Source organism: Paralichthys olivaceus, chromosome 1 (genome assembly GCF_024713975.1).
Source record: "Paralichthys olivaceus isolate ysfri-2021 chromosome 1, ASM2471397v2, whole genome shotgun sequence".
Taxonomy (NCBI): Eukaryota; Metazoa; Chordata; class Actinopteri; order Pleuronectiformes; family Paralichthyidae; genus Paralichthys; species Paralichthys olivaceus.
In genome coordinates this window covers 1446214-1518302 of record NC_091093.1, presented here as the reverse complement: position 1 = coordinate 1518302, position 72089 = coordinate 1446214, and the positions used below count along the sequence as shown (strand labels likewise).

The 72089-nt window shown below is 41.1% G+C and overlaps 2 protein-coding genes and 1 long non-coding RNA gene across 3 annotated transcripts in view; 1 reads left to right on the top strand and 2 right to left on the bottom strand.

Moving 5' to 3' along the window:
- lto1 (LTO1 maturation factor of ABCE1) overlaps positions 1-19894 on the top strand; it is a 20312-nt gene extending 418 nt beyond the window's left edge. Inside the window, exons 2-5 of the mRNA XM_069538451.1 lie at positions 4157-4262; positions 4358-4428; positions 15284-15401; positions 19438-19894. Of these exons, the coding sequence (XP_069394552.1) occupies positions 4157-4262; positions 4358-4428; positions 15284-15401; positions 19438-19509 (367 nt within the window). The 3' untranslated portion in view covers positions 19510-19894. The remainder of the gene's footprint in view (positions 1-4156; positions 4263-4357; positions 4429-15283; positions 15402-19437) is intronic.
- A 5152-nt stretch (positions 19895-25046) lies between these two features.
- LOC138413668 (uncharacterized) lies at positions 25047-27296 on the bottom strand. Its single transcript, XR_011246129.1, has 2 exons — positions 25858-27296; positions 25047-25618 (listed from the first exon to the last, which is right to left on the bottom strand). It is a non-coding gene; the product is annotated as an uncharacterized lncRNA (long non-coding RNA).
- A 23120-nt stretch (positions 27297-50416) lies between these two features.
- On the bottom strand, positions 50417-56903 carry ccnd1 (cyclin D1). The gene is made up of 5 exons (XM_020080206.2): positions 56526-56903; positions 54957-55172; positions 54039-54198; positions 53385-53533; positions 50417-53302 (listed from the first exon to the last, which is right to left on the bottom strand). The coding sequence occupies exons 1-5, from the start codon at positions 56721-56723 to the stop codon at positions 53147-53149; spliced, it is 879 nt and encodes a 292-aa protein (XP_019935765.1). The 5' UTR covers positions 56724-56903; the 3' UTR covers positions 50417-53146.
- Positions 56904-72089: the final 15186 nt, after the last annotated feature.

The window sequence follows — 72089 nt, the reverse complement described above, 5'->3', positions numbered from 1 at the left end:
ATTTCAAAATAAAAGACATCAAGATAGAATGATAACCGTAGCAGATAGATTAAAAAATCCTTCCAATTTATATATTAATCCATGCATAGTTAACATGGTTGGTTCTTGAACTACACAGTCTTTAATTAGCGCATATTGAAGTTTGTTGCTGTAATGAGTACATGTTGTGGCCAGGCTCGTGTTGCCGTAAAGGCACTGTATGAAGTATGATCATACATGAATGTTGGCTCTGAACTTAAGTACAACTTGAATTACTTATACTTAACATGAGTATTTCAAATGGGGCTGCAACTAACCACTTTTTTGATTATCAATTAATCTGTGGATTATTTTTCGATTAATTGATTATTAAACAGATAAAAAGGCAAATGATGTATTTTGTTATTTACAGCAGTTTATTAGAAAAGCTACTTTGTTGTCTTCGCAGATAATTCACTGACAATATGCATTATAGAAATCTTAAACTTAATTGTGACATTAATTACAGTTTCAGATATTTACAATTTAATTCTTACTAGTCACAATTCAAGTTTAAAGTTACTGTGTGTAGAATTTTGTGATATCTAGCATTGAAATTGCATGTTGTAGCTCCCCTTCCAAACATAAAAAAGAGCCTGTGGTAACATAGAAACTCAAAAGTTGTTTAGTTTGTCCACTCTGGACTAATGCAAAAAAAACATGGTGGCTTCTGTGGAGAGGACCCCCTTGATCTAAATATAAAATATTTAAATATAAAGGGCCTTTTCTGGGCTAAAATTTCTGTCAGTAGTTCCCTTTCATCTAAATCTTACACACTGGACCTTTAAGATATGTTTTCGCCTCAATTCAAGATACTATAAATAAAATTTGAACCAGTCACTAGTTCAACAGACAAGTGAATTCATGTTTGTATTGACAAAAAGTCTGGCAACCTCCTCCAGCAAGTTGTTTTTGTGCTTTAGAACATAAGCGGTTCGGAAAAATCTTTGTTTCACTGTTTTGTGTTCACTATAGGCACACACTCTCGTGTTTAGCCTATAGGTCTCTCAAACATTGAGCTGGGAAAGCAACAGTTTATTGAATGGACTGAGTGAAAAAGTCAGCGGAGTGACTCTTTTCACACTTTGAGGGTGCCTACTGACCCCTTTCAAGTAATTAGGGTTAGTAAAACCCCAGAAAACCTTTTTTTACACAATATGGGCCCTTTAATTTAAGAATTGCACTGCTGACTTGATTGGTCTCTTCTTGTCCAACACCTTTCATTGTACTGTTGACCCTGTGTTAACTTGAATAAGACAAATAAAATCTGAAATCTTAAACTTGAAATGTTGCAAAAGTTCATCCCTGAACACATAAATAGGAACTCAGCAGGTAATTATAAAGATAAGTTCTATGTGTGAGTAATTAGAAAAGCGCAGAGAGAGAGAATTGCTTGTTGAACTGTGCTGAGTAATGCACCTCAATGTAGTGGCGCTGCCAAGAGGGGGCCAGCAGGGCCGCCCGGATAGAGGTTATAATCAGAGGTTTTCATCACACAAGCCGTAGTCCATTGATGTGGAGAGCGTCAAAAAATGTAAATTATTACTGTATCTTGGCGATTTGGTCGATACTATCCAGCATCAACCAAAGTCAGCATGCCTCCAACATGCAGACACAGCAAGAACAGCATTTTTTGTGTGTTATAAAAACATGGCTGAAGGAGACAGGTATGGACTGTAACAGCGCAAAACTGTTTAATAATCTCTGCCCATAGCTTACAAGTACTAACATCCAATGTTGCCAAATTGCGTGTGTTAAACAAATGCTGACATTTTGTCCCGACCTTTGGGGTCAACTGCACTTAAAGTAACAAGTTGAAGAACTTCGATAAATAATGAAAGTACTATAATCGTTTTTGTTAATTGTAAATATAATGTCAATAAAAAAACTTACTATAGTTTTTTTCCCTGTATTTTTTCAACATTTACTGGACATTTTATCAATACCGCGATAATACTGATAAACGTCATAATTTTGGTTACCATAATAATAAGCTTCTGGGGAATTATGTTATACCCACAGATTGAGGCTAAATTGATTTTCAACATAGTTAACCTTTAGGACACCTTGGGGACATGTTTGGCTATTTTCAGTTTTTATTTTTCAATAATTTGGTGGTGGTATTGCATATGACACGAAATTCCCAAAGGTGTGTACATTTTGTGGAATTGTAATAAATTCAACCTCCTTTCCCATGCTAAGTCTTTTTTTCACTCTGTAATGAAAATACTTCCTTTTGGCACCTTCGAACCAAAAATGTCCCCATTGAATCCCACCGAAACTGCTTTTTCTATCCCATTGCCATTTCCAAAAAATAAAATCTGCAAATCAAACTTTTTACCAGAGTAAGCTTATAATGTCATCAAACTCTCCAGAAAGTTTGTTCTTTGGGTTTTAAGATATCATTATTTATCTGAAGTGGCATCACACCACTTTTTCTCTCCAATCTTGTTGAACAACAGTTAGTTAGTAGTGAATGGTCAGGTACACACAAAATACTTCACTTCTTTGTTTATGTGCTCCCAGGCCACTAGTTTAGAGAAATACAACATGTGGCATCATCATTTTGAAACAAAATAATTCAGGTTAGTGCAATCATTCACATGGTAATGTACCTCTAATAAACAGTGACCTATCATAATTTCTTCTCCCTCTGTGTGATGCAGCGAGCATGTATGTTTGTCCACATATAGATAAAAAAGATCAATACACTTCAGACTTTTATAGACTATAGAGTTGAAGTATTATTTACAGCCAAAATAAAAAAAAAACATTAAGAGGATTCAGTCAGAAGTTATTAAAATATTTACTCTAGCATATGGATCAGATTTGGGAGGGAAGTTAAATTAAAAATCATACATAGACTTTGCCAAAGTTTGAGGTTATTTACTTATGTATTTTTATTTACAATTGTAATTGGAAACACATCTTTTGTTTTCACAGTACTGATTTTTAACATTATATTATTCATGTATCATTGTTTATGAATTTCAGTTTTTAAAAAAGGGAGAAGAACAGTAAAAATTTACAATAACATGAAACACATAAATGGCTATGAACTAGAGATGAAATGGTGTGGATATTTTGTATCACAACTATAGTGACCAAAATTATCACGGTTATCAGTATCATTGCGGTATTGATAAAATGTGCTGTAATACTAATAAACAACCATAATTAGTTTTATATTATTAATTAAATAAGTTTTATATTGACATAATATATATTATTATTAAGAATTATTATAGTATTTTCCCTTAATTTCACCCTCTGCTTGTCAGAATCCAGCATGTTCTGCCAGAATAACAATGTGACTCACCTAAACAAAGAGAGAACACAAAAGCACACCAGAAGACAAAAACATGCAAGAGTGAAAATGTATGACACAGCTTTAGAGGGAAAGGATAGTAAATGTTCCTGTCCTGTTGTGAGGTGAGGGTTGATGGGGCCAGTTATTCAACTCCACTAGATACTAATATAATATTATGAGTTGTATTTAAAAAATATATATGCATGTACAGTTTTCTGAATTTTGTATTTGTATCATGCTATAAGCAATTCTGTATATGGTTTGCTATGATAATGACCATACTAAAAATAAATCAAGTAAGATTTAGTTATTGTATAATTGAAAGCAGCACTGAAAGTAACTTAAAACAGAATCAGACCAGTAAATAGATGCTGTACTCACAGCAGCTGTTGTCAGGCCCACAGTAAAGACTGGGACATCAGCAGTCACACCAGGGGCTGAGTCTGGCGTGTGATATTTGCTTCCAGGTCCAACCTCTCGTCCCTTACTGTAATTGTGGAACTCATATGGTGGAATAGTTTAATATGAAGAAAGGCAAAGTTTGTCTTGCCAATTATTGGGGACTCTTGACAAAAACATAAAACTGACTTTTTGTTTGGTTTAAAATGAAAAACAAACTGTCACATAGGCACTGTCTCACCCTGAACTTTAACACAGCAAGAGACACAGGGTTGGTGTGTCTCGCAAGAGATATTAACGTTAACAAGGGTGAAATAGTTCTGAATCAATTACAAGATGGATCCAAGAAGGATCCAAATTAAGATAAGGATAAGTAAAGATTGTCTTAAGCTACTGCCACTGAGTGAGGGCAGTGTGACTGTTTTTCAGGTTCCGAGGGGAGGGATACCAAGAGGGATTTGAAAGAGGAAAATGCAGAGGATTGAAGGAGGGCCACCGACATGGGGCCTCTCATGGGGCCAAGTTGTCAACTGAGGTGAGTGATTTAGCTGTGAATATGACTGTGGGGCTATTTCAGCAGATGTAGGTGTTCAAGCTGCTTACTACCTCTGGCCCTCTAACCCCCTACAGATGTCCTTCTATTATGGGTTTGCCATCACATGGAAGTGTCTCCTCCAAAATAAAACAGATGTCAAATCAAGGTACAGTCTCTACAAACATGGCAACCACCTTCCATCACTTTCTACTTCAACACTCTGGAGCAGTATAATAATGATAGGTCTGATATCTGAAATACTTAAATAAGTGAAAACTTAAAACAGTAGGTATTAGAAGTGACAAGGGGCGGCAACTAACGATTTTTTTAATAACCAATGAATCTGCTGATTATTTTTCTGATTGATCAATTAATAATCGTAAAATAAGACAAAAGCTACATTTTACACCAGGGCTCTGCACATATACATTTTGTTTTTTCCCAACCCACTTGAAGGTATATTCCCTAAAATCAGCCCCTGTGGTTAAAGTAATATATTCAACTCCAAAATCTCTCCCATTTCACTCATTACCTTCTTCCAAAATATTCGTAGTTTTGGGCAATCCCATAAGATGTGTGAGAAATCTCCTATTAATCCACAACCCTCTCCAGCAGAGGAGGCTAGATGTCTTGTCATAGTTAGCTATTACCAGTGGTGCTTTGAAATATCTAATTTTCAAATTCCAAGCAAATTTCCTGCAGACACCCAGTACCTGTCCCACTCATCGTCCGTAACCAGGGCATTGGCCTCCAATTCCCATTTATCTCTCACAAGTCTAAGCAAATTCTTCTGTGTAAACAGGATATTGTTTCCCTTGTTTGGATTTGAATCGGTAATATTTTAATTCCGTCCCATTCTTTATGTGTCAGATGCCAACCCACTAAAACCACTGTCCAGTTTTGCTGGCAAAAAGTCACAAATAGAAGCTATTTTAGTTCCCCTAGATAATGACAATGGCAAATTCAACATTTTTCTCATCTTTGCCCAAACATTAAGGGTATAGTTTACCTACTAATTTTGAATCTTAAATTTTCACCATACTTTTGCCTCCATAATAGTGGGGGCCTGAAAGAGCGTTGTTCTATATGTACCATTTTGTTTACATATTTAGTCTAATTGATGAAACCAATATTCAAAGTTGTGATACCCAATAGTAGCTTCTAAAATGAGGCAATGCTGAGCCACCCTTCTCTTTGTCTGAGTAGAGGACTTTCAGTCTTAAGCCTAGTTTATGCTTCTGCGTCGCGTCAACGCCGTACCTACGCCGTAGCCTGACGCGTACCTCCAAAAAATCCTAACTACACGTCGCGTTGACCGCAAGCGCTGTGATTGGTCCGCTCAGAAGGTAAGTTCCGGCAGTTGCTTTTTCCGGTCTTCTTCCTCGTCGTACAGACCACCTCTGCAAACATCTTCTCTGTCGCCTACGCTTCAACATTTGTTAAGCATTTGTTCTTCAATATTGATGAGCTCCAACTCCAAATACAACTGCTCCACCTCGGTCGCCATTGTTTACTGTTGTTTACTTTACGGAAGAAAAAGCCAGGATTCGGCTATAACCACACAAACACATAGCTACACCCCCCTAGAGGCATGGCGGTGAATTGCAGAGCAACGCGTTCCCTCGACGCAGAACTTCGAATGCTCAATGACTGCGTCACGTCGACGGCGTAGGTCTGGCGTCGACGTGACGCAGAAGCATAAACTAGGCTTTTATTCTGCTGTATGAATTTGGAAATAAGTCTGTCCAGGATTTTAAATCTATGTTTAAATGTTTAAATGCCACTGGGACAGTAATAGGAAGAGAGCAAAAGAGAAACTGCATTTCTGGCAATACATTCATCCTGATGGTCTCCATCCCCCATCTTTCTGTCATTTTTTATCTGAGAAATTAGTTTATCATTATGCAATTGTTTGGGCAAGTCTCAGAGTTCCTCGGACATTGCATGTGAACAGGAATTTATGATACTGGGTTTCTAATACACAAAAGTTTCTTGTTCTTCAGGAATTTAATGGTTTTTCTTATTTCACTTTCTAAAATTGGGGCTGTTAAATGTTTGGCCTTAGGGCTGGGCAAAACAATTATTTTGTAATCGATTAATCTAGCAAATATTTTTTCGATGCATCGATTAATCTAACGATTAATTTTTTAATTCGATTCAATTTCGATTCGATTAGCGATTATTTTCCCATAATTTGACCTATATAGCAATTTACATATGCTAATTTATGTATCTCAATGAAAAAACACAAATTTCTTCATTCCAATACATTTTTATTGCTCTTAATTACAAATTCCAAAATAAAATTCAAGTAATGAATACAGTAGTGCAATCTGATGCCAGAGGTAGCATTTAACAAAAAATAAAATACTGTCTTTCAATAAATAAAACTGTTGTGCAAACAAACACAATCTGAATAAAAATGTTATCAACAATAAATAAATAAAATATAAACAGCAGCAGCAGTGGTGTCCGAAATATAACATTTACTTTGCTTTCTGCAAAAGTGCTCTTAACATACACTCTGCCACTTTTCCCTTAAGAATACTCAGTGTGTGTGTGTGTTTAATTCAAGACATGATGTAGTCATGCATTGGAGTGGAGGAATGTTAGCATTTCAACATGCTCAGCAGTCAGGCTCGCCCTTTTTTTGGTGACAATGTTTCCAGCAACTGAAAAAAGCCTTTCAGATGGCGTTGATGTGGCAGGTACAGCCAAATACGATTTGGCTAAAGCAGCCAGTGTGGGGAATCTTGTTGCGTTATCCTTCCACCATTTAAGGGGGTCATTGTCCCTTACGATAGGTGTTTCCCCAAAATACAACAGTACTTCTTTCCTCACGGTCTCATTGTCCCCATCCTCATCCTGGTCCATGACTTCGTTGCCGTCTTCCTCCTCAGAATCTGTGCCCAACAAAGTGTCCAACACAGACCTCTTCTTTGGTGGGGGACTTGCTGAGGCTTCCTGCCCCACAGCTGCCTGCTGAAGTTGTGCTCTCTGCTCCCTTTTGAGATCAAGTGCAACACTCTGTACTCTTACTTGCAGTTTCAGAGCATCCTCTGGAGAAAGGAATTTCAGTTTTCGGAAACGTGGATCAAGGGCAGCAGCAATGAGTGACACATTTTCCCCATCCTCTTGAAATGCAGATACCACCGGCTGCCACCTTGACAAGATTTCCCCTTCTGCATGGCTCTGGAACAGGTTCACGGCAGCAGAATCAAAGGATCTGTTTTGGGTGGATTTCAGGAGACCTTTCAGCAGGGGGGGGAGAACAGAAGCTGTGACATAAGATTGTCCACTAAGAAAAACAGTAGCTTGCTCATAAGGCTTGAGCACCTCCTTCAGTTCATCCAGAAGAATCCACTGATCATTTTTCAGATCAAGGTAATGTTTCCCACGGTGTGTGACTTCTGGATCTGACAGCGTCGCAACCACTGGCCATCGCTGTTCTAACAGACGTTCAACCATATAGTATGAACTATTCCATCTGACAGCTACATCTTGGATTAGTTTGTGCTCAGCTGTGCCCATTTGGTTTTGTTTCTGCTTAAGTTTGGTGCTAGCTGGCTCACTTTTCTTGATGTGCTTCACGAGGCCCCGTGCAGCTTATAGTGCCTTATCAATCATGGGGTCCTTCATTGCATGGTTTACAACCAGCTGCAGTGTATGCCCAGCACACCGATAAGATACCACTCCAAACCTCTCTTCGAGGATGCGGAGAGCTGCCACTATGTTACTTGCATTATCATGCACAATGGCGAGGACGTTATGCAAGGAAATGTTGAATTTTTCTGCCACCTTCTCCACCCAGGAGGCAATGTTTTCTGCAGTGTGTCGTTCTTCAATTGGCAGTGTTGTTAAATTGAAGGAGACAAGATCCCAATTGTCATCAATGAAATGACAAGTTACTCCTAAGTAGGCCTCTGTGACCAGACTAGTCCAAGCATCAGCGGTAAGGGAGATTTTGGATGTGGCCTTTTTTAGTTCGTTCCTTAGTTTCTCCACTGAAGTTTCATACTTTCTCTCCATCATACTTGTAAAATGGCGCCTAGACGGCAGAGTGTAACCTGATTGAAAAGTGGTCAGCATTTCTTTGAATCCCTCGCCCTCAACCATAGCAAGTGGCCTCATGTCTTTCACAATCATAGATAGGACGCTCTCAGTCAGTACAGCAGCCTCCTGGGGGGTGCAGGGGGTTGTTTTTTTCTCCTGAAAGTAGTCCTCCACACTTTTCTGCTTATTCCTGAAAACATAAATCACACACACAGCGCACAGATTAATAAAAATTATTTTAAAAAATATTAATTATATATAAATAATACAAATAATAATAATAATAGTAGGATTTTAATATATCCTAATCATACTGTCTATTACCATCGTTTAAATCAGCAAGTAATCAAATCCTATGTGTGTAGTTGAGCTGTCACGGCATGACAGTGATCAATTACAAAATGAAGATTACAAAAAAGAAATTACAAAACAACAATCTATGTAGTACAGGACTAATAAAGTGCAAAACAAAGCAGGCAGACAAAAAAACAAACAAAAACAAAACAAACAAAATTCAGAAATAAAAACCAACAAAACAAAGAGCAGCTTATATCAGTTTTGAGTTTGAGGAGGGTGTGTATGTGAGTGAGTGGGTGTGCGTGCATGTGTACGTGGGGGTGTTTGGATGAATGACAGGGTACGTTATGATGTTTAATGTTATAATACGGTATTAAAAAATGACGACTCATTGCGTAATATAATATGTACAACAAAACAAACAAGAAAAGAAAAAAAAGTTACTTAAAACTTACTGTGTTTTTTCATCTGCACAAGCTGCTCCTGGATGCCGCCTTTTGAGGTGCTGGTGCATAGCCGTCGTGCTTTTATGATAGGCCATTTCCATTTTACAAAGACGACAAACAACAGAGTCGCTCCCTTTCACTGTAAAATAGTCCCATACCTTCGAAATACGTGTTCTTTTTTTGCTGAGTTCAGCTTCAGCTGACTCACTGGCGTTGCTGCTGCCGCTACTCGCTGCCGCCATTTTTTGTTTTGGTCGGACGACGCATCGACGTACAGTTTTTGGGTCAACGTATTTTTTGCGTCGACGCAATCGATGACGTCGACGCGTCGCCCCAGCCCTATTTGGCCTCTGACTCCGTTAGCTTTGACAACTTTGGGAAGATTCCCCACAATTTTGCCACAATTTGTGCCTCATCCGGTGCATCATAAAGGTTTTGATAGAAGTTTTTAAATGCATCTGCCACTTCTACCAAATTAGAAACCTCAGCCAATGATTTGGGGTCTCTTATTTTAAGTACTATACGATTTGACTGCTCTTCTCTCAACTGAAAGGCAAGCAGATGGCTTGCTCAATTTCCCATCTCGTAATACTTTTGACTTGTGTATCTGAGCGCTCCCTTAGCTTTATGAGTAAGTTAATCATCCAAAGTATCTCTGCAGCACTGAAGTTGTCTCAATGTGTAAGCATCACCTTTAGTTTCATGCTCATGTCTTAGTCTTTTTATATCACTTTCAAATTGTTTCTCCTTCTCAAGTCTATTTAACTTGACAGCAATTTCAATACATTTACCACATCCCAAAGTGGGGAGGGGGATACTGATCCATTATCATCTAGTTTCTTTTAGTTAATAATTGGGTCTGTTAGCATGGAAACATTTAATCGCCGGTATTTAAAATGCCTATCAAATCCCAAATTTAAAGTCAGCCTTACTGGGCCATGATTAAACAGTGTAATATGTTCTATAACATATTCTTCAACCTTATGAAGGCTGTGTTTTGAAATACAAATCATATCGATCCTGGATCACATGACTCATCCTGGATAATAAAGTGAAGTCCTTTGTTTTTGGATTTTTAGCCCTCCAACTATCAACCAACCCCAACTCTTCCAACATGTATTTTGCAACTTTATATTTTTTACTGGGGGGCCCATGTACCAAGGACAGTTTGTCTCAGTTCAGATTTAGTTTAAGTCCCCCCCCTCCCAAAAAAGATTATACCTTTAGCGTCCCTAGCCAATATGGATCATATGTCTTTGAAAACTTAAGGATCATGTTACGTTTTGTGGGGAGAGGGTAAGGGAGCAGATGGACCCAAAAGGCAGAACAAAAAAGTGTAATTTAATGAATAAGGTAGGCAAACCAAGCAAACATACAAAATCCAAAATAACAGCAACTCAAAATGCTCTTCAGCAAAAACAGGGGAAACACTTTGAAACACTAGAGACTTATTGGAAACGACGAGTGGTGGCACAACACATGGGAAGACATGGTATGGCATCACAACAACGAACTGACAAAGACCCAGGGAAGCACAAAGAATTAAATACACTGAACTAATGAGAAATTAGAGACAGGTGGCACAGGACAAATATGTGAACCTGACGTGGGAAAGAAGTCCAGGGGGAAAACACATAAGGAGCAGAGACTACAAATTAAAACAGGAAACAGAGATGTACACAGAGGAACACTGAAAGGGACACAGGGTGAAGCACTTGGTGAAACACAGAGGGGAACACAGGAGAGGGAATCAGAAATGAACAAAGTGGGACACAGAAGAGGGACACAGAGTGAGACACAGAAAGGAGCGGAGTGGGACACAGGAGAGGGACACAGGGAGCAAAACCTATAACATGAATCCAAACGTAAGAAAAATACAATCCATACTTGAAATGAAAACTCTCTTACATGAAACCAGAAACACCGGAGACATGACAGATAATCTTCGTTTGGGGTGTGGATATTCATGATGGTCAAATCGGCCCCACCTATTGTCCCAGTGACTACTATATCTGCCCTGCTTGTCCTTTACTTCCCTTTGTACAACAAAACTTACTGTACGACTAATCAAAATAGCTACCCCTCTTTTTCTGCTATTCTTAAAGGTTCAGTGTGTAAGATTTAGGTAAAAGGAAAATTTGAAGAAATTGAATATAAAATAATACTAGTGATGTTTTCACTGGTGTGTTTCATCTAAATTGTATGAATTGTTGTTTTCTTTACCATAGAATGGGCCCTTTTATATTTAAAAACTTTATATTTGCATGGAGGGGGGTCCTCTCTGTGGAGGCCACCATGTTATTTACTGTCGTCCAAACTGGACAAGAGTTTTCATGACAACTGAAGTTCACCACAGGTTCTCTCTCATGTTGGGAAAGGGAGGGGGAGATGAGCAGTATTCAGCTGCAACATGACACTTCACCTCTAGATGTCACTAAATTCTACATTGAACCTTTAAATTATTGTGTAGCCTCAGTATTGAAATTTTTTCAGATTACCCTTTTTCCTTTTTACGGGGTGATTAATCCCCTTCACATTATAACTAACGATCCCTAGATAGATAGATAAAGTAATATTAATCCAGTGTATTATTTCTATCTAGCCTCCTTAGAATCTCTTCCTCAGGCAAAGACATCTCTCTGAAACCTCTCTTTCATATTAAAATCACAATTGTGTGCAGATTTAACAAACGTGTCAAGGATATAAGAACTATTAACAAACAGAATTAGAACATCAAAAGCCCACCTGGTTGCAAAGTTGCTCCCAACCCCTGCTGTATTGTAGGCAGAGAGTTCTCTCTGGGGAACATGCACTGAGTGCCATCCAAACCATAAACCAAAGAGAAAAAGAGATCCCTTGGTGAGGTTGTAGCCCTGTCTTGGGTCTTATGTAGTAAAAAAGAAAAAAAAAACTCCCCATACCTCTTATTCACTCATAAATGAAATCATAGCAATTATTCAGCGCAATCAGCTGTTTCAAGTGTCGTATAACATTTTGTTATTATTACAGGTGAAAAGTTACACTAAAACACGAAACCTTGTTACCTGAGCATATTTACTGTCACCTCAGTCCTATAAAAGTCAGTAAATCTGTATCTGTCAGAGACACTTCTCCTCTTCTCCTCTGGTTCTCCTATCTCTGCCATGACTCCCTGGAGAGCTCCCGCTCCATCTTCTCTCTCTCGCTCAACTGCACGGAGATACTTAGCTCCCAAAGTGTCTGCAGTGCCTCGATCAGAGTTGGGAATGTTTTAACTCCAGTCTTTAGGTTCAACTGTACTGGGAAGCAACATCTGGCCTGGATCCCTTTCTCCTTCAGCTGCTTAATTACTGCACGGACCTGCCCCCTTTTCATTTGTACCTCTGCCGAGTATTCCTGGTCTAAGTATATTACTTTTCTTTGGAACTTGACTTGTTTCTGTGCCCAGGCTTGTTGTAATACCATTTCCTTCACTGTGTAGTTCAGAAACCTTACAATAATGGAGCATGGTGGTGCAGAGTTGACTGGCTTAAGACTCATAGATCTGTGAGCCCTGTAGATTCATCTCCTGCGGCATCTGCAGCTTGGTTTTTAAATTAGTTGTTTCACAAAACCTACCATGTCGTTATTCTCGTTTTCTTTGGGGACTTGATAGATTTTCAATTTATTACGGAGCATACACTTCTGCATGTCATCACACAAACTGGCTAATGTCTTCAGTGGCACTGACTCTAGCCTCTGCATCCGCTGTTCTCTGCTCCAGGTCTCCCTTTCGCTGTTTCAGGTTATTCACTGACTCCTCCAGCCTAGACAACGAGGCCTTTGTGTCTCTTGATGTTCTTTTCTTAGTTCTCTCAGCTCTCGGGAGAATCTCTTCCATAGTTTTCATGTCTTAGTTGCTAGCTGTCTCGGGTAGGCCGAGTGGCAGTCCTTTCTTTCCTTGGATTTTTCCTGCGGTTCTTGTTTTTTCCCTGTTTCTTGCACTTCTAACCAAGCTCATAGTTACTCCTTTGTTACTCCTTAAGTTATTCCAGATGAATTTACGTTTTCAAACTTTGCTAAAAAGTAATCACGCTTGATTTTGAGGGAGCGATCACCCGACACATGTCTCAGAGCATGCCGTCACCGGAAGTCCAAATTTAAGTATTTTAATGTGGTCTGGAACGTCTGTTTAAAAATGCCTCAATAGCGCCCCATACATCAATCAATCCATCAAATTTATTTATATAGCATGGTATCACAACAAACAGTTGTTGCAGGGTGCTGCACTTTTGCCTAGAGTAATGAAAATAAACAAAAGTGTATCATGCGCAGACGTACAAAAAATCTTCTTGACACACTTAGCCACACTCAACAGAAAGTCGAATATTTTGGATTGAAAATTAAATTTGACATGATTTTTTGCTTTTTGACACCCGCTTAATATGATCATATTTGATAATAGTCATAGTGGCCCCTAGCTGTAACAGGAAATGTCATGTTTTACATGTTGGTGTCCTGCAGCTAGCCAGTTCACACGATTCATGGTAAATTTGGTCTGGAGAGTCTAAATAAGTTGATGATGCCATAAAATCAAACTTGTGAGTTTTCATCAGGGGGTGTGTCCTTGGCATGTCTCACCAATTAGGTAAGAAAATAAAAAATTGGACCTACACAATGAAAAATTCTTATCAAGAGTAGTCCTGCATAACTTTTCTACATGCCTTTTCTTGTGAAAAATATTATATCACAGCTGCACCTGGGTATGGAAGCACAAACTGCCTAGGGATCTTTATTGTTCCGAGAAAATGGATACTCATCAGCTACCTCACCTCAAGGTTTTCTGATTTTGTGAAGCTCACTGCACAGTACCCTGGCTTTAATGTAACAGTATTGTTGCATACATGTCAATAAATCTTATATTGGTGCCGTAGACAGTGGGGTTCATCTGTTGTATAAAAAGGCCATAATGTTGGCATTGCTCCCTCTTTTTTGTTTTGGTGAGGAGTCTCGCTGCTGCATTTTGCATAAGCATAAGCTAATTCTTCTCACTCTGACAGGTGTATAGTGTGTTACAAATAGTCTAATCAAGAGAAACTAAAAGCATATATCACAATCTCAAGATTACTCCTGGAGCATGAAGAGTTGTCTGAGTTGTAGAAAACATCAGTGGACAACTGTGTTATTACATATTAATTATGGTACATTACAAGCAGAAAGGTCCTACCAATATTAATTTTTCTCTTGAAACATCAAATATATTCAATAGCAAAGAATGGTCTTGCATACTTAGGATTTGTTTGTGCGCCAACAAGCTAACCACTGCTACCATGATCAACCTTTGGCAAACATAAATTACCTGTAGGAATTTCAGTTGTCACTAAGACTCTAAATAACTGATTAGATTTCAGACGTCAAAGGTAAAGGTCCTGGTGACCTCATATGAAAATATGAAAAAACATGTATACTGAAACTGCACTAGTTGGCTGAGGTGTACTGCAGGACGGTTTTAGTTTCTGTAATGTTAGCTGCTTACAACTGCAACAGCAGCTGTTAACTTTTATTTTGGCTTTGCACATATTGCAATGGACATTTTTCTGTTACACATTTTTGAAATGGAAGTAATGGTGATATTTCTAGGAGTGGAGCCTGTGTCAGAGACTGCTGCTGTTTTAAGCTTACGTCTTGGAAGTCACAATTTACTTTTTTCATGAAACAAAGTGGGGCATTTGAAACCGTGAATATCAAACACAATCATGCAGTTTTATTTAATTTGATTTATTTTGCACCTGTGGCCCGCCACTGCAAATTGTTACTGCTGCTTCGATGTAAGAGCATATACACATTATATACCCGGTATCCCTGTACTGGGCTGTATTACCCTGCCGCCCCTGTCACTTAATATAATAAACACCAACACTAATCTGAGGTTATTAGGAAAGTTATAGTACTTGAAGTTTATTTTTTGTTTGCTTGATTCTCTCGAGAGTTCATGAGACATGTATTTAAAAACATTGAAAAAAAAGTCTGACATTTTGGCCGTACCGCCCCCCACTGCTAAATAGAATCCAAGAGAAAAGTCTGATTCAATGCCTGACAATTTTAAACACATTTTAAAAGTTTTCAAATGTTATTTTGGCTGATAAACACATGGACAGTTACAGTGGCACAGAGACTGTTCATAGATTATTGCCTTGATGGACCTGCTTCTCAAAGAGCCATAAGATTCAAATCAGAGTTTGTGTGTTTGTCTGTGTGTTCCTTCAGAAAGCGTATAAAAACTCTGGAGGCCCTCTTGGGTTTGATCCAAAACTCTTCTCACAATGATCCTCAGTCTGCAACACTACAGGAGGACATGGAGAAGCTTCGGGCCAAGTTCAGACAGGTACTCCACTTTTATTGATTAGTGACACTGGTCCTCCCTTCAGAAAGTTTTAAGAGTACCAGTTAAATTGATATTATTTTTCCATCTTAAATTTGTTACTGATTAATGCTTTGTTAAATAGAGATGTACATTTTGAAGTAGCAATGTTCTGGTTTGTTTTAAAGGTTATAATATTAGATGTCCCACTTGCATCAGCATCTCAGACCAAAACAAAAGCCTCAGCCACACCTCCCACCTCTCTTTAGATCTCTCATAAAGATGTTGCCTGTACCAGAGTCCTGCACCAAGTTGGGTACCCGCAAAAAAGTAGTGTAATGGATACAAAACATATTCATATAAATTATACATACAAAACTCCAGAACAAGCTTATCAATTTGACTTGGCTAGCCCTGATTGATGGAAAGCCTGTAAATTGTGTCCTTTCACTTCATAATCCATTTCAAAAGAGTTAACACAGACTGAAAAAGAAGCACACTATCCAATTTGACACATTTTGATTGTGAAACACCCACAAAACATCAAACACCAGACCTTGTGGTGAAATTGATATATAAGTTCAAACAATCATCACACAATGAATAACAAAAAGATACAAGCTCTTAGGTCAGGCTTGATGTCATTTGGACTGTATGCCTGTGGGCATATGTCCCATCATTATAGTAGTTGCTAATAATGCAAGCAAACATATCACTTCGTGAATTGTATTTTTATACGATAATGGGTTTTGAATAAGCCTATCTGGCTTTGTTATTTGCCACAGTTTTACATTTCACTGTTTAAGTTTCTATAAACACCTTTTCCGTCAGAATCAATGTGCAAGCTTCCTCTGAGACATATGGTGCCCAGGGGCCTCATTTATAACTGTTGTGTACACATCTTTCAGACCCCATTTTGTGTGTATGTCACTTCTCACGCAAACTTTACAGGAGAATGTGCGCATTTCTATGCAAACTTTAACTCATGAGTACAAATATTTTGATGGGAAAGTGATGATGCAGACTTGAGGTGGTAATTTGAAGCCAGATCATTGATGCACCTCATCATTAACCAACAGTGTCATTAAAACCCAGTGTTAGCCATATCTACAAAAGGATCCCTGCGTCCAGTACTAATTTTCTCCGCACTACACCTCACCTCAGACTATCAGAGATCTGGCGAGCATGATGAGGAGTGGGTAACATTTTCAAATATAGGACAAGATTGTGAATATCACTTGTGCATCTGAAGGTTTTCTGCACAATTTAGAATACCAACTACAAGTGGACAGCAGGTATTAGGGACATAACTTCTTTTGTGCACCTTATCGTCATCAAGTTTTTTGGCCTTGTAATCAATGATACAGGCCAAATTTGAGAGTATGCTGAGGCTAAACATAAATCTGACTGGCTACTGGCTTGTATGGCAGTAATATGACCATGTGGCCCACTCAGTAGATCAGACATCATTACCTCTATGCCTTGTTTTTATTGACATTTTCCCGATAAACATACAGAACAGTAGTACAGTTAACCCACAGCAGTGTGCAAACTGAAAGGAATATAAACATCTACTACATCGATGTAGTAGATGAATCGTTACACCCCTAATTAAAAGGCATATATATATATATATAAATATAAGTGGTTCAGGTTGGAATAGTCCACAGATCACAAAATCCAGAATAAGAAAACAATAAGAAAAAACAAAAAAGAAGAAGAAAAGAGAGTCCTAAAACCCTATGCTGATCTCCCCTCAAACTGAAGATCACAGTAACCTCCTTTAAACTAAGGAAGTAAAGGCACACCAGGCTGCTTAGCTTTAGGAAAACCACTGAGCTAACTAGAACCTGCAGAACATATTTGGTCAGATTTTTAAGGCTTGAAACAAAGTAATAATCAACTCAAAGCCTTATACCAGCAGCCAAAAAAAGTTACAATAACATCAGTCGTAACAACGACCGTAGGAGTAACAGCACCCTTCAGGAAGACATATTGCAAATCTGTGGCAGTAACAGCGATATCAAATTATGTCCCTCAGAAAGAGCATTAAACATTTATAATACTAAAAGTAGAAATATAACAGGCCAAAATGGATACTTGCATAGTTGTTGAACCTAACTACAGCATCAGAGAGCACTATTATATTTTTAAATATCAACAGCTGGAAATTAATAATGTCTCAAGATGTCATTGTCAGTTTATGACCCATGTGTTCCTCACCCATATTTAGATACTTGATACTTGTGTTTTTTTCCGAACACCTGGCTTCAACACTCGAAGTGTGAATCTCAGGTCTGGTCTTAGGGTGGTAGTGACAATATGTGATGGGACTGTAAGCCGCTGCCCCACTTCCACCAACATTTCCCAGTCTCTGGCCTGCTCCAACTGGCCACTACTGGTCAGTGGAGGAGGCAGACTCTGTCCCTTTTTGGACTAATGTTGTCCTTTGAACTGCATTTGATGTTTTGGTTGGCAAGGCATTGGTAGTAGCTCTCTTTGTTTCTATTGTTGCTGCAAGGTATTGAGTACCTGGTTCTGCTCCATGTATACCTACCTTGATGGAGACTTATTTTACAACCAGTGAAGATGTGCCTTAGGGTAGCTGGAGTTGAGCATAGTGGGCAGGAGGGATCTTTGTTCAGCAACTGCTGTAGGTTGTTGGGTGAGTAAAGCAGGGTTTCCCGCAGCGCTTTATAGTTAAGGCGGGGGGCCTTGACAACAACGGCCCCCCGCCTTGACTACGTCCCTCCGAAATTAAATAAATAAATAAATATTCTGCATCCCCGCATGCATAGACAGTAGGTTAAAATAAGGCCGCATCGCAATGAGGCGGAATAGCGGCATCTGTAGGTTAAATATGTTAAGCCATCTATCATCTGCTGTAACTGCGAGGCAAGGCCAACACTTCTTTTATATCGGGAAAGAAGCTAAATCCGACAACCTCTATGAGACTTGAGATGCCGTGTCCATGCAGGTGGATGTTGCTCAGACATCTTGGGACTCCTAACCCCTTTTCTCACATAGGAGTTGATCATTCTCTCCATGTTCTCAATTCTTCTAAGGGGAACGTTGACTACTTCAAGTGGTCACATCAGTTGGGGTAACAGGCCAAACTGTAAGCAGCAGAGCTTTAGCCTGCCAGGAAGCATGGACTGGTCGATGTTCTTAAGGCTGCTGACATCCTGCTTCAGTTTCTGGACCTCCTCACAGTCTTTGAGGCTTGCATTATAGCATCATCCAAGGCTTTTTATAAGTTTCTCAGATACCATTGGAACAAGTTCTCTATTAGTTTAGAACTAGTGTTTTCATACTGTGTGTGTGTGTGTGTGTGTGTGTGTATGTAAAATTGCTGCAGTGTCTGCCGACAGAGCACAATGGAAACCAGTTACAAAAAATAAATAAACTGTGTTCACCTTCAAATTTCTATTTCCAAATCCCGTGTGGAGGTTAGGATCCCATATATGAGTGAAGCAATCGGTCCAATTGCTGTATACTAATAATGCCGTAACACTTGTGCGTAATGCTACGTAATGGATGCACTGGCACTGATATACAGCATTACACAGACCGACCTGACAGAACCGAACCATCTCATGGCTGTTTATGAATTTAATAATGCCTATAGTTTTGGATTATTAAAATATGTAAAGACGAACAAGTCCCCTCACATTCTAACGATGAGAAACAATTCTTTTTGACTTCACTTTTAAATCTGACCACTGTTTTCTCTTTCATTCTCACTCAATGCATTAACAGCAGCAGCAACACGTTACCACTGAGTATATTCCCTTTTATTAATGATATTATTATAATAAAATTATAAAAAATATAGTATAAAACAATTATACACTTTATGTTTTATTTCTGGATAGTGGAAGGAAGCAAAGACACTTCGTTAATCATTTTATACAGTTTGGTACACACAGGCAAATGACAGATGCTGCCGCTGCTGTTGCTTTGTAGCCTGCTGTGTTGTCGTGCATTTACATCATGTGATGTTCCTGCAGTAGCAGAGCAGTTTAAGCAGACAAGCTAACTTCTGTCTGCTATCATCCAGGTCTGCTCTATGTTGAATGTCCCAACTGACTTCAAGGATTACATCAAAACCTCCCAAGGGACTTCTTTCTGAATCACTCTTGATCGTGATGACGAGGAGGAGGAGCTGAATGGACATCTGCGATCTGAACAGAGGAGAATCAGGCTGAGCTGCTCTCAGTCAGCAGGCCTGCTGTTCGTCTCACAGGAGGCATCAGAAGGTGACTGGTCGGTGGTGGATTTATTGTGTAAAGCAGTGACAGCATCAGAGTGGTCTCTGCTCTCAGGTTCTGGTCACATTCACAGAAGTCCATGGTCCTCATTAATCTGGATCAGTCAGAGGAGTCACTGTCGCTCTTCAGCGCCAGGGGGAATCTTTGTGTGTATCTGTGGTAAAAGACTGGATTAATTGCAGTGATGCAGTATGTATCAGGAACTGAATTGAGAACCTGTAAATGTAATAAACCGACTGCAAGACATTGTTGTTTTCAACACAATTTCCTCTGTTATTGGATCACATCAAACCTACAGCAAAGAACTTTGAATTTAAAGGTACAGTGTGTAGAATTTTGTGATATCTAGTGTTGAAATTGCATGTTGCAGCAGAACACCCTTCACCTCACCCTCCCCTTCCAAACATGAAAGAGAAACTCTGGTAGCCTTTAATTGTCATAAAAACTCAAAAGGTGTTTAGTTTGTCCAGTCTGGACTAATGTAAAAAACATGACGGCCTCCGTAGAGGGGGCCCCTCGATGTAAATATAAAGTATTTAAATATAAAGGGCCTTTTCTGGGGTAAAGAAAACTACAATTCATACAATTTAGATGAAATGAACTCGTGAAAACCTCATGAGGATTATTCTTAATTAAATTTCTGCCAATAGATCTCTTTCACCTAAATCTTACACACTGGACCTTTAACTCTTGAGCAGCACACAACAAATCTGGTACAATCATGTTTTATCTTCTCCTCTGTTAAAAGGTTTTTTTTGGTAGTTTTTCCTTACTTTTATTGAGGGTTAAGAACAGAGGATGTCACACCTTGTTAAGCCCTATTTGATAATTTGTAATTTGTGAACATGGGCTATACAAATAAATTTGATTGATTGATTGATCCCCCAAATATTTTAAAATTTAGATAAATTTTAACTTTAACTTTAACTAAAGACACAGAGACGATTTGACATGCTTTTATTACATAACGCCTGTGGCGACTGGCCAATAGAGGGCGTTAGGGTGCCGCCCCACCACTCACCTCATTACCTTGTATAAGACATAAAAAATTTAAATAAAAATTAAATGATAAAATTAAAATATTTCGAAATATATGTATATATTTTTTTAGATGTGCAAGATAAATATTGTATAGTTAATGATGAGTAAAGTTGTTTCGTTCAACGACGTTGTCTGATTGGGGACGTATTTCCGCCCTGGTGCGCAAAAATCTTAAGATTAGTTTTAATGTCATGTGGCATGCACAGTAAGTTACACACAATTGAAATTTACCTTGCTCTCCTTCAGATCACACACACACACACACATTACAGAGGGAGAGCAGGGCAGCCATTATACGGCGCCCATAGAGCAGTTGGGGGTTCGGTGCCTTGCTCAGGTGCGCCTCGGCAGCTCTGGAGGCAAGCTGTCAGCTCACCAGCCATCAGGCTCTCCCTGGACTGCGCCACCCCCCCAAATCTTTTCCCATAGACTCTCGTTAAAAGTTGTACATGCGCAGTAGCTCCTCTTCAATACAAGAGATAGGGCCATGCTGGGGCGCGCCTCTCCTGCGCCCACAGCCACGCCCACACAGAGCTCATCATTACCTGGTTAGCTCAGGCTAAGGAGCTAGGCTACATGCTACCAGCTACTGTTAACCGACTAGCACTGCGGTGTTGTTGCTCCGGGATGGTCGCGGTCGTAACAACGAACCGAACAGAGGTAAGTTACCCTGAAACTATACAACAACAAAACCTATTGCTTTATATATTATCATAATCATACCACATATACTTACATTCCTCAAGTCGTTTTTAATGTTATTGTGGTAATTTACCGTTTATTTAACACATCTAATGAACAGTTTGAAGCAAGTTCAGAATCAGAATCAGAAATACTTTATTAATCCCCGTAGGGAAATTCAAACTTTAAGTAGCTTTAGTAAAGGGTTATTTTGTCATTTGATTGTAATTTTAATAATTTAATATTAATAAGCTCCATGTGTAAGTTGCATGTGATACAGACTCGTAGAACCACCATTACTATTACAACATCATTTTTTTAGCCTGTTATGGAATTCCCAGTGAATTAGACCCAGTGCAGATGTGTAATTATATGACAGTTTAGATGTGATTATAATCTCCACACACCACTGTTGTAAACAGTGCTCATATTTATTATATATTTATCTGTTTTAACACTGAGAGAAGTTGAGGGATTTGATGTGGACTGTTATCAACAGCACTGTGAGAGATTATCACCTTGAATATTACAGATGTGGTACAATATTTATTTTAGTACATCAGTTTGGCTGAAATCTGTGGTGCATCCACCTGCTGAACACAGAATAAACTGTAAGTACCAGTCTTGGCTGCTTAACACAGCTGATATTACATGTGTCAAAAGTATTGTAATTATTGTATTTTACAGTATCTGTAAATAATCGTGTTTCTCCTATGTTCCTTAATCTACAGATGTGACAATGATTTCAGCATAAAACATCCTTTATCGTGACTTTTTTCATTTCATTTCATGAAGCAGTGCAACACCTGATGTCCTCAGAATCCACTGTGGCAGCAGCAACGTGGTGGAGATCGGCAGCTTCAGGTTGGTCAACATGAGGACGACCTTCACAAGCTTCATCTGCATAACACTTTATGTGTTCCTCCCTCAACTTAAGATGACCTGCAACTGCTTACAGTTGGCACTAATTGCAACGTATCATGGATAATATTGAGTCAATTTCTATATCCATTATGGTTGGTAAAATTAACACTGTCATCACAACAATGTTCATCTTTTACTTTCTGATTTTATAAACTTTAGATAAAAACAGTGTTTTCTTTTCTTTTTTGCCATAAGATACTGATATTTTGTTAATCTCTATCATTGTATATTATTATGCTTTTGTTGTTTTCATTCATGTAAATACACTAGTGTGATACCTTAGTATATGTTTGCTTGCTTTTTGGTATATGTCTATTTTGGAGTTATAGCCCCCCCTGGAAAACTCCACCAGCCGCCACTGCATAACGCCAAGACTATTGTAACAGCCTTTTTACTTCCCTTTTACTACTCTATGGATCGACTCCAGACTGTACAGGACTCAGCTGTCAGGCTTTTAACCAGAACCAAAATACATGTCCTCAGCCAGAGGTCTTCTGTGTGTTCTGAAAACTAGATTAGATCCTAAACTCTTGAACCAACTGCCTTAAGGAAAATCGGGTCAGTTATAACCACACAAACACACAGTCACACCCCCCTAGCGGCATGGCGGTGAATTGCAGAGAAACGCGTTCCCTCGACGCAGAACTTCGAATGCTCAACGTCGATGCCGTACCTACGCCGTCGACGTGACGCAGAAGCATGAACTAGGTTTTAGTCAGGGATATCTTTTAAGGGCCCCATATAGGGAAAAAATACATTTTTGGGCTTTTACTATCAGGAAACACTTGAAGGGGGTGAGAAGGTAACATTTAAGTGAGAATACAGAGGGCGGCATATAGCTAACCTGGTAGAGCTGCCGCCCCAACGAGGCAGTGCCTCAAACCGCAGCTTCCTGGGTTCATCTCCGACCTGTGGCCATTTCTGCAATGTCCTCCCTCACTCTCTGTCCCGATTTCACAGCTTGCTCTCCTTCCTATCAATTAAAGGCAATAAAAGCCCCAAAAATATACTATAATATAATATAAATTGTATGAATTATAGTTTTGAGATGGCACTCTTCATATCTCCCTTAATACATCACATAAACATTTATTACATCCTTATGCCTGCTCTGTTCTGGCTAAACCTCATTATATAGTTGGCTTAAGCGGTCTGACTTGGCTCTAGGTCGGGCTGACAGCGGTGACACTCCAACTGTTCCTGTTTACCTTGGATCTTGTCCAGGCTAAGCTGCCTGCAGTTTTCTGATGCCTGACATACAGTATAAGTACATATATTTGTAAAGAATAAATGTAAATATAATAAAAGAAATGAAATGTAGTATTGGTACATAAGTAAATCTACATTTTTCAGGGGACATTCACAATGTAAACGTGACCACATTTATAAAGAATTTAATCTGATAATACATTTAAATAAATGTATTTAAATCAATTACTACCAAACACAGCAATATACATATGCCTCAAATGATTAATTTCATTAATTGAAGTTAACATATCTAATAACCAGTTGATATAAATGTCCATTTCAGTTTACATCATGTTAGCTATACACTAGCCAATTTCATACAGTATTTCTTATCAGAGAAGCCAGTTCAGTTAATGTCTTTTACAGAATACTTAAAACATCTTAAAACATCATTATACACAATGCAATCTGCCTTATGTTTTAACCTTATAGAACAACTGGCATCATATCAAATGCAGTGTTTTGTAGCTAAGCGTTTTGTTACATGAGCTGAGCTTTTAAACCAAGCACTATAAGAGAATTCAATTCAATAAAATTTAACAGAATTTTAGCGCCAATTTATAATTAACATTATCTCAAGGCACTTTACATTTAAAGGTCAAGAGAAGTACAGAGTAAACTATTTCTACATGCAGCGGTGCTGTAATTTAGACGTTACTTCGTACTGTAACTCGGGACTGTAACCTTGAAGTTACTACTACATTGGCAAACAAGAGACGCTGTAACTTACCATTCAGAAACATCCTGTTGTAACTGAATGTGAATGTGTGGCTGGTCTTCTACAGCTGTGTCCATCTTTGCCTAGTTTATTTTGTTGTATTTTGTTATTATGTTATTATGTCTCTAATTCCTTGGGTCTTCTCCTCCCCTCCTTGGTCCATGCTGTGTGGCTCTGGTCCTGATGAGGGATGGACCTAGTGGAGGCTGCCCGGTCTGTCGCAGGGCTGAAATGGAGGGTCACGCAACCACCAGCAGAAGACCTCTAGCCTTTGGAGCCATGGGTCCACCTACTGCGCATGTTGGACCATGAGGAAGGCAGGAGTGCCCTGGGGGACCAACGCCCCCTTGGAAGACCATGCCAACGTCCACGTGGAGATTCCCTAGCTGGATTCAAGACCATGAACTGAGACTGTGACTCCACCCCCCCTTTATTTCCTTTTGTTCCCTATTTTATTTGTTTTTTCTCCACTCACCCCAACCGGTCCTGGCAGAGGCCGTCCAGAGGTCGCGTGTTACTCAAAGTGCAGTCAGCCTATCAGAGGAGGGGCTCATAAGTAATTAATGAGGCAGGCGAAACAGCCTGTTCTGTCTGCAGCGCCTGAGAGTGGCTGAAGAGAGGACATGGAAATACACATTGCAGGAGTTTTTTTGACTTTAAACCACTCATATATTATCTATATCACTGATATATTATCTATATCAGTCCCAATTCCTCAAATTAAAATCCAGAAAAGTCTAAAATATGGGGCCTTTAAATCCCTTGTTAAAACATATCTGAGAGCCTTTCCTGATTTTGCCTTAATCTTAATTCTGTTTTCTTGAATTTTTTTTTTTTTTAATTCATTAATTTTTTTAATTTATTCTGTCTTTTATTATTTGTGATTCTTTTATTTTTGTTGCGCAGGTGTTCATCAAGTTTTTATGACCTGCCTCTTTTTCTATTGCAGCCTAGTTTCTTGCCTTTCTTGAGGCATATAAACCCTGTAAGTCAAAAACAAAGACTACCTCCTGTTTGCAGGAGATGGCGCTGTTGAGCCATTTTGCTTCACCTGCCAAATATTGTCCCTGGGGTGTGTTCAGGGAGGGACTCTTATCACACATATAAAGTTTGATAATAATTGGAGCAACAACATGGAATTATGAACATTTTAATGTGGAGAGACTTCCTGCCTTCCTTGTGCTTTAGAAGATGCAGCTGCTATACCAAGAGAGTCTGGGTTAGATTCAAAATTCAACTGTGTGGTGAAATAAACAAAATGGGGTCTGGTTAAATGCAAATGTTTTCTATTTAGTGGTAGAATTAAAGCAACTTGTCAGACACATCCTGAAAAATTAAAATGCACTCATTTTATACTCACCATTAGAGAGATAGAGGGGTGGGTGAAGTGTTTCAGTCCATAAAATACTTCTTCAAATGTAAGAAAAACGAAGAAAAACTAAATGTTATTCTCCAGAGGTGAATAGCAGACATTTAGACTAAAAATATGGTATAAATGAAACCCTTTCGAGTCGAACTTAAATGTCGGGCAGTTTTTTAATGGGTTTTTTTCCACGTTTGAAAAAGTGTTTGTGGACTCAAACACTTCACTCACCCCTCCATCTGCATAATGGTGAGTAGATAATGAGTGCATTTTCAATTTTCGGTGAATACTGAGATCACATCGCTGTGTGTGTGTGTTTGAGAGACCACTGTGAGGCACGGAGGAGAGGGGGACGTAATCTGTTAAAGTTTAAAGGGATAGTCAATGCATTTATTAATGTTAATAATAATAGTCAATAATATTTGTTTATGTTATTATATTTCACTACACTATTGTGGAATTCAATTTAATGCTTTATATTGATTCATCTATGATTCCCTCTAACCTACACATATGTAATTCACCTTACGGCTTTACTATTTTGGTTTGTGCTTCCCACCTTCCTGTACTTACCTCCCTTAACTCTTGGCTCTGCTCTCCTACTCAATCTCTCCTCTCAGGTGTGTGGATCTGATCATTGCAGCCCTGCCCCTCTTTTTATATATATATATTATTGAGCATCAATGAAACAAGGTATCCACAGAACAGGAAACAAGAGAAATTCCAAGAAACAATGCTTACGTTTTTGGTGTTTTTTCCCACTCCTTGAAATCTCGCCCCATCTCTGGGTGATGACGCAACAAAAAAGGGTGCCTGCAGCATGTTTGATAATGTTCTGTTGCTTTCTGTTTGAGGCTTGAGGTCTGGTAGTCTAGTTTTCGGACAAAGACTCATTGCACTTTTTCACTTCAATTTTATGTAAGGTGGATGTGTAACAATTGAAATGGGTTATCGCTATTTTACATGTTAGTGGTGAGTTATCGGCTGGAGAACAACACTGCATGGGACTATCATCTACCAGTGTGTTACCAAATGTCCCTGAGGGATGCTCACACAGCTGTCTATACTAAAAACAAAGTTACACAGGTGTAGGTCATCAAGGATCATTTTTCTTGTTCAAGGCAGGAAGTACTCACACACACAAAATTGAAAGCATGCATGCATTAAAACCAGAGGAAATAATAAAACGGCAGCAATAATAAAATAACACTGTTATGTCTTGTCAATTATGCTAAGTTTATTCATGTTCATGTTTTAAGATGTCTAGTCATGTGTGTTTTGAGCACTCTGTGTTAAGTTAAACTTCACTCATGTCCAGTCTCGTCGTGCACTTGACCCTGACTTCCTCCCTTTGTGTGATGTTCCCGCCTTGGTGATCGTCTTCCCCACCCCTGATTGGTTTCACCTGTTTCACCCTTCCTCATGTATAAATATTCCTCGTCTTCCTTTGTCCAGTGCCAGTTCGTCTTGTTCTGTCCTTGAGAGTTAAGAGAGTTTAGCTGCCAAGACAACTTTGTGTGCTTATTCATGTTTACGATCTTTTGTTTGATTCATAGTTTTGCTAGTGTTTTGTTTTGTTACTTTTTGTAACCTTTTTGACTTAAAAATAAACCTTTTTGTTGTATTCACTACCTGCTTGAGTTGTGCATTTGAGTCCACCAGCATTCGTTTCTAAGGTCGTAACACATACTCACATTCATATAAATAAAACCAAAGTATAAAAACATGTATATTCACTGTAATGAATGAGTAACCATCAAATCAAAACTTCTGCCTTGTGACATTTAAGAGGTAAGGTTTAAGAGTTGTCGTTCTCTAACCAGAAGGTTGGCCATTTGGTTCCAGTCTTCTCCATTCCGCTGTGGGAGTGTCCTTGGGCAAGATACTGAACCCCAAATTGTCCCTTCTCATAGAGAAAGTGCTGCACATAGATGCACAGTATGAATGTGTGTGTATGAGTGAATGTAAAACTGTACTGTAAAGTGCTTTGAGTGGCCACCAGGACTAGAAAAGTGCTATATAAATACAGACCATTTACAAAGGGTGTAACGATTCATTTTAACTTAGATTCGAATCACGATTCGTGGTTGCCAATATGATTCAAGGACGATATTGGTTCATTTAGAACGATACGATTCGAAACTGTGTGACTGATATAAATACCTGCATACTGGACAGTGCAGGTGGAGTTTCCTAGATTCCTGCTGTTTCTTGTAAGGGAATCAGGTATAAATTATGGATATAAACATGTTTATATCCATTATATTTATATATTAAGTCTCTGACTAAACATGCTGGCAAGGCCTGAGGCTTCTGCAGAGCTGACTTCACCTTGCGCTGCTGCTGCTGCAGCGGGAACGCTGCAAAAGGTGCCTGGATCGTTTGTGTTGTGTGATGAAATCCCATGGCGCTTGACGTGTTGCCGTGGTACTTTACTTGACCTTTACATATCCTACAAACAGCAAGCGACTAATTTAGAACATCAACGTCTTTGCAAAAGCCAAAGTGTTTCCACACACTGGACGGCAATGGTGGCTTGATAATTTCTCGCTTGCCGGCTTCTCCTCTGCCATCCACCGTCATGCTATGTTTTGATATTTGCACTGCTGCCGGCGCGTGGCGATGAGGTCACAGACAGGCAGACTGAATTGTGTAACGTTTAACGCCTTTATCATTAAAAGTGCTAAAAAAACATCTGACGTGCTTAAATCCAATGCGTTATTTCCTAGTATCGATACAATGGATTTATTACCTTTTAAAACGATGTCAGATCGATATATGTCGTCCGGAAGGCCAACTTGCCAAGCACAGAACGATGTAGTTGGATTGTAGGAATATAAATCAATACATCGATGTAGTAGATGAATCGTTACACCCCTACCATTTACCAATTTTCATAACAAATGCAAATTCATCATAACACCACACTGGTTTGTGGACGACCAGTTCTACCTTCTGAACCATTCAACCTACAGATTTGCAGTTCCATTCTAAATGGGTCTCGACTGATTTGCCATAATTTCCTTTAGCACAGCATTGTTTGACGATTGTTTAACGTGTGCTGTACACCTAAGAGGCCAGATGGAGTGATGGAGTGTGTACCAGTATGATGGTACAACAAGACACATTCAGACCTCAACAAAACCAAATTCCGGAGTTGTTGTTACACAGTTCTATATAAAAATCACAAATCAAATATAAATGTACAATGTGCGAGTTCTGAAAATCAAGTTAGCATTATAGCATGAGTCCTCAGTCTCTAAACAGCTCAGTTGAAAAAAAAAACACTGAATGGAATGAATATTACAAATAGAAGTACAATGCACACAATCTAATACAGTACAAAGTAGAGGGAGTACCTCAACCAAGGAACTTATATTTCCCTTAAATTCAATCAAGCTCCACCAAATTGAACACACTGAAATATCTCAGTCTCCTAAATATGATTGATTTTATTTTCTCACTAAGATCCATGCATTTTTTTCCTGGAAAATTGGTGGAAGTTACAACAAACACCTCAATCAATGTTTAAACTAGGCCCCTGCCCCTTTGTCCAGATACACATAATAATTTACAATGGATTCTTTCATTGCACCTGTCCCATCTGTCCACCAAGTTTCATGGGTATCTGTTGAGTATTTTTTGCATAATCCTGCTGAGAAACAAACAAACCAACCAAAAACTAAAGGATAGTGGCAATAACATTACCTCCTTGGTGGATGTAAATATGGTGGAAACGTTGTGTTTAAAGGTTCAGTAGAATTTAGTTCCATCTAGTGGTGAACTGTCATGATGCAGCTGAATACCCCTCACCTCACCCTACCCTTCCAAACATGAAATAGAACCTGTGGTAGCCTTCAGTCATTATAAAAAACTGAAAGGTTGTTTAGATTGTCCAGTTTGGACTACTGTAAAAAAAAAACATGGCAGCCTCCGTAGAGAGGATCCGCTCCTGATGTAAATATAAAGCATTTAAATATAAATGACATCCTATTCTAGGGTGAAGAAAACAACAATTCATACTATTTAAAAGATTACACACTAGTGAAAACATCACCAGGATTATTTTACATTCAATTTCCAAAAGATCCCTTTCACCTAAATCTTACACACTGAACCTTTAAGTGGAATAATTCTTTAAGAGTCCAAACGTTTGCAGGAGGAAAAGAAGAGAAAGAGAGAGTACAACAACACTGCGTTTGCTGTGATATCAATAAGGATGTGGTAAATGTGTCTGTACTACACTGCTACACATACTGTACTGCTCCTAAATTTTGTCTTTCTGCAGATATGAAGCCACTGGTTATTGTCAAACTTCTGGATGAAACCAGGCCATCAACCTGTGTTCTGAACACTATATGTACAGAGTGTGTACATACTGCCTGACTGGTCCACGCAAACACAAACACACACACACTCAGCACAGCTGGTTGTGTTAAGCAGCAGGTGAACGCTATCTTTTGGTCGGCAGATTCTGAAAGAGAAAAGAGGCTGACAGGGGGAGGCAGGGTTGGAAGTGTGACTGTAGCCAAATGAAAGAAGCTGCATTCAGATGTGTGAAAGTTATTACATTTTAGGCAGAGAAAGGGTGAACAATTGTAGTATAATTTTTGGCCATCAAGCCATGTCACTTATGAATGTCACAATATACCTTTAAGAATCTGCACATGTGTGATTGAAACATGATTTACTACTGATTACAATAAGTTTGTGACTGTAACTACAAATCAAACCATATATTCTGTGTAACAAGCAGTATGAGGTGATTGTATAACTTGTGAAGAAATATTAATCTTTTAAAAAAGACAATCTGACCGAATTGAAACATAATGGTGTCAAATGTAAGAACAATATCTTTTTAAAAAGAGAAAGCTAATTGAACAAAAGATAATGGTGTCAAATGTAAGAACAATATCTTTTTAAAAAATAGAAAGCTGATTGAACAAAAGATAATGGTGTCAAGAATGAGCAAAACTTTTAAAAAGTAAAATAGACATGCCTGGACATGTCTGGGCAAAACTAGTGTAAGATCACAACATGCCCAGTGGAAGTTTCCAGAGCTAGAAAAGTGACCAATGAAATGATGACACGTGTGCCTAAGATAAAACGATAGACCAATGACCTACTGACACGTGTGTCCCCAAAATGATGATGACCAATGAAATGCTGACAAGTGTGGTCATTAAAGGGTTTATAAGACAGCACCACACGACTCTTAGGCAGAGTCCTTCTCTGGTTAAGCTCCGGCTTGCTATTGAATGCTCTCAGGTTTTTTGTCGACAATAAACTCTGCTGCTTTTGAGTTGACTGGATTTTTGAACTTCTGGACCACGAGTGAAACTTAGTTTTCACCCACAACACAATGAGGAATGCAAAGAAAAGTAATATAGAAATTGCAATAGCATCAGTAAAGTGTAGAGGAGAAGGAGGACCAGACAGGGTACAGAGTAAAAGTAGGGGGAATAATAATCAGGAGGAAGGGAAGGAGGACAGAAGGAGGAGGAGGGGAGAAAGATGAGGAAAAAAGCAGGAGGGAGAGGAGGGGGACTGGGGTCTTCGAGAGAATGTAGAGGAATGTGGGGAGCAGGTGGTGAGCGGGGACATGAAAAGCAGTCGTGACAAATGTAGTCGTCCAGTCAAACGGCAGCAGAAAAGCGCTCTGAATAACAAGGTGGCATCAGATTTTACCACAAGCACACCAACATCTACACAGTGGTGGGCTTTCATTTAACTGAATAGCACATTAACACATTAAACCTTAAAAAAAATCACTTAGTGGGCTGTTTTTCCTGATCAAACTATTTATTTGTTGAGATCTATTTCTGAAAGTGGATCAAATTAAGTTAACTAGTTAACTTAGGTTCAGGAGCAGGGCCACATCTCTAATCACTTGTCAAGTGTCAACACAACCCACCCAGTTTGTCTCAGATTCATCAATGATAGACTGTGCTAAATGCTTTACGCACGATCGCTCTTAAATGTAATACGCTTTTCAAGCTACAAACCTCGGACCTGAACTAGACATAAACCTGCCCAATTCAGAACAAGACATGTACGACGAACTTTTCAACTGGCAAACCTCAGAAAATAAATAAATAAATACAATGAAATATAAAAAATTATCTCAAACTAAACAAAGAAAAAACTATGCAATTCCAGCGTACTTCCTTATTTCCAACTTCTATCTTTTGCTGCCTCCCTCTCTTACAAGCTATGCAGAGCTTCTTCTCTAACAGCCACAGCGTGCATAGTCAGGGCTCCACCCCTTGTTCATGTCCTTGTTCCTCACGCACTACCCCAGGCTACAACCACTTACCATGCGCTGCACCCCCACGTCTTTCAGTTATTCCCCCATGCCAAAGGGAATTGATAGACAAGGAAGACCTATCTATCAGGGAGGCAAAATGGTGTGCAACAATTTCAACCACATGGGCTGCATTCTTTCTAACTCGATCAGGTCCAGTCTACATCCAGGAAATGGTCAAGCCATACACCCCAGCCCGTTTATTGTAAGTCGCTGTGGATAAAAGAGTCAGCTAAATGAAATGTAATTGTGGCATTCGACCATGCCACGGGGTTCCCCTCACGACAGCCAGAGACAAACCAGTCCAACCATTGCTTGTTTAGCAACATCTCTTTATTAGTGTGAAACTGAAACGTACACAAAACATGGAACTTAACAGGTCCAGCACTATCTGCTGGACCTTCAGCATCACCAATCTCACTCCCAGTGTGTGTCCTTCTCTCTCCCGAGTGTTCTCCTTTTGAGTGTCTTCCCCCGAGTGTTCTCAGAGCGTTCTCCCGAGGCAGCTCTGCTGCCTCCTTTTAAAGTCTGAGGATCAATCAGCTAACAGCTCTCACCTGTGCTGATTGATCCTCTGTGGTGCAGGTGAAGGTGCTCTCTCCGCCCCTTCACCTCCACATACCCCCACCGTCAAATTCAGGTCTGGGAGCTATCCGGCCTGAACTACTCCCCCCCTCCCATCCGGCCAGGGGAGGAACCCAGCCCACCGACTGAGGTGCTCCGGGGGTCGAGCAGGTGGGCGTCGCGGGACGCGGCATCTCTCAGGCGGCCTGGAAGGTGGGCGCCGCCGCATGGGCACCTTGGACCCTGGAGCAGGTGGGCGCCGCCGCACGGGCACCTTGGACCCTGGAGCAGGTGGGCGCCGCCGTACAGGCACCTTGGACCCCGGAGCAGGTGGGCGCCGCCGCACAGGCACCTTGGACCCCGGAACAGTGGTGCGCCGCCGTCCGGGAGACCCACCCATCGACGCCGGGTCCGCCGGTGTCAGCTTCCCCGCCGACCGAGGCACCGGAACCGGAGGTCTCGGCTTCCGACCTCAGCGCTGGACCTGGAGACGTCAGCTTCCCCGCTGATCGGGGCGCAGGAAGAGGAGCAGGACCCGGAGGTGTCGGCTTCCCCGCCGACCTCGGCACCGGGACCAGAGGCGTCAGCTTCCCCGCTGACCGGGGTGCAGGAAGAGGAGCAGGACCCGGAGGTGTCGGCTTCCCCGCCGACCTAGGCACCGGAACCGGAGGTCTCGGCTTCCCCGCCGACCTCAGCGCTGGAACCGGAGGCGTCAGCTTCCCCGCTGACCCTGGAGCCGGACCCATCGGCTTCACCGCCGATCGGGGACCAGCGCTCCCCGCCCTCTCCAGCTCGGTGTCGCAGGTGAGACGCTCAAGCCTTATCCTCTCCGTCTGCCTCAGGATCTCCTCCGTCTGCCTCTGCGTCTGCCTCAGGATCTCCACCGTCTTTGCCCACTCCATGTCTCTGGCTGTGTGAGGTCCCTGTTCAGGCGCCAGTGTGGCATTCGACCATGCCACGGGGTTCCCCTCACGACAGCCAGAGACAAACCAGTCCAACCATTGCTTGTGTCTCTTTATTAGTGTGAAACTGAAACGTACACAAAACATGGAACTTAACAGGTCCAGCACTATCTGCTGGACCTTCAGGGTCACCAATCTCACTCCCAGTGTGTGTCCTTCTCTCTCCCGAGTGTTCTCCTTTTGAGTGTCTTCCCCCGAGTGTTTTCAGAGCGTTCTCCCGAGGCAGCTCTGCTGCCTCCTTTTAAAGTCTGAGGATCAATCAGCTAACAGCTCTCACCTGTGCTGATTGATCCTCTGTGGTGCAGGTGAAGGTGCTCTCTCCGCCCCTTCACCTCCACAGTAATAATGTACAAATTTCCTATAAAAAAATGTTTTGAGCAGTGCTTTAAAGATAGGTAGTGAGTTGGCGGGCCTAATCTCATCAGGCAGGGAGTTCCAGAGCCCCGGGGCCCTGAGAGAGAAAGCCTGGTCACCCTGAGTAGCCAGCCTTGACCTAGGGACAGCTAACAAGGAAAGGGTGGGCGATCTCAGGGTGCGATTGGGTTTATAGGGAGTCAAGAGCTGTGAAATGTAATTGGGGCCCATGTTGAGCCTCAAAGGTTATTGAATTAATCTTAAAATTCTGAATTTAACAAGTGAAGGGATGCTAGGATGGTGTGATATGAGACCTACAGTTAGTATTAGTTATTATATACGAGCAGCAGCATTTTGAACAAGCTGCAAACTAGGTACTAAGGTTTGGCTAAGGCGTGTATACAGGACGTTGCAATAATCCAGGCAGGAAAAGACAAAGGCATGTATTAGAGAGATAGAGCTGATTTAATCATGGAAATATTTCATAGATGGAAGTAGCAGGATTAAATGATTTCATTAATGCGTGTTTTGAAAAAATTCAGATGGGAATCGAATGTGAAACCTAGATTTTTAGCTGTTATTTTAATGTTGGTTGCCAGGGGACCAAGAAACGATACTAGTTGTTGTAGAAAATCTGCTGATCAATGGTCAACTCATTAGGAGTTCAGGAGCCCTTTGATGTCTTATGCTGAATATATTTATTAAAGCTTGGCCAAGGAGAAAATCAGAACTCATCCATACATCTGTGCATGATGCTCTCTCATATTCTGAAGTCTGCTTTCCTGCAGTCACACTTTAAACCCAAACAGATCATTTAATCTATGGGTGTTCTTGTTCCTAAACAATCAAATGTATTTTCTAGTTATGGAGACAATAGTGCCTGCTTACGCAGTCTCATATCTTTGATGTCTAGGGAGTGAAAGCTTTGACCTTCGCCCAGCTCTTGCACCTCCCAAACACAACAGCCTGTTGCACTCTGCCCCAGAGAGAATAAGAGACAGTGTCTATGAAAATTCCATAACACAAGTCAGGACCAAAAATCACTAGTAATTTTAAGAAGAGCAGTTTCAGTTTTGTGTTGTTTGATAAATGCAGGCTGGAATCTGCCAAAAATATTAATAATGTCACACAAAGCTAAAAGTTGGGTTAGGACCACCTTTTCAATAATTTTGAATATGAAGGGGGGCGCTATAATTCTGTGGGAGTGATTGGTCAAGATTTGGCTTTTTCAGTAACGGCTGAATGGTGGCTTTCTTAAAATAATCAGGGACTTGGTCAGAAGAAAGGGTTCAATTAATTATAAAAGGCTGGGGGCAATAGTACTGATTTCTTCTTTTAAGAGAGAGGTGGGTTCGGATGTTGAGAGGGCCGGAAGAAGAACATATTTGCGACACAGTGTCAATGAGATCAGGAAGAGAAACTTGCTGAAAATTATAAGGTAGAAAGGGACGAGCGGAATGTTCTGCAATATTTGGAATGACAGAGGTAGTTGGTCTGATGTTAACGATGTTTTGCTAAAAAAAAGATAAAAACTTTTCACAATCAGTATTTGAAGGGGCTAGCAGGGCAGAAGCAGCAAGGTTTATGAAACTACTGATAGTTTAAAAAGGAATCTGGGATTATGGTGATTGCCGGTGGTTAGTTTAAAGTAATAATTTGCTCTTGCTACTTTACTTTTATTATTATAATAATATAATTACAAAGTCAAGAGGTCTTTCATATATAGGTAGTGGACATGCAGGCTGGCAGCTCACCAGCTACCAGTTTGCTTGCTTGGTCCAGCGGGGGCAGCTCACCAGCTACAAGTTTGCTTGCTTGGTCCAGCGGAGCAGCTCACCAGCTACCAGTTTGCTTGCTTGGTCCAGCGGGGGACTCGAACTGGCAACCCTCCGGTTCCCAGGACGGCTCTCCCTGGACTACATTTAATTTTGACACAAGGCTATTTGTGGCAATATGGTATTTGTGATGGTTGATAATTTATTTTTTGATCTTTCATTTTTTCGAAATATATCAAGTCAAGTCAACTTTATTATCAATAATGCCATATGTGCAGGACATACAGAGAATTGAAATTGAAATGGGATTGGTGGATAAAGCTGTTCCTCAGTCTGCTGGTTCTCGCCTGTAGGCTCCTCATTCTCCTCCCGGAAAGCAGGAGGTTGAAGAAGTGGTGGTTGGGATGGGTGGAGTCGCCCGCAATGCTGAGTGCTTTGCGGGCCAGGCGTGTGTTGTATATGTCCTGAAGGGAGGGGAGGGGGGCACCGATGATCCTCTCAGCTGCTCTCACTATGCGCTGCAGGGTCTTCCAGCAGGATGCAGTGCAGCCGCCGTACCACACAGTGATGCAGCTGGTCAGGAAGTTCTCGGTGGTTCCACGGTAGAAGGTGTGCATGATGGGGACCGGTGCTCTAACTCTTCTCAGTCTGTGGGGAATGTAGAGGCGCTGCAGAGCTTTCCTGGCCAGTGATGCGGTGTTGCTGCTCCAGGAGAGGTCCTCAGTGAGGTGCATACCCAGGAACTTGGTGCTGCTCACTCTCTCCACAGCAGCACCGTTGATGGTCAGTGGAGGGTGCTGGGTGGAGGCTCACAGGAAGTCGACAACAATCTCCTTTGTCTTCTCCACATTAAGAGAGAGATTGTTGCCTCTGCACCATGCGGCCAGTTGGCTCACCTCGTCCCTGTAGTTTGACTCATCGTTGTTGTTGATGAGTCCCACCACAGTAGTGTCGTCTGCAAACTTGATGAAGAGGTTGCTGTTGTGTGTTGGTGTGCAGTCGTGGGTCAGCAGGGTGAAGAGTAAGGGGCTGAGCACGCATCCTTAGGGGGCCCCTGTGTTCAGTGTGATGGTGCTGGATGTGTTGCTGCCGACCCTGATTGCTTGTGGTCTTCCAGTTAGGAAGTCAAGCAACCAGTTGCAGAGTAAGGTGTTCAGTCCTAGACAGTCCAGCTTCTGCATAAGCTGCTTGGGGATGATAGTGTTGAAAGCTGAACTAAAGTCTAAGAACAGCATCCTCTGTCTGTGCGGACATCTGTGAGCTGTGAGGAATGTTGTCAGGTCCTTCAGCTTTGCAAGCATTGATTCTGGAGAGGGATCTCCTCACACTGGCTGGAGACAGGGACAACACCTGGTCATCTGGAGGGAGTGGTGTCTTCTTTGCAGGGGTGCTGTTGTCAGCTTCAAACCGTCCAAAGAAGTAGTTCGGACTGTTCAACAATGTGGTGTTTTTGTCACAGGTCTGTGGTCGAGGTTTATAGTCCGTGATGGTCTGCATCCCCTGCCACAGGCTCCTTGTGTCTCTGCTGTGGGTGAAGTGGTGGGTTATCCTGCTGCTGTTCTGCCTCTTTGCTAGTCTGATGCCTCGGGACAGGTTGGCTCTTGCTGATCTCAGACCAGCCTCATCACCTGCTCTGAAAGCAGCGTTCCGGGCTCTCAGTAAATAATGGACTTCCCCCGTCAGCCATGGTTTCTGGTTGGCCCGTACTGTAATGATCTTGGTGTCCCTGACATCATCAATGCATTTGCTGATGTAGGCTGTAACAGTGTCTGAATACTCCTGGATGTTGATCTGGTGGTTTTAGGTGGCTGCCTGCTTAAACATGTCCCGGTCTGTGGTATTAAAGCAGTCCTGGAGTGCTGAGGAGGCACCCTCCGGCCACACCTGTACCTGCTTCTTGACCAGTCTGGTGACTTTGACCTTCTGCCTGTATGCTGGCATTAGTATAACAGTGGGGGAGGGGGGAGGCCTTGTATGCTCCTCTCAGTGTTGTGTAGACCAGGTCCAGTGTGTTGTTTTCCCGTGTCAATGTGTTGGTGTAACTGAGGAAACACTGTTTTGAGATTTGCATGGCTGAAATCTTCAGCCACGATGAGAAGTCCCTCTGGATGGGCTGTCTGCTGGTCACTGATGGCATTGTACAGTTCACTCAGTGCCTTGTCTCTATCGTTGTTGTTGCAGTTGGGAGGGATGTAAACTGCAACAAGCAGTATGGCAGGAGACTCCCTCGTTAGATAGAAAGGCCCGCACTTGATGATCATAAACTCCACAAGGGGTGAACAGTGTCTGCAAACCACCACAGCGTCCTGGCACCCAGCATCCCTGATGTAAACACAGGCCCTGCCGCCGCGGGTCTTATCTCCTTCAATGAGGGCTTTGTCTGCACGGTAGCATGTTAGCCGGTCAAGCTGGATGGCGGAGTCCGGTATGCTGTTGTTGAGCCATGTTTCCGTGAATACAAAAACACAGCACTCTCTCACAGTCTGCTGGGTTGCTCTCAGAAAGTGTATGTAGTCCAGTTTCTTGGCCAAGTAGCATACATTGGCGAGTACAATGGATGGTATAGCTGGCGCTTCCTCTGCAGGTGTGCTGCAGTAGTGGGGGTCGATGTGGAAGCAGGCCGCCTGAGTAGGCCAAGGTCGTGTAGCTCCTTACCGTCTGCCAGGTTTTACTTGCAGAAAAAAGTGTTGCCGATGTCAAAAAGAGTCCCACGGCTGTATGTGCCCCTAGGGACGGACAAACGCGACGAAAACATAAAATCACTCGAGCACACCGACGAAGACAAACACCTCATTATCAGGACAGAGAGGGGCCGCTGCGTCCGTATGCACCACCATTATGATCTTATACAGGGGAAGGATGCTTAATAGTCCAGTTCAGGAACACTGCCTTATTTGAAATGTAATGTTTTTCAGATGCTGTGTATATTGATTAGTTGGGGGCTTGTGCAGCCGTTTAGGGGAGCTAGTGGGAGTGCTGCACTTGAGGAAGACGTTTCTATGGGGCGTGTCTTGAGACTGAACATTCAGTCTCGTGCCGCAGAATGTACAACATGCTGTATGTTAGCCACTAGCATTCAGCTCCCTAATGCACTGGGATGGAGCCCAGTATTTTTTGAGGGAAAATCGCCCCCAGAACAGATTGAAGCCAAGGCAGTGAGCTGAGCAGGCGGATTGAGGCCAGCTGTTAAGACTAAGGATTCTGCTGAAGCGCCCAACTCCATGCTGTGTGTGAAAGCAGTTTACTGAGGACTACATTAGCACCTTTGGCTGCTAAAGTAGTCCAATATTTTTAACTCATTTTCAGAGGAAGTGTGTTGGATCCTAACCAACAAATACTTCCTTACACACTTCATCTCCTCTGTTGTTTTCTTCGTCGCTTCACCACCACTCTGGGCCTGGATGTCCTGGCCAATGACCCTCCCTCTAAAGGCCTTCCAGCATAACATGGGACTTGCCACTGGACACAGCCAGCGCTTTCACTTGCTCTTAGAGAGAAAAGGTTTGAGTCTGTTGGAATGCACAATCACTTCAGTCCCTCCCTCAACTAACTCTGAAAGTTCGAATTCCATGAACCTCTCTATGACCCTATGTTATGGAGGTTTTCTGGAAGCTGCTGAAAGGAGAAAGCAGTATATTTTAATGTAGACTTGATGCATCGAGAAGACCAGAAGGTGGAACAATAATCAAATGCTAACAGAGTAACATGAGAAATTGTCACCCCCATGTCTGAAGATGTCTCCCAGAGCATCCCCATATATCTTCCTCTACTTGGATCATCCATTGTAACAGCACATCCATGAATGGCTAGAATTGCTGTCAGTCTTTATGTTACACGTGGGTGTTCACATTCTATTGGGTAGTTAAGCCTAAATATGCATTCCTAAATCACGTTCTGTCCGTATGTCTTGCCTCTGGTGAAATGCACAAAAGAGTTGAAGTTGGTTCCTCTCTCTCTTGGGCATCTGAATTAGATATGAAAGTCCCTAAGCATAGACACTACATGTACTGTTGTGTTGAGCAGATTTGATAATTGGCTAATTATTAATAATCATCAAATATGATTTTTAAAAATAATGACCAGCTCATTAACTTAGGACCTAAATAATACAAGGTTAAAACAAGAATAAAGTAGTCACAAAAGCAACTGTAGATAACCAAACAAAGTAAAATAACGCCAAACCTAAACTAAACAAAACAGCAGTGGCCTTCAGCATCTACAAAGACAGAGATAAAATTAATTAACACTAACAAACAAATGCATAAAATAAACAAACCTAATGTTTGTATTTACCTCTCCTGATCATAGTATTGCATGCAGCTGTCTCAACCTGTTGCACCAGGGGTCAGACAAAAAAGACTGCATGCAAAACTCATGGCTTATATAGGGGACCAAACAGATTAGAAATCAGGAAGTAGGAGGTGCTAGGGCCTACTCATCCCTACAGTAGCCCTGGAGGGACATTATACTACCGGCTACACTGTTCATTTAAATTATACGTGTCTTCATTTAACCCTGATAAATGTTCATGGAAGGTTTGCCCAAATACAATGTCATCTAAGTACCAAACACTTCCTCATAGGGTTTACACCCAGGGCTTGAGCGCTCATTGCTTCAATACACCATCATCATCATGTAGGGCACCAGCACATCCCAATTTGCCTGGTTTCCCTCAACAAACAAGGACAACATAGACAATAATATCCTATTAAAATTTCCACCAGCCCATTAGACTGAGGGGTAGTAGGGAGACATGTGGGTCTTATGAATGTTTAAAAGCTTGCACACTTCTTTAAACAGGTTGAATTTCCCCCTTGATCGATGTTAATATTTTGAGGGGGCCAAATCAGCAGACCCACTGCTCTATCACCACTTTGAGCCTCCTGGTTGCTGAGGGGTTAAGCCTTTGTTCACTTTGACAAGTAATCTTCCTGAACTAAGATATACTTATTTTGGTCGATGATGTCAGGCAGTGACCCTAAGGTTTCTAATGTGACTTGCTTATATTGCCTTGATGCCACTGTGGGCTTAAGAGGAGCACACAAGTGCTGCCCAGCAGTCTTACAGGAACCGCAGTCTGTACACTGGTAACTGAATTGTACAACTACTCTAGCACTTTTGAAACCAAGGATTTTGGGAGAACAATAACCATACTGGTAAAAACTTCTGCAACATCCTAGGAGACATCCTCACCCCCCTTAAGAGCTATGACTTGTTGAAGGTCAGCATCTACTCTCTGACCTTGCATGAACTCATCTCCTTTCTCTGGACCTTGGGGCATTGCAAAACTAACATGTTGTACTGCACGTCTGACATTATCTCTCTCTCTTCTCTCCCCTCATTTCCACCCATCTCTCCTCTCCTCCCCATTTTTCTCTGCTCATCTCAACCAGTCGAGACAGATGACCGCCCACATTGAGTCTGGTTCTAGAGGTTTCTCCTTGTTAATGAGGGAGTTTTTCTCTCCACAGTCGCCAAAGTGCTGCTTATTGTGGGAACTGTTGGGTTTCTCTATATTAAATAAGATTTTATGGTCTTGACCTTCTGTGTAAAGTGCCTTGAGATAATGTATATTATGATTTGGTGCTATACAAACAAAATTAAATTGAATTGAATGTGCTTTGAGCCACTGGAGACTTCACAGCCTCTCTGACTGGATGGAACGGTAGGCAGAAATGCACGTACAGTAGCTAAGACATGGCATCAATATCAGTATCATGTACTCACCCAGGATGATGCAGGATGCTTTCACTGCTGCCACTGGAAACTATGCAACCACCACGAGAGCTATGGCTTATCCGAAGCTCAAACTCTTTTAACATGCAAATAGTGCTAAAAGTGTTAAGGAAATGTGACCATACTTAATAACTCCTTCTTGGTGGTAGTATATTTATTTTCTTGTTTTGTCAGAGCCCTACTAGCATAAGCTATAAAAGGCTCCTGCTCCCCCTTTTCCTGTGACAAGATTGCCCCAATGCTTGCGTCACTAGCATAAATGTCTAAAAGGAAAGTTTCAATTGTGTGGAGGTAGCTTGTCGGAGCCATGTGAATCAGGGAGAGTTAATTGGCACAGCTGAGTCTAATTGGCTTATTACCCTGGATTAAGGACATAGACAGTGAGACAGAGCTGAGCCAAGCAACCTGAAAACATTGTTGAAAAAATGTGTGTTTTGTTTGAATCTATGTTTGCCTTTTCTGAAAATAATAAACCATGTTGAAACGTGAATGGTTCGTCGCTGGCTGTTGTTGGGAGACCCCAGTGGTATTGTCCTTTGTCACAGTGGCATCACTGTTGACCAACACAGGTTGCTCGGCTCAACTCTGTGTCCTTCTCTTGTTTTTCTCCTCTAGTGGCAGCTCACCTGCTGCATGTTTAATCCAGGGAGAGTAATTGACCAACTAGATTTAGCTGTGCAAATTAACTCTCCCTGGTTCAGCTGGAGGTGCTCTGATGATTAATCTCCATCATTAGGCTGACTGACAGTCTTTTGTTCATTTAAATCATCTACCCTTATTTGTGAGTTGATAAAGTAGGTGAGCAAACTCTGACAAGCCGGGTTACATTTAGCTAGTTTTACGTTGAGGTTAGCCTGGCTGAACCTGGTTGCACCTCATCTAACCGTGATAAATGCTCATGGAAAGTACAAAAATACAATGATGTGATCTAAGTAGACCAAATAAGTTGTTCATTGCAGATCTGCCAGCACTAGGTCTATCAGTGCTGGGTAAAGTTTTTCTCTAACAATAGCCATGGCATTGACCTGTTGCACACCTCCATCTCCCCCTCCCCCTCCTGCTTGATGAAATCACAACAGATCAGGTGAAGAGGGAGCTTAGGAGGATCAAGGCAAGAAAGGCGGCTGGCCCAGATGGTATCAACCCCAGACTGTTTAGGGACTGTGCAGACCAGCTCTGTGAGGTGTTGCTGCACATCTTCAGCCTGAGCCTCATTCTGGAGAGGGTACCCATCCTGTGAAAAACTTCCTGTGTGGTCCTGTTCCCAAAGATTGCTCATCCAAGAGAGCCTTACCACTTCAGACCAGTCGCCTTGACCTCTCACATGATGAAAACCATGGAGAGGATTGTACTGAACCACCTACAGACCCTTACAAGCTCCGAACTGGATCCCCTTCAGTTCTCGTATCATCCGGGCATTGGGGTAGACGATGCAGTCCTGTACCTGCTGCACAGATCCCTCTCTCACCTGGACAACCCGGGGAGCACTGTGAGAGTCATGTTCTTCGACTTCTCCAGTGCTTTCAACACCATCCAACCTGCACTACTAAGGGGGAAACTGGGAAGAGCGGGAGTGGACCCTAATCTGGCTGCATGGACCACCGACTACCTCACAGATAGGCCACAGTATGTGAGGCTTCATGACTGTGTGTCTGATGTTGAGGTCTGCAGCACAGGGGCCCCTCAAAGAACTGTTCTTTCCCCTTTCCTGTTCACCCTGTATACCTCAGACTTCAGGTATGACACGGAGTACTGCTACATTCAGAAGTTCTCCGACGACACAGCCATTGTTGGATGTGTATCTAATTCGGACGATCAGGAATACAAAGGGGTAGTCAGGGACTTTGTCAGGTGGTGTGAGGCTAACTACCTTGACATCAACACCACCAAGACTAAGGAGATGGTGATTGATTTCCTCCGGAAGTCCAGACCAACATCACCTGTGATCATCCTGGGTTTGGACATTGAGACTGTGGTGGAGTACAAATACCTGGGTGTTCACCTTAACAATAAACTGGATTTGTCCTCTCATATAACGGCCACTTACAAGAAGGGTCAAAGTCGCCTCCATCTTCTGAGGAGACTGAGGTCCTTCCGAGTGTGCAGTACTCTGCTGAGGACTTTTTTTGACACTGTAGTAGCCTCCGCAGTGTTCTATGCTGTGGTGTGCTGGGGGGGCAGAGGCACTGAGAGGGACAGAAAAAGACTCAACAAGTTGGTAAAAAGAGCCAGCTCTGTCCTGCAGTGCCCTCTGGACCTGATTGAGGAGGTGTGTGTGTGTGTGTGGGGTGGGGTGGGGGGGGGGGGGGGTGTTAGCTAGGCTCTCATCCATCATGTACAACATTACCCACCCCCTCCACAGCACTGTGGGGGCTCTGAGCAGCTCATTCAGTGGCAAGCTGCGGCACCCACAGTGCAAGTCAGAGGTTCCAAAGGTCCTTCATCCCAATAGCCATAAGACTTTTCAACAAGCATGTAAAAACAGTGTAATAATCATTCCTCTCATTTTTCTGTATCTACCGCCTACATATATATATATATATTTCATGTGCAATATTTATATGCAATACTTTCTGAATTGTTGCATCCCAATGTATATTCTCCTCTCTCATGTGCAATAATCACTGTGAATTTTCAGGTATCTTTTTATATTGTTTACATTTTTCATATATATATATATATATATATATATATATACAAAAAGCCCTTACGTGTAATGAAAAACCAGCAAGCGTTGTTCAAGGTGTTAAGAGCATTGTAACTGCGGACCAGAGGACAGTTTCTTGTCAAATCATTCAGTTTATGGTAATCAACGCACAAGAGACCTCCATCTCGCTTGCAGACTAGAACACCCTGTGTTGCCCAGGGGCTGTGAGAGGATTGAATAATGTCGTTCTCAAACATCTGCTATATGTTCTCAGATACCACATGCTGAAAATTGAGAAAGATGCAATGGGGAGGCAGCTTCACCGGCTTTGCATCCCCTGTGTCAATCTGATGTAATATGAGGTGAATTTTCAGCATATTATTATCCCCGAACAGAATACTGATCAGTTTTGGTAAGGCAAATCCTGGTTGTGAATCAAAATTATTTTGCTGGGTAAATGTGACACACCTTTCATCTCTGTAAACCCCAAATGTTCTGCCTTACACTCTAATTCAATATCCATACACAACATACCTACTTCCACACCTCCCTTCAAGATGAGAGCATCATCTGTTACATTTATGAGCTGGAGCAAGCATGACATTACAATGATGAAACAGAGATTCGGTAGGCTCCAGCATGCCAGGCCCCCTAACAGCTGGTGCCCAACCAGCTCTATCTTGCCAACAGTTTCTGGTGCCTGATGAGTGATCCCCCAGCAGTCTAGGCCTATAGCAGCATGACTATGGATGACTATGGCTCATGGTTGAGTTAAAAGCTTTATCTAAAAGGAAGGTTTTAAGTCTAGCCTTAAATGTAGAGACTGTGTCTGCCTCCCTCACTGAGAGTGGGAGCTGGTTCCACAGGAGAGGAGCTTGGTGACTAAAAGTTCTACCACCCATTCTACTCTTAGTAACTCTAGGCACTACAAGGAGACCAGAGTTTAGGGAGCGGAGTGGTCTGTGGGGGCAGTAAGGGGTTATGAGCTCTTTAATGTAGGATGGGACCGACTGTTGAGGGCCTTGTAGGTCAGTAGGAGGATTTTGAAATCTATCCTCTGTTGAACCACTGGGGAGCCAGTGAAGTGGAGCTAAGACAGGAGAAATGTGATCCCGTCTTCTGGTTCCTGTCAGTACTCGTGCAGCAGCGTTCTGCACTAGCTGAAGGGTTCTTCAGGATCTGCTGGGACATCCTGATAATAGGGAGTTGCAGTAGTCTAGCCTAGACGTAATAAAGGCATGAATCAATTTTTCAGAATGTTTTGCCTGTTTTGACAGGATGTGTCTGATTCTCTTTATATTACACAGATAAAAGAAAGCTGTTCTGGAAGTTTGACTAATTTGTTGGTTAAATGATCGATCTTCATCAAAGAGAACTACTAGGTTCTTCACAATGGAATTAGGAACCAGGCAGATGTCATCTAGGTTCACCCACAGTCCTCTCCATTCCATATGCTGAAGTGTCCTTGGACAAGATACTGAACCCCAAATGGCCCCTTGTCATAAAAAAGGGCTACACATAGAGGCACTCTTTGAATGTGTGCGTGAATGGCAAAAACTGTAATGTAAAGCACTTTGAGTGGTCATCAAGACTAGAAAAGCGCAATATAAATACAGACCATTTAGTATCGATGACCACTCAAAGCACTTTTCAGTACTGTTATATTCACGCGCATCATCCAGTGCATCTTTGGATCCGCTATACCCCCTGAGCCACAGGGATCCGCCCAACAATGGACTGCATATGGTGGGTCATGTTGTGCCCAAAACTGGTAGACTATTCCCACTTTTCTGCACCTGCGGCAACTTTCTGCCTCTAACATTTTAAAAGGCTATACTCCACCAAGTTCTTTTTTTTTTTTTTTTGGGAGAAAAGATCCCACTGCTGCAACCAGTGTAATAGACTTTTGTGACAAGTGTGAGAATGTAGAGTACCAGCACACTGACTATTTTTACTGTGTACACAGGAGGAGGAGATGCAAAGTGTTACAAAACATAACCTTCATATTGTTTTCTAGTTTAGAGCACACAGCCTTGCACCTACAGCATCACCCACTACAGTAGCATCTACATGCACACACTGCAGTCAATATAAAGTGTGAAATAAACGTATAAACTTGTGAAATGATTTGTTGGCCCATAAATTACATCCTCTGTGTGTGCATATAGTCACCCTCTTCTTTGCAGGAGCTGATGTGCCCTCTGGAACTGTAGTGGGAGATGTCCTCAACACTGCTGCTAACAGGAAGTGTAAAATACAGTGAATTTCTGTTGCCTCTGTCTGTGCATGTCAGATTTGCCAAGTTTCTGATCCTAACAGGATAAAAATGATGCAGTGGCCCATACAAGCTCTAATTGTCTGTTTTAGTGATCTGACCATTGTAAAAAAAATCTCACTGACAATAACCACTGACAACAAAAGTCCCACTTATTAGCTTATTTTCAAATGTATATTCTATTTCCATTTAATAGGATGAACAACTTAGAATAAAGTAAATGTACTGTTAAACCTGAACCAGGGTGTGAGAACAGCCAAACGTGCCTATGGACAGAAAATTCAAGCACACTTCACTAACACTATGGACCCCAAGCGCCTGTGGCAAGGCATCCAGTCTGTCACAGACTACAGGCCAACACCCCCACTGTGGACTGAGGACAACACAGGCTTTCTCAACACACCCAACACATTCTTCAGCCGGTTTAAGGAAGACAACACAACTACACCAACAAAAGCTCCTCTCTGCCCGGACCACGAAACACTTCACCTGGACCCAGCTGATGTGCCAAGCACACTACTCAAGGTGAACCCCAGAAAAGCGGCTAGTCCTGACAACATACCGGGGCGTGTGCTCAGAGACTGTGCTGACCAACTCGCCGATGTTTTCACAGACATCTATAACATCTCTCTGAGCCAAGCTATCATACCAGCATGCTTCAAAGCCACCACCATCATACCACTTCCCAAGAAATCCCCAGCCTCAACACTGAATGACTACCGGCCTATAGCACTCACGCCCATCATGATGAAGTGCTTTGAAAGGTTGGTCAAGGCCCACATAACATCCAGTCTCACCTCTTCACTTAACCCTTTCCAGTTTACATACCGTCCCAAACATTTCACTGATGATGCCATAGCAACAGCACTCAACCTAAGCCTGGCTCACCTGGAAAACAAAAACAGCTATGTGCAGATGCTGGTCATTGACTTCAGCTCCGCCTTCAACACAGTCATCCCCCATCACCTGGTGAATAAACTCGAAAAAGTATAAAAAGAAATAGGCATCAGCACCCCACTAAGCCCTCTGTTGTTCACGCTGTTGACCCATGACTGTTGAGCCAATCACACTTCGAATCATATCATCAAGTTCGCAGATGACACGACAGTGGTGGGCCTCATCAACCACGATGATGACTCAGCATACAGAGAGGAGGTACAACAACTCATCAACTGGTGCGACAACAACAACCTTCAACTTAATGTCAATAAAACAAAAGAAACTGTGGACTTTAGAAAGAAACAGACACCACACACCCCACTCACCATCAATGGCAGTGCAGTGGAGTCTGTGAAAAGCACAAAGTTCCTGGGAGTGCACATCACAGATGACCTGACATGGACCACCAACATCACATCCATGCATGTGCAGCAAAACCACCAGACTCAAAAACAGTTTTTCCCCCAGGCCATCAGACTACTCAACTCACTCAAGAAATTACCATGATCATTACACAAACAAAGACCAACTGACTGTCAAAATAACTTAAAATAACTCATTGTTTGCACTATTCTCTTTATTGCACAATATCATACATGTTTACAATTGCTGCTCTGCACTTTGCACTTTTCCATATTGCATCTTCATTATAGCACCTCGATAATATACCTCAAACACTCTGGCACACTGTGAATTTTTTTATTTATTTATTTATTTTTCCTTATACAACTTATAGGTCAATTTTCTCTCTGTATATGTTGTTTCCATTGTTATTGTTTGTTTGCACTATTTGTTGTATGTTATATGTTGTGTGTTATATATTACTTGCACATTTGGAGTATGGGGAAATGCAATTTCAATCCTCTGTGTAACTATCTGTTGCGTTGTTTGGTTGACAATAAAGTTCACTAAGACTAAGACTATATTACTATTTGCACTTTATTCAGTGGACATAGAATTGTGTGTGTGTGAGTGTGTTTGTGATGAGTGTCTTTGTCTGCTGCTGGTTGAAGTGGCGCTGGCAAGCTTGTGGGAAAGGATTAGACTTTATGCCTTTTCCTGAAGTTCCATCAAAGACATTCCTTGCATAACAAATGAATGAGTACTATCTCACACACACGCATGCTCACACACATGCATGCTCACACACACACAAATGTATCATTATATGTCACACATACATTCCAGGGAGCAGCTTAAGGAAAATTACACCACTTTTTTCGCAACGTTTTAATCAGAGCAGTGCAGCTGTCAGATGTTCCCCATTAAAAGAATGTGCATCTTTCTCATCTCACTTACATTTTATGCAGCTTTGTAAAACATGGAATAAAATGTATTTAGTCAATGTTTCAAATCATCATCCTGACAAAAACTGCAGAAAAGGATAGTTTTAAAAAAAGACTACTACTTACCTGACTGAAAAATATAATACTTACATCTCCCACTTTAAGTGGCTAAATAGTTCTAAGAGCAACTTTGCACATCATAAGGGCCTGTGAACAGATGGGTTATGCTGTGGAGTCAGGTTATTTACTAGTCTTTCATTCTACTTCTTTATTTCTGAATGTCCTCCTCTCCCAAAATAGTAGTAAGGGCTTAGACATCTTGATTTCTCCCATGACCACATATACCAGATATTTTTTAATTAAAGGAGCCATTTGAGACGTGAGGGCTCACACAGTGTTTACACATGTCATCTCAATAGATACAAAAAGCTAAACTTTATCAATTTCTTACACCATCTATATTTCAGTGAGGTGGAGCCACTGAGTTTGATGCATGCCATCAGAATATGTGTTGGAAAAGACCTGACATTTATAAGTTAGTATTTTTGTCTGCACAAAAATGTGGGGTTTCTAATTGTTTCCAAGTTAAAAGAGGATGGTCAGGAAGACAATTGGCAGATGTGGTCACATTCATGTGAACATGGTCTCACTGTGGTAACTCTGGCAGAGAAAAGAGGAACACTTTGAGCTTTAAGTCCAACACAGCACTTTCTATTCTTGATGAATATCACTTCTGTTTCTGGTGCAACTGTTTTATAATTTGGCATTCAGAGAATTTGAAAAATCATATCTTAGTGAAATGTTCATATTTACACAATATTTGGTCATCTTTTCAGTACTTTAGTATATACAATGGCAGAAAAACCTCTCCAATATTGTTAAATATCTATTTATGATTGAGAGCAGAGCAGAGCAGCAGGTGTGGGGAGATGGCAATCATAGATTGCACTATAAATATAAGTGTGTAAAGCCAAACACTGAGTGTAAAAAAAGAATCATCTAAGATTACAATGATACCAAACACAGAAAATCACATAGGAAGGTAAAAGTGACGTTGTGACATTTTTCCATGTCCCCATTAACATAGGGTATTTTAAAGTAGAAGATGGAGCAACAGAACCTCCAGCAATGCAGAAGAAAATAATAATCTGTGAGGAAGCAGAACATGTATCCACAGGTTTGCAGTCAGTCTACTACTCATTAGGAGTCTGGAAATAGATAGAATCTCAAAGTCTAAATTTCAATTATGTTCAGTTTGTTGTTTTGAAATGTTGACTTTTGTCAACTTTCTCTATTTGGTTTTAATTGTGATTGTTTTTATTCAATTCAATTCCATTTTATGTGTAGAGCACAGAAAAGTATGCACAGCATGCTTTATTAAATGGCACCTTACATAGTAATTTTTAATGCAGTTTCTAACTCTACCCACACCCAAACATGTCAAGCTGTCTGAGGAGTCACAGGCAAATCCTGAATCCCAATGTTCCCACTAAGGACTCAAGCCCTGTTAACCCTCACTGACTTACTTGACATGAGCTGGTGGCAACAAGGGCAGAAAAATTTAACAGGAGTGGGACAGAATGTTGCGCCATATTATGTTACTTGGTGCAAGGTGCTTGAGGGAATGACAGCCTGATATCATGGTCCAGACTCCTGGGTGGACAAGATGTAACTTTTAAATAATTATGGCATTATGCAAAATTAAATCAAATGAATCAACTATTTAATTTATACTAAGCAAAAGTAACAACACAAATTCTGACTTTGAATGAGTTTGTATTTACATGAAAAAATTTTAGACCATGGGACTTCTTTACCAACCCTACTATCTCCTCATGATGTGAACTCCAATAACTTGTGTTTAAGATTTGCAGTTCATTTTCAGAATCAGTAGCATGCAGTGAGTTCCCTTCATTCCAACTGCAGAAGAGACAGCCATTTCACCATACTCCATCTACAGCATGTTTTATTGTGTAGTTGACACAAATAATACACAGTTTTTTCCAGCTGAAGACAACTGGCATGAAGTAGACAACTGTGAGGAATGATTTGTAAAAACAAAAAAATAGTCTATGGCTTACTGAGCATGACACTGAATCTATTATATACTCAAATCAATTCACCAAAAGTTTAAAACATGAAACAAAAAGCTTTTTTTCTTTCATAAATATAAAAAAGGGGAAGGAAGGAAGGCCACTATGGGCCTAAAGGGGGATAAAGTCTCTTTCACCGAGACAGCTTTACACTCAACAGAGTTATACATATCCCATTTTTTGTTATGGCACCAGTATCAAAGCATGCCCTGGACTTGTGGGTTTCCATCATGGATGCTTCACCTCAAAAAGGATTAACAGAGCAAGTAGGTACTGAACCAACAAGTAGAACAGAATAAGAACTTAACAAATAAAAGACCTAAATTAGAGATAGATCTTGACTGTCACTTGAGGTATTGTAGATCAAAGCATTTCTGTACATTGTCTATTTTTTCAGGAAAAAGTGTGGAGAATCATATAACATAATTACAAAAAACAAAAATTGATCACATAGAATCTACATAAAAGCTGAGGATGTCAATAACACATTTTTCTATTAGAAAATTCCAAACTAGAATGGCAGTATATTGACATTTCTATGTATAAAAATGTAGCAGCAAACATGAGAAAGCATAAATCCATTACATTTTTTTACATGTAGCTGGGATTTATTTCCTATAGCAGCAGAATACAGGGAGTGTTTCTCTCCTATTCTCTATCCTTAATGTACAATCGAAAAACTAATTCAGGGTTCCTACACAGTTTGACACACTTGCAAAATTAAAAAACTACAAATTCATTTGAATTAAGAGTTATCCTGCTCATAATTATCTTTTACTCTTCACATTTGATAGGAAACACCTACTTGCTCAGGACACCATTCCTGTCCTGTGTAGGAACCCTGACTTGACAGCGTTAGGACACACCTCACTGTTGAGCCTTCACCATTTTAGCTCTTTGTCTTCTCACCCCTTGGTACTCTTGTCAAGTTTGCTCTCATCATTTTAAGCAAGTCCCCAAGAAATGCATTCCATGTCTTTTAGGTTTGTGCAAAATCACAATAATAGTTTCAACACTCATCCTTTCTTTTAAGCTTTATCTGCATCCAAGAATCCATGAGCAGTATTTGAACAGAGGTGGAACAATGGAGATGCTATCTTGGCAATTTAGAGGCAGACTGGAGTTTTAGGTTTACAAGCATTGATGGAACAGCTGCTTTTGAGTTAAATGTCAGTAGGTGAAGTCACAGCCAGCAAACTAGAAAATCCAAGCTAAAAGAAAATACTATATAAAAATAAAGCATTATTTTAACTCTTCTTTAGTTTTTACCTGTGGCCTTCTGTGAGCCTTTGGCTCTGCACACTGAAGATCAACATCAATGATATTTCCTAAAATGCTCTGCATGTGTGAAATATTTGTTGACTAAAACTCCAACCTGAGACTTAAAAGGCATGTTAAGTGATCCACTGAATCTATGAAACTCCAGACAGTGTCCAGCAGCATTCAGTCTTGTTTTAAAAAATATGTTTGCCAAACTGGTCACTTCTGTCTCATCAGATGACTTAATTGTATGCTGGTGCTGTTCTTACTCTCTAGCCAAATGACACCTGGTTAAGCCCCATTCCATTTTCATGCTGTTTTAAAAACTTTATCACTGTGATTTTTTTTAGACAAGCCAGCAGTGCTGACCAAAAGTGCTTTAAAAAAAATAAAGAACAAAGCTGGAATTGTATTAGGTGTAACTATACAGACAAAGAAAATATAACTAGCTGTGGATTACTCTGCTTTTGTTTGCATCTACTTAATCTTATCAAATTGTAGTGAGGTGAAATGGGAACAAATGAACACAGAATTCCATTTGTACACACCTTAACCATAGCAGTCCAGTCAACAGGGTGTTAAAACAGAGCTTCTCACACTAGACTTGGTTTTAAAAAAACAAAAGGTTTGGAAGAAAAGAGGTATAAGACTAATTGAAGTGTCTAAAATTATATATAATAAAGTGACTAAACATAAGCAATCAGGGGTATATGACTGTCTACACTGCAACAAGACAAAAAAACAAGCTTAAACAGGAAGTCTAAAACATTCTAGGTACAACAAAGATATGAAAAGAAGGCCTCTTCTCTATAGTACATGTCAGATTTCAGATGAAGACCTGAAGACAGACTACAAAGACCTACTTTTCATGACACTTTGTGATGTTTTAGTAGGCTATTTGATTCTGCTGTAATTTTAACATTCCTAGATTAATATTTGAGGGAACAAGTAAAAACAACTATTAAAAGTGTGTTTTTGTGGCTTCACCTCCAGCCCACACAGGTCATCAATATTCATAGTCTTTCTCCAGTCCGTCTAGTGTTCAGTTCGTTTCCCAGGATAGGAGGGGACACTGGCAGGAAATGTAACTTGGGGTTTACTGCAGGGCCTGCAGAGGGCGCACTGTCCCTTGATGGCAGTCAAAGCAGATGGCGTGCATGTGAGTGACATGTTGGCTTGTATAGTAGACCACCTGGTTGAAGGGGCAGGGGAGACTGAGTTAAACTAGGGCACACCCCCCTCCTCAGCCCTCCTCCCTTCAACAACCTCTATCCATAACTTTTCCATGATCATCAGGTCATCGTGCAACGCAGCTGTCTGTAATTTCAGATGTTTATGTCTCTGACGTCTGTTGGGGTGCAGGACAGGTCCACGTCGTCATCCATGTGTTTGGTTTCTGTTGTGCTGCTGTGTTGCTGAGCCTGCCTCAGGCTTGATTCTAGCAAAGACTCTATCTGCTCCTGACATGAACGCAGGCAGTCCTGCAAGGACAAAATCGACACTGAGCCAAGACCATGAAAAACCCATTCAAATATGGCTTTGGGAGTGTGACTGTTTGCATACCGGGTCACTGCGAATGACTTGCGACAGGAAGTTGGTGAGGTTCTGGGAGGACAAGGAGGCATCTTGACTCTTCAGGTAGAGACCTTGAACAGCTGCAACCACACTGCCTGCTGCCACCATGGATGGAGGACTGGCAATGAAGTTAACATCTATGGGACACAACAGTTTGAATATGAATAAATATCACTGTTACATTTTTGTTACAACAGCTAGTATGTCAGAGATCAAATGATGGACTCTCTCTTCTATCCCCTCTTTTCCAACCACCTCTCCTCTCCATTCTTTCTGCTCACCCCAACCAGTCGGGGTGGATGGCTGCCAACACTGAGCCTGGTTCTGCTAAAGGTTTCTTCCAGTTCATAAGAGGGATTTTTCTCTCCACAGTCAAAGTGCTGCTCATTGTGGGAACTGTTGGGTTTCTCTAAAAATGTTACGGTCTTGACCTTCTATGTAAAGTGCTTTGAGATAATGTATATTGTGATTTGCGTGACACAAATAGAATTTAATTGAAATTGAATATGGTAATTCTCATTATCATTCATTACTCTTGTAAGAGAAAATATTTTCCAAAATTTCATTGGCAGACAAAAGGCCACCTTGCAAGTATTCATTTTGGCTTTACTTCATATATCAACATGGGTGAAGGTCATTTACCTGTAGCACAGAGTGCCACAAAGGTCTGGGCATGCTTCCTCAGGATCTGCTTGGTGGACGGGTAGATCTTCAGCTTGGACAGAAAGTGTTCAATGAAGTCGTGAGGTGTGACTGAAGCCAGATCCCACTTCAGCTTGTTGAGAACCAGCAGTTCCATTTGCTGTGAATGGACCAGACCAAAGGCATTTACTCAAACTGACCCACTTACTGCTAGAGAAAAATGAGCTCCTCCTCAAAATCTGCTGTGGCGTTCACTTACTACAGCTGTCATAGTCAGTTTGTCATTTCATCACCATTTTGACTACAATCAAGGTTCTTGTATTAGTATTTTCATTTTTTTCATTATTCTAATATAATTTGCTCTTAAGTATTGTACGGTTTCTATATAATTTGTGAATCTTGGATGCAATACTAACATATCTACTTAATAAGTGTATTTATTATATTTACATTACCATCTCTAAATACTACATGCACATGAAATATCAGGAACTGTCTCCACCTGGATGGAATCACAGTAATGGCAACAGACACAAGTAACTCAGCAGAGAACAGTGAGACTGGGGTTCTTATTGTTCAGTGCACCTCTATCATGAAGCCACTGGCTGTCGCTGTGAGTCTGGGTTTTCTTGGCAGTCACTGAGACCATTCATGAAATCAGAGAGGCCTTCTAGTCACCATGGGAAAGTCACAGACGGTCATTTAGCCACCAGTGCACCAAAGCTGCAATTTTACTTGTTTCAATTTAACCATATTTATTTGTGTTGTTTCAACACAATCCATACTTAATGACCACAGTGACATTGACAAATCAGATGAGATGTAACACTCTGTTCTGGTCTTGTGCTCTCCAATGTTTGCTGCTCATGTAGGTACAATGTGTGTTATACAACATCCATGACTGCAGACTGCAATTACCAGTAGTTCTCCAGGCTGAATTGAGTTGTCTGTGTAGATACAGAGTTTCTCTGCTGTTAACGGAACTGTCTCCTTCATCTTAGATGCTAGAAACATGCATGTGGCTCCCAGCAGCTGTAGTCGAGTTTTCCTGGTGGCCTCCACTGATAAAAATCTGTCCAAATAGTTCATAGCAAGGGGGAAAACTTCCTCCTCGCATTTCTGTTCTTCGCAGACCTGAGAGGTGAGAGAAACACTTAGATGTTGCAGTTGCTTGTAGAAAGGTTATTCTTACATTTAAATGTGCATGCATTAAAAGTATTTCCCCTAACTGGCACTGTTTTATTCCATACACATCTGTATCCATTCAACAGCTGCTCATAATCATCCTAAATAAATTCAACACACATTTAACGATTTGTGCATTTAATTCGTTGGGGTTAAGAATTCCAATAGTATGTGTAGCATACTACTGAATATAAACAAAATTTCATATTGAACCGAAAACGCCTGAAGTATATGTGATCCATTTTAGTTTTAAGACAACCTGCTGAAGTAAACAGGCGGGGATTTGTTTGCAGTCAGTTCAGACTGAGACACAAAGGTGGCGTCCATGCAAGTTTCACTCTCTAATTTCAACTTCGTCATCTTTTCAAATAATATTTATAAATATTTTAAAAAAATATCAGAGTGAGCACAATGAGCGTGTAAATGTCCCCCATCTAACGCTTGGTCAGGTGAGGCAGAAATGTGTCGACTTGTAAATCGTTTGTTTTTTTTAAAAATATATAATTTCGAGTACTGAGCTCTTTCAACATGCTGCGGGTGACACATCCCCGGCTCCGCGGCGCGCTGTTTTTAGAAATTATTTAGAAATATTAACCTAGAGATAATCCAATCCAAAACCGAATGTAAATGTTGACAAACATTTGGTGTATCAGAACCGACGTCTAAAATGTATGAAACGCTTTAGCACTTATTTAAAAAACTCTTTTTTTCCGGGAGCGACCTTCACGGACTCCTGAGAAGCAAAACAAAGTTGAGCCGTTGATTCCAGTTGAGCGAGCTGCAGCAGTCCTCGTGTTTCAGTGTCAGAACAAAGATGCTTTTCTGACTCATTTAACACATTCACTGTCATTGTTACTGGTCTTAAATTATCAAAGATATTTAAATCCTTCTTATATATACGACGACAAAGATGGCGCATAATACTGGCACGGTCCAGACTGCATACGTGTACATTGCTGTTATTTGGGAATATTTTCTCAATTCATACAAAATCTGACATTTCATGACCATGACGTAAATAGAGGTAGATAAAAAATAAAAAATAAGGGGGTTTAAGGTGGAAAATTACTGCAATCTGTATCCACTAGCTCCTGTTATCTCCGCGGACCACCCAGCACTTGTGAGGACATACTTTTCAGAGCGTTTATGTAACCTGTGAATGTGAAAAGCCACGAGCCTCTCGAAACTCCAAACTCTCACATCTACACTCACGTCTCATGTTTTATTGTACACTAGCGACAGCCCACCTCTTAGCAGCGATACCCATGCACAGATGAAAAGTTGAAGTAAGGAAAAACCAACCTCTAACATCCATGTGGCAACTATTTTCCGCATTTTAGGAATGATTTCTTTCTGAACACACTTGAAGTAGTTGGGAGACGGTAGGTAGGTTTCCTCTGCCTTCAGCATTGTGTGGAGAACCCGGTCGTTGAGCAGGTTAACGTCCTGGTAGGCTCTCCTGATGGAGTCCACCTCGCAGCACAGTAGCTGGTCCTCCATGCTGCGATTTATATAATCAGCGCAGATATAATGATAGTATGCGCCTGTTGAAATGCCAATGTGTGGAAGCAGGGACAAGCAGTAGCAATCGGGAGGCTACACTCAAATAGCTTTAAGTCACTTTCTTGCCGCTGCGCTGCTACTGCTGTTCCTCCGGCGTGCGCGAGCCCTCTGAAGAACACAACGCTGCCTTCCGCCAGACAAAAACCCTTGCCTCGCGATCACTGACTGCGCGCGCCAACACACACACACACAAAGTGTGGTAGCTAATGCGCGCTCAGGGGGAGGAGGCAAAGAGTGCGCGCGTTGACGTCAGCTGTTGTTAAGATGGAGGGGGGGTTGTAAAAAAAAACAACAAGCAGTCTGCTAGTGAGCGCGCGAGGAAGGGATTCGATTATATACATATATATAAAGACAGAGAGAGGGGGATGGGGTGCACCCCCTCCCTACCATAGCCGGTTGGCTTCTGAAGAGGAGGTGGGAGGTCCGGGTCTAGGGAACGTCTGGTATGGAGCTGACCAAGGGGAGCTGTTGGGTCCGTTTCGATAGGGGGCGTCCACGGCTCAGCCCCATCTTCCTTCATACTGTATGTGCTTATGACTGAATGAAAGCAACAGTTCTCTCAGAAAGCATGAGGTGAGCACATGGGACAATAAACTAGTCTCAAACTCACCATGCAGGTTTTCTACATTTGCATTCACTCATGCTCCAAATAGCACAGGGGCTGGATTGTCTACTACAAGTTTATTAGACCAGCCATCATCTTAAAGGCTAATTGGCAACCTAGAGTTAAAAAGTATCCTAGAATATCTCCAACATAATGGTTCTATAAGAGAAAGAGACACGACCACTTTAACCTTCACCTGAACATTAACTTCCTGTGCATAAAGCAGTCACATGAACAACACAAACCTCAGACTGAATCCAATGGAAGTCTCAGATGTAAATTGTTTGCCTTGATGACCTGGTGACTTTATCATATTGAAAAAAAGTAATACTAGAGTGCAAATAGTAACATTTGAAGAATTTCTTTAACACATACAGACACAAATACAAACACCCACACAAATGGGAGGAGACTGTAGTTGCACCAATCAGAGGAATTGTTGTTACTAGGCAGAGGTCTGCATAACTTTAATGTGGGGAAAAGTTCAGTTCACTGTTAAAGTTGACATAGTTATTGATAACCAGAATGGAGGTCTTTTGACACTATAATAATTTAAATAATCAAAACAGAGATTTTGTTATGCACAGCACTGCCTTATATCTACATGCATCCTTCTTTATTCACCCACAACCTGAAAACCATAGAGTAGGAATGGAGAAGACAAATCAATTAATTCAAAAGGATTCATATATTCTACAACTTACCGTTTACACAATGTACACCAGCCAGGCCCTGTTAGTTGTAACTGAGTTAGTTATTTAAGATAAAATCAGCATTCAGTGTTAAGTTGCGCACATTTTAATGTAGTTTCAATTTGAATAGGAGCTTTTCACATTCCTGGAATTCCTTCCTGGGCTACCGTAATAACTGAAGTGGAGTGTAGAGTCAGTTCATACTATATCAACACTGTTGATTTTGTCAGGGGTCAAAAATACATAATTATTCTTGGATGGAAAATATGTATTCACCATGCATGTTTAGCTGAACTATGAAGCTGGTGATCTTTCCAAACATTTTACCCGTTATTCACCTTCACCCGCATTACATTTGTGTCATTGCTCATGAATATTTTCTTTTCTTGCACATATATGTTTATAATATATTTTGTTGTATGACATCTTTACCAGTGAGCATTCCTCCTCTAAGACACACAATAGAACTCAAACAGCTCTAAACTATTTCCCCATAACAGGTCTGATGATACCCGTATTTAAAACCTGTTGTATTTTAATGCTGTAGCAAGCTACTTGCAGCACTTAACTAACTTCTTTTGATTTCATTATTTTTAACTGTTCGTCAATGACAACCTGTTGAAAAAAACTGCTGACAGAAGGTCAGGAAAACAGGAAGCAGCTATTATTTTCACCCACTGCAGTTACAGATAGAGGCTTTCTCTGGCAAACAAAGGGAGCTAGAGCATGTGACTTTTGCAGTGAGGCTTTTCTAGCAGCTTTATGGTAATAGGGGAAGGAAGTGTTTAAAGGGACAGCAAAGAGCTGAACTGAAACCAGCAGGACACAGACTGGTTTAGACTACTGATCTCACCATCACAGCCCGTGGTTGCAAAATAAATTACTTAACAAGGTTGTGATTTTTAACATCAAGACCATTGATATTGCTATTGTTTTTCACTTTCTTTCACTTGTCATGCCATGTCATGTTTTCACATTTTGACTCCTTTGTGCCTATTTTCCCTAAAGTACTTACTGATTTCAACCACTTCTTGTATTGGCTCAACTGGAATGTTAAATGCAGATGTTTAACATAGAATGCAGATTTAGTTGTCTTGTGTCTCTTGAGTGGTGAATGTCACTACTTGTGATGTAGATGATTGAAGAAATATACAAAGGAACAGGAAGAACATGCAGGTTTGTCTCAAACCAAAATAAAGAGGTCATGGCATATTTATTTCTCTCATCTAAACATACAACTGTTAACCAATATGATGTGTATTAGAAAATGGCTATTATAATTGCACATTTGATATGATTTTGCATACAATCTTCAAAAATTAAGACTTCAGCAAACAGTTGATTTAAGAGTCTGTTTTATTTTGACCTTACAGATAATGGTTTTCAGTTGGTGCACAGGCCTCTGTCTCTACTAAAACACATTTCACATTGTCCACATTCATGTCCCAGCTCTGTGATCGTCTTTGACTTTTGTCAAATTGCTTCCTGTGTAGCCCACACTAATCAGTTGTCATTGTCAAATGCATACATTTTCTCACTCCAACCATTCATTCATCTGTTTCCTAGTACTACCTTTCATTCAGTCAGTGGTTTGGCTGGTGTGTGTGTGTGCTCACTCATCTCCCCCTCCCCCATCCCATTTTACTTCATTCTGTGCACCTTCTTCACCAAGTTTGTTGAATGTTTTTGTATTGTTAAGTATTAGCCTATAGTCACACCTCTTTTTCTCTCTCTCTTTCCCACTCACTCACTCACACACTCATATACACACACACACATACTATTTTTGGAGTACGCCTATGAAAAACACAAAGGGAGATTCTCCGGTCACACTCATTTTGCCCACTAGCTTGCAGCGAAATTTTGAGGCCATATCCAGCTATTTTCTCACATGAGCTCACTTTGATTTATTTAATAAACCCGGAACAATGTTGCTGATCTGCTGTGTCTCCTAGGCAACAATTGATCACACAGGGAGTGCAAGGAGGTGCTTCCTGAGTTTCTGGTATGACTATGGTATTTCTTCAAATAAAAGTAGGTTTATGAACTGAAAAATGCCAGGAAACTAAGGTATGAAGCCATGCATCTTCCGGTCATACAGTAATAGGAGTAAAAAACTGTTATACGAATGAATTGATTCAGTCAACAGAAATGCCCTTTCACTTTGAAACCAGTACAGGAAGTGTTAAAAATATGTGACATATTTGACAGATAGACATTGAAGCTGTGTATGATTTTTTCTTTCTATTTTGCTGTGAAACATGCTTGGTATGTAGGGCTGGGATATCAATATATATCATGATATAAATCAAATCAGCACAACTGCACTGAGGCACATTACTCTGCGCAGGTCAACAAGTGAACCCTACTCCTCTTGTGTTTTCAAATCACTCACACTTAGAACTGATCTTTATAAAAATTCTGGGTGTTGCTTCTTCTGCAACATTGAAGTTAAAATGGAGAGTTGTGTCATAATCTGCGGGAAGAACTTCTCTTCTGTCTGCAGGAGTGTGTGTGAAACAGGATGACCAGACCTTTAATGAGCATCTGTCCTGATCCTGAAGCAGCAGTGGTTATAATTATTCAGCTGTGGAAAAATGCTAAAACAATCAATGTAGCCGAAAACATGAATCGATTATGTTCAGTCACTACATCGATGCAGAGTCGTCTGTAAGTGGCATGTAGCCTATGCACAGGGCAGAGTATTAGTACGAAGTTGTGCGTAGGTATGTGTGTGAGTGAGTGTGTGCAATTACACAGTCAAAGCACTAGTGGCAGTAGAGTTTCTATGCTGGTGTTGAGAGTCTTCCGGTTTCTAGTCCGCATATTTACAAATTCTCTGGCAATGAAGAAAAGAAAGACGTCGTCTGTGTTCGTTCCTTCAACTTAATTCAAAAATGGCATTGAGTCTACCATAAATGCGATGCTACCAAGTTGACCCTTTGCATGAAAGGGTCTGACAAATGAGTGTGTGTGTCTGTGTGGTAGTGACATTTGTATTTACCCTATTTCTAGCTATGAAGTAATGATGCCGTCTTCATATTCTCCCTCTCACAAACACACACACACACACACATTGTTTGTGTGAGGGTTTCCCTCCCTCCATGTCGAAGGGACAGATTAAAAAAAAGATGGCAGAGAAAGACATTTTTCCCGGTGAATGATACTTCTTTCTCAGCTGAGGGCAGGTCTACAATGACCCTGCAAAGATGGATAGGGAGATTGTCCTGTGTAGTGATCTGCAAACACAGATTGGCAAGGGTCAACCTGGGCGTGTGTGTGTCCTGGACCACAACTGACCTAACAGCACCTCTGTACTGGCTAGATGGGTGGGTTCACAGGGGCCATGTAGGGCCATGTAGGGCCAAGGGCAAGGATAAGAGAAAAAAAACAGCACAATGGGTCCTCGGGAGTAGTCGGTTAGGGTCGTTGAACAGCATGAATCCCATATCTCTCTGACAGACACACATGCAGAAGTTGCTTTCAGACATGCACTGAACTCTGCATATTTACTCCGGGGGAGGTGCATGTTTGAACACAAATGTCCTAGTGAGACGCACCTTGGTCATGTGTGAAAACGGCTAGAAAGAGACATACAAAAAAGACACAAACACAACTCTATTGTGTGTATGGGATGCTGTGTTGACAAGTACCTGTGAATGAGACTGTTTGTAATTGCATATATAAAAAAACGTATTTTTTTACTTTTTTACTTTTTAGTATTTTTGTACTCATATGTTTGCACTGTGAAGGAGTGGCTCTATAATTTCATTCTACACCCTGTTCAATGACAATAAAGGCATTCTTCTTCTTCTTCTTCTTGAAAAGCTAATATTTGAGTGAGGTCAGGGTCACAACTGGCTGAATGTGGCTCCATTGCTTCAGTGAGACTTTCAAAATCATAATTAATTGATTGAAAAAGGACATTTTCATCTGGGCAATCGGTCATTTCTATTTGCACCATTTAACATCACATTGTTGATCATCATATAATGCTTAGAACTAGAGCCAGTTCATATTTCATTCACATTTAATGCATGTTTCAGGTAGATATTCCTCTCCTTTGGCAGACAGACAGTGATTTGTGTAATTTCTTCTGTAGGCTTGAATAAATTAACTGGGTATGAGTTGTCAGAGCTATTGTGGCTGAGTTTCTGCACCCTTCCTTGTCTACGTGTATTCCCCAGGCTGATAATGGTTTTCTAATCTTTTTCACAGGGCAGACGTGTGCAGTGTTTGGTAAAGAATAATGATGAGTGTTGATATCAAGTGTAAAAGTTCGATAATGTTTCTTTAATGTCTTCAAAACACTGATTCACCCAACAACTGTTAAGGTATTCAGAATTGTGCTTTTTCATAGACACGTTTCCCATCACACAAATAAATCTCTGGTTTCAGTGGTAATGTTTAGTTTTTCATGATAAAAAGTACCTTTCTGAACACAGAACATTTTTTGCTACAGCTTCCAACATGCCTGGGCTGGCAGTCCAGGAGTGTCTTCACCTGGGAAATCAGTGCTTAGAGTTAGACTCAACCCATTTTATTTGCATATGTTTGCATAGATTTTGCATCATGTCTTTAAAGAATGCAAGGTATTCCCGAACAGTTTGGACATATCTTATCTACATATCTACATATCATATCTACAGAGTCACATAGAGCACTTAATTTCAACAGCATGGAAAAACCCAGAACACTGAATCTATTTTACAGAATGTAACTAGTTGGTGGAGCTAGATAATATGTCCTGTATAATTTATATGGTTACATAATCACAGCTACTTTGACACCTTTGTTTGGTAGTGACTGACCACACGTTAAACATGCAGAACAAACTTGGAGCAGATGTACATGCAGGTGGGTATATTTTTTTTCCCCCTAATTTAACTTCTGAATGTTTGCCTTATCAAGCAGTTGGCCCCCGAAAAGTCCTACATAAGCTTGTTTGAGAGCGCTGCTTTTATTTCCTCAAACTGTAGTAAGATCTGGGGTTTTAGGTAAATAAGGACTACCTGCAGTTAACCCCAAGGTTGAGGTTGTGGACTGTAAATACTACATACAGGCTGTGAAGAATTGGCCTAACTGTCACATCCTATCATACTTCAAGCATGTAAGTAAGTGCAGTATGTGTTCGGGTTAAAATAATTTATTTCCCCCATTTGGAAAAGTTTAAGTACAGATGTGAAACTTTTAAAAAGCATGGCTTCAATTACGTCAGTTTTTCAAAGGGGTTAATGTTTCACAAATTAGCAGATTTTCAGGTGCAGCTAGTACCTTCCTCCCCTCTCATGTCTTTTCTTTTGTTGGTCATTTATTGTCATAGCAGATTAATTTACTTTACTATTAAGTTACTCTCAAATCCTTATAAGTATTTAAGATGTTGGCAATGAGATATGGAATTTGACCTTTTAATCAGAACCTAAACACACACACACACATACACACACAGACACAATGCAGTGCAGTACAAAGTGAAGGGGCCCTATGATATGGTGCATGGATGAATCTCAAACATTAGGCTACATCCCAAATAATACATTGTCATTTTAAAACTAAAACGATCTCCATCCACATAAGTACACCCTCTGCTGTGCAGACCACAATACCATAACAACTTGTTAATGAATCACTTTAATAGGAGTGAATGGAATCATTTGTTCTGCATACAATAAACAATTGACAAGTATGTCATACCCTGCAGAGGAAAGATCTTGTAAAAAAAGCTGTTCAAATGCACTTAAATAACCATAATGTTGGATCTCTGCAGCAACCCTGTCTAAAAATAAATTGAAAGCTAGTTACTCATAGTTGATTTGAGCATAGAATCTTTTATACATAGATTCTTCCACAATCCCATTGAGAAGACCATTCATTATTCTTCTGATTGTTGTCACTGAAGCAAACAAACCAGCATATTACAGCCCCTGTTGCAATTCAATAGCGGCATATGGCATGGTTGAAGTGAACAATACCCAAAGCATGGCCCAGAGCTGGAGGAGAACTGATACCAAAATAGGAGGAATCCTCAAACATCAGCGAGTTTCAGCCCATCAGTCTCCTTAATGTAGAAGACAAGAACTTCTTTAGTGTCATACCCCAAAGGCTGGTAAAAAAACAAGTTGGTGGATACAATGGTCCAAAAAGCTGTAATTCCAGGGTTCTCTGGATGTTTCGAACACACTAGCATGATGCTGCACCAAATCCTGCTGCACTATCTCCCCACTAGCATTCACCATGGCGATGGAGGTGATTATTAGAGCTTCAACATCGGTCATAGGTGGTGAGCGACAAAAGTCGGGGGTCCAATTAACAACACTCAGGGCCTACATGTATGAAATTACACCCTTACCACAAAAGCACCATGCACCAGATGAGATCAGATCAGTGTTCTACTTTAAAGGAGAACCTATTCCAACAGTGTCTGAGAAACATTTAAAAACCCTTGGAGGATGTTATAATGAAAGCCTCTAAGACTACGATTAGGTCCAGCAACTGAAGCAGGATGTCAACAGTGGCCTTCAGAACATTGACCAGTCCATGCTTCCTGGCAAGCTAAAGCTCTGGTGCATACAGTTTGTCGTTACCATGACTGATGTGGCCACTTATAGTAGTTGACACTCCTATCAGAAGAGTTGAGAACATGGAGGGAATGTGTGAAAGTTGTTAGGAGTCCCATATATATCTGATATCTGAGCAGCATCTGCCTTTGTGGACACGACAGCTGCCTATCAGAGGTTTAAATGCACCAAAACAAGGCTGGAGGTTACCGTCTCAGAGTCCCAAGACAAACCTACATGGGCTGTTGGACCATCATTGAAAGGACAGAAATGGTCAACGAAAAAAGCAACTCAACAAGCAAAAGCAGCTCTCCAGCACGCTGACATTGTGGGCCATGTTCACAGGGAAGAGGACGTTTGCGCCTAGGTCACAATAGACCCCTGTGGGACAAGGCAACTCCTTCAGAGCTGCGAAAAAATTGGTAGTCCTGGAAATCCGGCATCAGGAAGAGGCAGCAAGATATGCAAAGGCTGTCATTCAAACCAGACAGGGGCACTGGAAAAAATGGGAGAACATAGAGAAAGGAAAGATCGACTGGAAGAACCTGTGGGGAATGGAAGCAAGCAGGATTAGCTTGCTGCTTAGAGCCACAAAAGAAGATCAATCCTTAGACACAACCAGGTACTCAAATGCCTTGCAGCAACAATAGAAACAAAAAGAGCTGCGACCAATGCCTTGCCATCCAAAACATCAAACGCAGTTCAAAGGACAACATTTGTCCGTTAAGCCTAGTTTATGCTTCTGCGTCACGTCGACCGCGTAGGTACGGCGTCGACGTGACGCAGTCATTGAGCATTCGAAGTTCTGCATCGAGGGAACGCGTTGCTCTGCAATTCACCGCCATGCCGCTAGGGGGGTGTTGCTGTGTGTTTGTGTGGTTATAGCCGAATCCTCGCTTTTTCTTCTGTAAAGTAAACAACAGTAAACAATGGCGACCGAGGTGGAGCAGCTGTATTTGGAGTTGGAGCTCATCAATATTGAAGAAAAAATGCTTATATTGCAAATGTTGAAGCGCAGGCGACAGAGAAAACTTTTGCAGAGGTGTTTTTTACGACGAGGAAGAAAGACCGGAAAAAGCAGCTGCCGGAACTTATGTTCTGAGCGGACCAATCACAGTGCTTGCGGTCCACGTCAACGCGACGCGTAGTTAGGATTTTTTGGAGGTGTGCGTCAGGCTACGGCGTAGGGGTCCATGTCGACGGCGTAGCTACGCCGTCGACGCAGAAGCATAAACTAGGCTTTACGGGGAACAAGACAGTTGTAGCAAGCCAGAGACTGGGAGATGATGGTGGACGTGGACCAGCGGCTTACAGACCCATCACATATTGTCACTAACACCCCACCTGACCTGATACTCTTGTCCAACACTTCCTAGAATTGACAGTACCCTGGGAGGATACTGTCGATGAAGCAAATGAGAGGAAAAGGATGCAGTATGCAGACATGGTGTTTAAAACAGAGCAACATAGCTGAAAAGCAATAATTTGCCCTGTGGGGGTTGGCTGCAGGATTTTCCTTGCAACATCCACCATCAGGTTGCTCAAAGATCTGGCGATCCATAAAAGAAACAACACACACTATAAATGCTGCAATGGCTGTAGATCAAGAGGAAAGATTCCAGCTGGCCCCCAAGATGCTAGGGACATGCACCCAGGTCTGTGTTGGGCCTGCCTTAGAAGAGGGTGACATGTGATTACAAGGCCAAAACACTTGATGATGATAAGGTGCACAACTGAAGTTATGTCCCTATCATCCACTGGTGGCTGCTAACAGCTGCTAACATCTACTGGTAGTTGGTAACATAAACTGTGCTAAAGAATTTCAAACGTACAATGAATAGTCAAAATATTGTCCTACATTCTAAATAATATGTTGGTGAGTCAGAATCAGGTACATGTAATGCCATGTAATATAAAAGCATAGGTGTCTAGTGTTGTGCATGAATGCACTTAAAGGGAGCATTCATAATTGTACTTGAATGTGCTCATATTATTGCTGAACGGTGAACTAAATAGACCAGTATGCAACTGCTGAATCAGGGTGTTGTTTCATAAATTGTAAGAATAAATATTTGCCTAACATACTTTTAGAGTGAATATCCCCCATGAAATCTTGAAGCCCAAAATAGCACAACTGAACATCTGTTGGAAAAAGAACAACAGTAGGGGGTGGTATGCAGCATTGGGTCATTTCAAAGTGACACAAAGACATTGGATGAGTAATGGACTAAAACATGCATACAGACATGGTCATTTTTGGTTCATCAGAAAGAACTGAAGATTTGTTTCGAAATTCTTAAGTGAAGCAGACTGATTAGCAATATGAACATAAATGTTCTATAACTGAGCCAAAACTCCAAGTGGATGAGATATGGTTAAGTGGGTTATTTCTGAAGGAGAGACAAGTTTTAATTTTTTTTAAAGTTTAATTGGAAACATTTTGAGATATTTATCAGATTTTGCTTTCATAAGTACCAAAACATTTATATTTGAGATAAATAAATTGGTATGATTGGCAAAAGGTACTGGGAACATGTAGGATTATGCAGCAGCTAAGTCATTAATATAAAGAAGAAATAGGAGTTGTCCCAGAATGTATCCCTGAGGGACCCCACATTTTATGATAGCCCTAGCAGATATGCATCCATTAATGTTAACAAACTGTTAATGATTATGGATATCATAATGAAACCAATTATAAGTAATTCCAGTAAAACCATAGTAGTTTTTGGAGTAAGATATTGTTTGCAGTGTTGAAAGCTTTGGATAAGTCCTGAAATACTCCAAAACATACTCATTATTATTGAAAGCACTGTAAATTTTGTCAGTCAGTTGAAGGACTCCCATTTCTGTAGAATATGATGGGACTGATTAAGTAGGAAAGGTCATATATGTGTTTGTCTTCCTGGTAAAAAATATCACCCGCCCTTTACCCAGCATCCTGATTAACCAAACTCATTAAAAAACGCAACTAAATTTGGCCTCAAAGGAAATTCAGATATGAAGCGAACTACCCAAATAAAAATTTACAATTCCAGAACATGTAGGCTATGTCCAGTGCAATATGTGCAAAACTAAAATAAAGGAATGTTTCCTTTTCAGTGAAAAGAAAAACTAAATAGTTAAACCCATGTTTCACTGCAGTGCTCATACGCTCATTTCCATCTGCCACAGTAATATGGTTAAAATTATATAATATTAAAAAATACGGCCTCACCACCGATGTGGAACCAGGAGTTGGTATCACTGTTGATTTGGGACCATGTGTCAATGTCACCGCACCTCATCCGATCCCCCGGATGTCATGGTTATCTGTTTTAGTTTAGGGTTTCTGAGCTCCCTCATAATTTTCTGTGTTTTTCCCTGCAGTTTTGATTGTTTGCCTGCCTTGATTATTGTCCAGAAAATCCATAGGGAAACAAAACAAAAGAGAAAACAGGCATGCCCCCTCTGTCTACTTGGGCTTCATTGTTTGAGTGGATATGTATGAGGGGTGAGTAGAGTAGCGCAAAAGCATATTATTCTTCTGAGAGAAAAAATGGCAATGATGAGCTCTGCTAGCCACATCTCTATGGGCCGTGGGTTAAGAATGCCAATGGAGGACAGTCAGTAGCCTCCTGCATTAATGATTTATCCTGCCAGCTAGAATAAGGGAAACTAGGGTTTTAACTTTTTCTTGCAAATGAGCAGCCACTCTCATTTGGCAGCCTCAACAGAATATGAAGCAGCCAAGAGTAGTAATGTGGAATGACCAGGTGGTGTCTCAATCTATCTCTGATCCTGATAAGGATGTAAGGATGGGGTTGGCAATATCCTCCCATGTGGCTGCCCATACAGCCCCATTAACAACCCAGCATAAGCTGATGAAAGAGCAAGCGGTGGCAACAGGCAGGGATGTTGAGGCACCACCTTTGGCTGTCTCAGTCAGCAATCAGTACAGGGGGAAGATCTGGCCTGTCTGCTTAGGCTTCCTGTTGTGCTATCTGCCATGTTCGGGCCAGATGCAGATGATATGCCCAGGATTCCCTCGACTACACGGTCGCCTCAAGCCTTCACCACAGTTCTGACAGTTCATTTCAGTTCACCCTTGCTGCCACTCAAGACTGCACTGATCCTGGGAGACGTTTGAAGTGGACCTCTGGGGGAATTTCACCTTGACGCAGGCTTATCATCTGTAGTTTCGGCGCCTGCCCCCACTCGCAAGGCAAATCACTTTTTCAGTGGTGGCAGACACTCTTTTAGTGGCACCCCTATGTTGCAAGATGTTGACTGTGCTGAGCGTTTGACAGGCCATCCTCCACAGAGACTTATTTGCCATGAATGACATAGAGGATGCATATTTTCAGATCCCAATAAGGGAGGGACACAGATGTTACCTCAGGTTCATGTTCGACTGTAGAACCTTTGAGTTCTGTGTCCTCCCGTTCGGCACAACACTAGCCCCCCACATGTTTACAAGGTGCATGGATACAGTCCTGTGACCGTTGCATTACAAATCTGGTGGAAGCAGCCAGCCAACTTTGCGTGGGGCAATACACTGGGGCCACTGATGCATAGATAAGTGGTGTCATCAGACACCTCCTGGGCAGGCTGGGGAGGCATCCACAATGGCAAAGGTAATCTGCACTTGCTCTTCTGCACTTGCTTCCAGAGCTGAGGAACTGCCATGTGCTGGTGAGAACAGACAGTACAGTGGCAGCAGCATACATAAACAGGCAGGGGGGCTTGGGCTCCTCTTGCCTTTGCAGATCGGCTCAAACAATATGGGAGCAGGTATATTCACAGTTCAAATCCCTGAGGGCGATGCAAGCACCAGATCAGGTAAATTTGGCAGTGGATGCAATGGTGGGGGTAGCGCCTCCAGCTGTGTTGGGGGATTAATCATCTAACAACCATCAGCTGCAGCGGGGGGTGCTCTCTGAGGCTCCAATTGGCTCCAGATGATCTGGGTTTCTGCACTTCTACATTGAGGTTGACCGTGGGAGCTCCCTGTTTGGCGGGACCTCTTGTCCCACGCTCACAGGACTCTTTTCCAACCTTTTACACAGGGGCTCAAGCTTTGGCCTGGCCAAGAGGAATATGTACTTCTGAGTACATAGAGTTCCCCACTCAGTGAATCTGGGTTACAAATGTAAACATCCAATTCGCTGCTGCTGTGAACATGTCTGAGCAGAGAAATTCCCAATGTGTTGTTCAGAGTTCCTCTGAAGATCATGTTTGAAATCATTCTGTTTTGGACAGGAAACTTTTCTTAGCACAAAGTTGGTCACTGTGCGCATTTTCTATTATACGAAATTAATTTGAAAAGAAAGGTTTTTCTGACTCTGACAGAATCAGAATTGGGGTTTATCGTCAATTAGGTTTACACATACAAGGGATTTGCAGTGGTGTCTTTGTGCAAATATAAATATTAAAGTAAGAATTTAGAAATCAATATCTGGTGCGTGGTCAGAGTAAATATTTTCCCATGAGGTCCATGAGGTGGGACAGAACAAGACATTCTTACTTAATTCAGGGCAACAGGTCTATAGTTATTAAGTCCTGTGCTCCTTGAAGCAGCCTCGCACATGACATCTCTCCAGCTAAGTGATAAAAATGTCTGAGAGCTGGTCAGCATAGTGCTTCAAGGTGGATGGGGAGACTGAATCACGTCTGCCTGCTTTGCGGGGGACATGTCTCCTGAATAGCCTATTAACATCCCTCTTTAGGATGGAAATGGGTGATAGGGTGGTAGATGGGGAAGGGGGCACTGTGCAGCAGTTGAAGTTTGATTGATCCTTTTATCTTGTCTTAACAGAACCACACACACACACACACACATACACACACACACACACACACACACACACACACACACACACACACACACACACTGTTCCTCTTTTGGGCTGTCCTCTGGCCATCTTTTGAACAGTCTATTTGTGTGTCCCGCCGGCCCCAGCATGCTACTGCTGATACCGTACCTCCCTCCAGCAAACTTCTACGGGTGCACGGGAGTGTACACAGAACCGTATTGACCCATCGTTCTTGTAGCCAAGAAGGACTAATTTTGCAACTGTTAGCAAATATTTGTTCCACCATGAAATACCACATTTTCAGGACACTTTCATTTATATACACATTAACAATTATAATGCCCAGCAAAAAAAAATTATTAACCTAAACTATTTTACATTGAACTAAATTTCTTACTTAAACTTTAAACTGTATAACTGACTCATGATGACAGCTACAACGTGTCTTGACACAAACCAGGAAAAGAGATCACATTTATCCTGTATTAGTTTCACTACACTGACTTCCAGTTAAATTTAGAATATAATTTAAAATTCTCCTCCTCACCTACAAGGCCCTTAATACAGTAATATGGCACCATCATACCTAAAGAGCTCATAGTACCATATCATCCCACCAGAGCACTGCACTCCCCAAATTCAGGCTTACTTGTCCCTAAATTATTGAAAACTAGAGTAGGAGCCAGAGCTTTCAGCTATCAAGCTCCTCTCCTGTAGAATCTTCTCCCAGTTTCAGTTTGGGAGGCACACTCCTTCTCTACGTTTAACAATAGGATTAAAACCTACTTTTACAATAAACCTTATAGACAGGGCTGGTCCAGACTTGTCTTCGACCTGCTCTTAGTTATGCTGCTATAGGTCTAGGATGTTGAGGGACACATGACACATGGAGCTTCTCTTTCCTCTTATCCCTCCTTATCACATTAAAGAAATTAATCTCTCATCAATACATGTTACTGACTTGACGTCTTCCCCGAAGTCCCTATGCCTTATCATTCGCAGATCCACATCATGGATTATAATGATGGATCCTGTATCGCGCTGGCTGATCGTGATCATAATGGCGGATTCTGTATCGTGCTGGCATCTGATCGTAGTGGTGGACCATGATCAAGGTTGCAACTGATGGTGGATCCTAATGGCAGCAGTGGATCACGACGATGGCTTATAATGGTTTATCCTGATCGTGTTAGCTGCTGATCATGGACTATGATGGACAACAAGACTGCTTGATATACAATATGTCTACTCAGATACTCCATTACTGACAATATTTCCTTAAATTAATTTACCCTCCATCATGCTTCAAACTGTTTATTTTAGCCAATGCTGTAATTATTATTTTTCTTATGTTCTCATTTACACGAGGCATCTATTGTACTTCTGTCCATCCTGGGAGAGGGATCCCTCACATGTGGCTCTCTCTGAGGTTTCTACGTTCTTTTTCCCCTGTTAAAATTTATTTTTTGCAGATTTTCTTAACTTATGTTGAGGGTTAATGGCAGACATTGTTGAAGCCCTGTGAGACAAATTGTGTTTTGTAAATATAGGCTGTACACATAAAATTTGATTCATTTCACTGACATCTGAGGACTGTGTTCGCACACCCTTTTCATAAGTCTGTAAATTGTCAAAACTCACCAACATTATGGCCA

Bases quoted from the DNA above. Each gene is read 5' to 3' on its own strand.
- ccnd1 (XM_020080206.2), bottom strand. From the start codon at position 56,723: ATGGAGGACCAGCTACTGTGCTGCGAGGTGGACTCCATCAGGAGAGCC. The intron at 53,534-54,038 runs GTAAATGACCTT...TGTGTCCCATAG, and splicing joins TGTGGCACTCTGTGCTACAG to ATGTTAACTTCATTGCCAGT. The intron at 53,303-53,384 runs GTATGCAAACAG...TTGTCCTTGCAG, and splicing joins AAGTCATTCGCAGTGACCCG to GACTGCCTGCGTTCATGTCA.